General features: G+C 48.1%; 1 protein-coding gene and 1 long non-coding RNA gene across 6 annotated transcripts; one reads left to right on the forward strand and one right to left on the reverse strand.

Annotated features, from left to right (window-relative positions):
• On the reverse strand, positions 5,506 to 35,847 carry ZNF300 (zinc finger protein 300). Of its 2 annotated transcripts, none has more exons than XM_021085036.1 (8): positions 35,760 to 35,847; positions 19,393 to 19,709; positions 18,876 to 18,986; positions 18,601 to 18,726; positions 17,290 to 17,333; positions 8,846 to 8,972; positions 8,489 to 8,611; positions 5,506 to 7,363 (listed from the first exon to the last, which is right to left on the reverse strand). In XM_021085036.1, exons 5-8 carry the CDS (start codon positions 17,302 to 17,304, stop codon positions 5,805 to 5,807), a joined length of 1,824 nt encoding a protein of 607 aa, XP_020940695.1. In that variant the 5' UTR covers positions 17,305 to 17,333; positions 18,601 to 18,726; positions 18,876 to 18,986; positions 19,393 to 19,709; positions 35,760 to 35,847; the 3' UTR covers positions 5,506 to 5,804. The 2 variants fall into 2 exon arrangements, with proteins under 2 accessions (XP_020940695.1, XP_020940696.1); XM_021085037.1 differs by having other exon boundaries at positions 19,309 to 19,709.
• LOC110259546 lies at positions 35,919 to 44,483 on the forward strand. 4 transcript variants are annotated; one of them, XR_002342032.1, is made up of 4 exons: positions 35,919 to 36,631; positions 37,142 to 37,264; positions 38,131 to 38,217; positions 39,235 to 44,124. It is a non-coding gene; the product is annotated as an uncharacterized LOC110259546 (long non-coding RNA). The 4 variants fall into 4 exon arrangements; XR_002342031.1 differs by lacking the exons at positions 35,919 to 36,631; positions 39,235 to 44,124 and adding an exon at positions 44,141 to 44,483 and having other exon boundaries at positions 36,816 to 37,264; positions 38,131 to 38,589; XR_002342033.1 differs by lacking the exon at positions 35,919 to 36,631 and having other exon boundaries at positions 36,816 to 37,264; positions 37,800 to 38,217.

A 71,449-nucleotide genomic window follows, 5' to 3' on the forward strand; every position in this document is an offset into this window, starting at 1 on the left:
ATTAATTAGAAAAAGAAGAACAGGAGTTCCCGTCGTGGCGCAGTGGTTAATGAATCCGACTAAGAACCATGAGGTTGCAGGTTCAGACCCTGCCCTTGCTCAGTGGGTTAAAGGATCTGGCGTTGCCGTGAGCTGTGGTGTAGGTTGCAGATGCAGCTCGGATCCCACATTGCTGTGGCTCTGGCATAGGCTGGTGGCTACAGCTCCAATTAGACCCCTAGCCTGGGAACCTCCATATGCTACAGGAGCTGCCCAAGAAATGGCAAAAAGACAAAACAAAGAAAAAAAGAAAAAGAACAAACAAAACCTAAAGTTAGCAGAAGGAAGGAAATCATAAAGGTCAAAGAGGAAATCAATAAAATAGAGATTAAAAAAACAATTGAAGAAATCAATAAAACCAAGAGCTGTTTCTTTGAAAAGATAAAAAAAATTGCCAAACTCTGGCTAGACTCATCAAGAAGAGAAAAAACCCAAATAACATCAGAAATGAAAAAGAAGTCACAACAGGTAATACTGATATACAAAAAACTCTGAGAGAATACTATGAACAATTGTATGCCAACAAATTTGACAACCTGGAATAAACGGACAACTTTCTAGAGACTTACAGCCTGCCAAAACTGAAACAAGAAGAAATAGATAACTGAACAGAATGATCACTAGAAGTGAAAGTTAATGTGTCATAAAAACATTCCCCACAAATAAAAGTCCAGGACCAGATAGCTTTACAGGCGAATTCTACCAAACATACAAAGAGGAACTTATACCCATCCTCCTTAAACTTTTCCAAAAGGTTGAAGAAGAAGGAACACTCCCAGAGACATTCTGTGATGCCACCATCACCCTAATTCCAAAACCAGACAAAGATGCCACCAAAAAAGAAAACTATAGGCCAATATCTTTGACGAATATAGATGCAAAAATTCTCAACAAAATTTTAGCCCATCGAATCCAACAACATATGAAAAAGATCATACACCACGACCAGGTGGGATTCATCCCGGGTGCACAAGGATGGTTCAACATTCACCAATCAATCAACGTCATCCACCACATTAATAAAAGAAAAGTCAAAAACCACACGAGCATCTCAATAGATGCAGAAAAAGCATTGGACAAAGTCCAACAGCCATTCATGATAAAAACTCTTACCAAAGTGGGTATAAGAGGGAACATTCCTTAACATAACCAAAGCCATTTATGACAAACCCACAACAAACACAATACTCAATGGAGAAAAGCTGAAAGCCTTTCCACTAAAATCTGGAACAAGACAGGGATGCCGCTGTCACCACCGCTATTCAACATAGTATTGGCAGTCCTAGCCACTGCAGTCAGACAAACCAAAGAAATAAAAGGCATCCAAATAGGAAGAGAAGAGATAACTGTCACTGTATGCAGATGACAGGATACTATGTGTAGAAAACCCTAAGGACTCAACCCAAAAACTCCTTGAACTGATCAAAAAAATCAGCAAAGTAGCAGGATATAAGATTAACATTCAGAAATCAGTCACATTTCTGTATACTGACGATGAAGCTTTAGAAAAGGAATACAAAAACACAATACCTTTTAAAATTGCACCCCAAAAAAATCAAATACCTGGGAATACACCTGACCAAGGAGGCAAAGGACCTATATGCCGAGAACTATAAAACATCAATCAAGGAAATTAAAGAAGATGTAAAGAAATGGAAAGGTATTCCATGTTCCTCGGTTGGAAAAATTAATATTGTAAAAATGGCCATACTACCCAAGGCAAACTACAGATTCAATGCAATCCCCATCAAATTACCCATGACATTTTTCACAGAACCAGAACAATCCAAAAATTTATATGGAACTACAAAAGACCCAGGATTGCCAAAGCAATCCTGAGAAACAAAAACCAAGCAGGGGGCATAACCCTCTCCCAGACCTCAAGCAATATTACAAAGCCGCAGTCATCAAGACAGCGTGGTCCTGGTACCAAAACAGACATACAGACCAATGGAACAGAATAGAGAACCCAGAAATAAGCCCAGACACCTATGGTCAATTAATCTCCGACAAAGGAGGCAAGACCACAAAATGGGAAAAAGACAGTCTTCTCAGCAAGCGTTGCTGGGAAACCAGGACAGCTGCATGTAAATCAATGAAACTAGAACACACCCTCACACCACGCACAAAAATAAACTCAAAATGGCTGAAAGACCTAAATATTAGACAAAATACCATCAAACTCCTGCAAGAGAACCCAGGCAAAACATTCTCTGACATCAACGTTACGAATATTTTCTCAGGTCAGTCTCCCAAAGCAACAGAAAAAAAGAGCAAAAATAAATCAGTGGGACCTAATCAAACTGACAAGCATTTGCATAGCGAAGGAAACCAAAAAGAAAACAAAAAAGACAACTTACAGGATGGGAGAAAATAGTTTCAAATGATGCAACTGACAGGGGCTTAATCTCTAGAATATACAAGCAACTTATGCAACTCAACAGCAACAAAGCCACAACCCAATGGAAAAATGGGCAAAAGACCTGAATAGACATTTCTCCAAAGAAGATGTACAGATGGCCAGCAAGCACATGAAAAAATGCTCAACATCCCTGATTAGAGAAATGCAAATCAAAACTACCATGAAATACCACCTCACACCAGTCAGAATGGTCATCATTCATAAGTCCACAAATAACAAGTGCTGGAGGGGGTTGTGGAGAAAAGGGAACCCTCCTGCACTGTTGGTGGGAATGTAAACTGGTACAACCACAATGGAGAACAGTTTGGAGATAACCTTAGAAACCTATACATAGAACTACCATATGACCCAGCAATCCCACTCTTGGGCATATATCCGGACAAAACTTTCCTCAAAAAAGACACATGCACCTGCATGTTCATTGCAGCTCTATTCACGATAGCCAAGACATGGAAACAACCCAAATGTCCACCGACAGATGACTGGATTGGGAAGATGTGGTATATACACACAATGGAATACTACTCAGCTATAAAAAAAGAACGAAATAATGCCACTTGCAGCAACATGGATGGAACTAGAGACTCTCATCCTGAGTGAAGCCAGTCGGAAAGAGAAAGACAAATACCATATGATATCACTTATGTCTGGAATCTAATATATGGCACAAATGAACCTTTCCACAGAAAAGAAAACATGGACTTGGAGAATAGACTTGTGGTTGCTGGGGCGGGGGGGAGGGCGTGGGGTGGTTGGGGAGCTTAGGGTTAATAGATACAAACTATTGCCTTTGGAAGGGCTTAGCAATGAGATCCTGCTGTGTAGCACTGAGAACTATGTCTAGATACTTACCACAGAGCACAACAATGGGAGAAAAAAATTATGTATACATGTATGTGTAACAGGGTCACCATGCTATACAGTAGAAAAAAAAATTGTATTTGGGAAGTAACTATTAAAAAAATTAAAAAAAAAATAAGGTAAGCCAGGTCAGGGATAATTCCTCTTTTCTAAAATAGGTATAATAGAATTGGCAGTTTTTTTTCCTTATTTAGTCATATTCAAAACTTCTCAATAGCTTTAAATATTTGAAGATTCTGTAGCGATGTTGCCCCATTTCACTGCTTTTAATGGATATTTGTGTCTTCTCTATATTGCCATGAGATATCCAATGGCACTGTTAACCAAAATTTCAGAAATGAAGATTTGATTGAACTTAAAAGATTTGGGTTTTTTTTTTAAAGGACTTCAGCCCAGAAGACAGAGATTAAAGAAATACCTGAATTGTGTTGTGCTGACCTACAAAACGGGAGAGGCTTATAAAGGCAAAAACACACAAAATGAGTTATTTACATGTTTTTCTTTTTAAATCAAGAATTATAATTGGAGCTGGCAAGAAGGATGCTTGTTAAGACTGGTTAGGATAAAAAATGGTTGCATGATTACAACAGGAGACCTTGAGACCATAAGGTTGAAGTTGGCAGGTGTACTGAATATGGCTGGTGGTGCCCTTGGGTCTGGTACAGTTCAAACAAAGTTAAACATTTCAGTGGTGCAGAGATGTGTCTGAGATCATACAATCATTGGCTGCCTGACACCATGTCTTTACGCCTGAGCTATTAGCCCATTATAGTTTCAATTTATCATCAGCATTCACCCTTCCAGTCAACAACGATTTTGCTTTGTTGTTCCTCCATATTTTATAGTTTTTCCCTCCAGATTCCCACATCCCTGTCAGGTATGCCCTCTCCTCTGCAGAGATTCTCACCCAGTTTCAGAATAGATAGTTCAGCCATTCAGGAAGGGAATAAGGTGGACAGAAATGTGAAGGATTCAAGTAAGAATTAAGAGAACATGTTTAAACCATTTTAACCATATAGACACCCTCATCTTTTCCATGTATGCTCTCCTGCAGAACACCTCCAGAAGGGGTCCTCATTTAAAGTTCCGCATGGAGGGACAGACAGGACCACGAGAGGGAGGGCAGATGTTTTAAAGATATTTTGCTCTGAAATCTATGGCAGGCATGAATTCCTACCCCAAGAGATTTCCTTTGAAAGTGTCCTCCGTTCTGGGGAAAACACTGGAGCTGCAAGGCAGGGGTCAGAAAGGAACTGAAGAAACATTAGACAGAGACTTTAATGTGCAATCTATATAAGTCTGAGTAAAAATAATAAAAGCATAATGTCACTTTAAAATACAAAGAAGGCCACCAAGGTCAGAGATAGTCATAGGAATGGGATAGAAAAGCAGTGTCTGAACTGCAAAGCAAGTTCAGATGCATCACATAATTTTTTTTCTTTTTAGAGCCACACCCACAGCATATGGAAGTTACCAGGCTAGGGGTTGAATTGGAGCTACACCTGCCAGCCTACACCACAGTCACAGCAACGCAGGATCCAAGCCGCATCTGCGACCTACAGCAGAGCTCCCGGCAATGCTGGATCCCTGACCCACTGGGGGAAGGCAGGGACTGAACCCACATCCTCATGGATACTAGTTGGATTCATTTCCGCTGTGCCACAGCAGGAATGCCACATCACACTAATCTTAGATCCTGTTACAGGAGAATAGAAAGGAAAGATAAAAAATATTAACTGAAAATGTGACCTACATTGTACTTTTAAGAATAAAAAATATTCATATGGATAAAGTAGACTTGCCTGAAGCCACACACTTTTTTAAGTAGCTGAGCCAGGATTAAAACTCAGACCATCTGGTTCAGTACCAAAGTCTTTCCACCACACCAAATTCCTAGTAAAGGAGAATTACAGGGGAGGACTGGTTAAGAAGCATCAATTTCAAGGTCCAGGTTCTTTCCAGAGATTGAGCTCAACTTCTATGCTTGAGATGCATAATTGTTACCTTTATTGAATCTGATCAACCTATCTTTCCATTTGTGTATAAGAATTTTACACGTACCTTTAGGGGTCGTGCTAAACACCTCCATATAATGCAGTTTCTAGGAGATGATTTTTTTTAACTTGATTTCATGTCCTTTAGAGAGAATTACTGTATATGACAAAAATTATGCCAAGCTAATATTAATAATTCCACAATCTGTTTATTGTTATGCAGTATAATAAGGAACATGTAACTTAAAAACAGTCTATATACATAATTTGTTCTACTGACCATTCAGTTCACAACTTTACATGCCATGGTGAAAATATCATTTATGTAGCTATTTTCCATCATCTTTGCTTTGTTAGGTAACATCATACTACAGACTTGAATTCTTGTTAAAATTTTCTCTATAATGATTTCTTCTGCAAATGTATCAAATTAATTAGGTTTCTGTTATCTATTAAGGCTCGAGATAATACTGAAGGCTTGTCTGTGTTTAGTTCATTATGATTTTACCACTGTTATGAATTCTCTGATGTACAGTGAGTTGTGACTTCTGAATGAAGGCTTTTCCACATACAGCACAACGATAGGGTCTTTCCCCAGTATGAATTCTCTGATGTAAAACAAGATCTGATTTCTGGGAAAAGGCCTTTCCACATTCAGTACATATGTAAGGTTTCTCTCCTGTATGAATCCGCTGATGACCTGGAAGGTGAGACTTTTGAGAGAAGGCTTTCCCACATTCAGTACAAACGTAAGGTTTTTCTCCTGTATGAATTCTCTGATGTCCAATAAGATGTGATTTCTGACAAAAGGCTTTGCCACATTCATTGCATTTATAGGGTTTCTCTCCAGTATGTGTTCTCTGATGTATAATGAGCTGTGACTTCCGGGAGAACGTCTTCCCACATTCGGTACACTCATAAGGTTTCTCCCCAGTATGAATTAAGTGGTGTGTAATGAGTTCTGTCTTCCTGCTGAAGGCTTCCTCACATTGAGCACATTTGTAGGGTTTCTCACCCGTGTGAATTCTTTTATGTATAATGAGGTGAGACTTCTCACAGAAGGCTTTCCCACATACAGTACACTCATAAGGCTTTTCTCCAGTATGAGCTCTGTGATGTATAATCAGCTGTGACTTCTGGGAAAAGGCCTTACCACACTCTCTACATTCATAAGGTTTTTCTCCAGTGTGAATTCTCTGATGTATAATGAGGGGTGACTTCTGGGAGAAGGCTTTTCCACATTCACTACATTCATATGGTTTTTCCCCAGTATGAACTCTCTGATGTATAATGAGGGATGATTTTTGAGAGAAGGCTTTTCCACATTCAGAACATTCATAAGGTTTTTCCCCAGTGTGAGTCCTCTGATGTACAATGAGATGAAACTTCTCACTGAAGGCCTTCCCACATGCACCACAATCATATGGTTTCTTCCCACTATGAATTCGTTGATGTACAATGAGTTGAGACTTCTTAGCAAAGGCTTTTCCACATGTAATACATACACAGGTTTTCTCCTTAGTTTCAACATTCTGATATTGAATAAGAGATTGCTTATTGATGAAAATGCTTCCACACTCGCTATCATTACAGGGAATCACTCCACTGTGAATCTTCTCAAGATTAGAATTAGACATACCACAGACAGATGATTTTCCACATCCAAAACTCTCATCAGGTTTTTTTCTTGAATTGCCCTTATTACAACTAGGTAGGTCACTATTAGATTTCGAGTTCTTTTTAAATGCATCATAGCTATGGGGTCTTTGTCTTGAAGTGTCTGACTCTGTGTATTCTTGAAATGCTTTCCCCAGTGCATTATATTTGTGGTCTGACTCCACAGTCACTGCTTTGCTGTCGATGACTGTTACTTGCCTGAAAAGTCTGTCTTGGCTTTTCGAACATCTCTGCAGCTGGCTGTCACTTTGACAGACTCTTAAAATGGAGTGCAATGAACCATCCTTTGCGATTCTTTTCAGTATCTTATTACGGAAGGAAACAGACCCCAAAATACAGGATTGGGGGTTGTCAAGATTAATCTTCCTATCTAAAGGAAAGAAAGATAAAATAAAAGTCATAAAAAACAATTAGCAGAAAGCAGAGGACTATAATAAATGACTGAACCAATGAAGGTGATGAACTCAAAATAGGGATGGAGACAGGCCATTTTATAAGACAATACAGCATCTAGTATGATCAGGGGGATCAAGAGGATATTTGAGTATTTGTGAAAAAAACTAGACCTGAAGGAGAGACAGTGTCTGACTTATCACTTATCTTGCATTACTCTTCTAGGCTCTTACCATTTCTCCTGCACTCTGAATGGAAATACCTTTCACCTTTTGAATTCATTTATTTAAAAAACCATTTGCTATGTATATACACACACACACACCAACACACACACACTGGACTATTATCGTGCCACCACTATCGAAAGAAACAAGGTCTCTTTAGTACTCAAAATACTTCAACTCCCCTCAATCTACTTTCTCAATTAACAATTAATACAACAGAAAAATCCAAGATCCTGTTGTGGGTTCAGCATCAGATTCACACCAAGACAGTTCCCCATAAATTCATTCTATATGTTATCAAATAAAAATAGCAATGTTCTCCCAGAAAAGCTATATTTCCCTAACTTCAACATTTTGTTCAGAAACTGTTCACACCCACCCTCACCAACAGTTTGTCTTCGGCTTCTCCTTCAGCATCACCAATTCTTAATATTATCTTTCAAAGCAGCTATAGCTGCATGCTCTGAAAAATGTACCTTCTCAAATTCTGTTGCATCTCTTTAGACTCTAGTCTTCTCTGAACTTTTGAAAATAGTAACAGTATTTGACATTTAATTTTGAAAAGCAACCTATGCTCTTGGAAGTAATTTGCCTTCTACTGCCTATTAAGCCTTTTCGTAAAAGGTATTAAATATATATTAAATAAATTTAATAAATATATTAAGTAAATATTTAATATATAATATATATCATACACAAAATCAGTAAGAAATAGCTAGCCCCTATAAAGGCTCACAATTATTTAAATAATTACTTGTTGACTTACTACCAAGTTCTCAGCATAGGAACAAAAAATAAGAGAATTTATTAAGGAAAGAAAAAAGCCTCGGGCACCAATAAATTAAAACAAAAAAACAAACAGATATTTCACTTCCCTTGTTGCCCATTTGCTCGATTTTCATCTGAATAGATCCAATTTGATATGCTTCTCTTTATGATCCAGGGATCTTCTCCTTGTTCCAACTTGGAGATGACGTCTGGTTTGGAAACTGGATGCCCTATTAAATGGAAATCATGAAGGAATTGGGATAGATGCACAAAAGGCAAAAGGAACAGTTTAAGGAGGTCTACAACGAAGCAGTCCCTTTGGACCTCAGCAAAGTAATAACCTCCATCTGTGAAGGTACAAAGATCATAAAAGTCATTATATACATAAGGAACCACCTAATCACAGAAACTGATAAAGGCACTTAATCAGACAAGGCTGAGTTATACAGAGAAGTCATTCTTACCCATTGAGACCAGATGGCTGTAGTTCTCCAACATCACATCCCTGTACAGGGTTCTCTGAGCAGAGTCCAGTTGCTGCCACTCCTCCTGGGTGAAATCCACAGCCACATCCTTGAATGACACTAACCCCTGTAACAGTATATTCCTTTAAATTTAAAGTGATCATTCTTATTTATACTATAGTATGGAAAAATACACCTATAGTTTTGTATCAGAGTATTTATAAGAAACGATATAAAATCCTGCCTGTAGCAAGAAGAGCCAGACAGAAAAGGAAAACAGAAGTAGTAAATCAGGAATTCCTTTGTGGCCTAGTGGTTAATGATCCAGTGTTGTTACTACTGTGCAACAGGTTTAATCCCTAGCCCAGGAAATTTCACATGCCATGGGCATGGCCAAAAAAATATTTTCTAAAAAGAAGAGGTAGAAGTTTCTATTGTGGCTCAGTGGAAACAAACCCGATGAGTATCCAGGAGAAAGTGGGTTCAATCCCTGCCCCACTCTGTGGATTGAGAACCTGGCATTGCTGTGAGCTGTGGTGTAGGTCACAGATGTAGCTTGGATCTGGTGTTGCTGTGGCTGGCAGCTGCAGCTCTTGTTTCGACCCCTACCTTAGGAACTTCCATATACTACAGGTGTGACCTTAAAAAGCAAAAAAAAAAAAAAAAAAAAAAAAAAAAAAAGAAGTAAATCATAAAATATCAACCTAATACAAATGGTAAGTTAATAAATGATTAAGGCAGCATAAAATAACTGAAAGGAAGATGGATTATTCAATGAATAGTACTGAAACAACTGGATAGTTAACAGGGAAAAAACAATGTTGAACCCACATGTTAGAGGTTGAATTGTATATTCTGAATATTCATAGGCTAAAGTCCTAATCCTAATCCTTAGTACTTCAGAATGTGACCTTATTTGGAAATAAGATCATTGCAGATGTAATTAGTTATATGAGGTCTTCAAGGTGGACCCTAATCCAATATAACTGAAGTACATATCAAAAGGAAAAAACTGAATGGAGAGACAAATATACATAGAGGGAAGACAGTGTAAAGAGACATGGAGGAGATTACAGTCATCTTCAAGCCAAAGAGAGACTTAAAACAGATCCTTCCCCAACAGTCCTCAGAAGGAAATCAATCCTGCTGTTGAGTTTTGACTGGTAGTTTCTAGAAGTGTGAGACAAAAAAATTTTTTTTTTTTTTTTTTTACTTCAGGGCTGCACCTGTGGCATATGGGAGTTCCCAAGATAGGGTTTGATTTGGAGCCGCAGCTGCTGGCCTACACCACAGCAATGCTGGGTCTGAGCCTATACCACAACCACAGCAACATCTGCAACCCACACGGGAGGTCATAGCAATGCTGAATCCTTAACCCACTGAGCAAGGCCAGGGATCAAACTGATATCCATACCACCTCACACCAGTCAGAATGGCCATCATTAATAAATCCACAAATAACAAGTGCTGGAGGGGCTGTGGAGAAAAGGGAACCCTCCTGCACTACTGGTGGGAATGTAAACTGGTACAGCCACTGTGGAGAACAGTTTGGAGATACCTTAGAAATCTATACATAGAACGTCCACATGACCCCGCAATCCCACTCTTGGGCATCTATCCGGACAAAACTCTACTTAAAAGAGACACATGCACCCGCATGTTCATTGCAACACTATTCACAATAGCCAGGACATGGAAACAACCCAAATGTCCATTGACAGATGATTGGATTCGGAAGATGTGGTATATATACACAGTGGAATACTACTCAGCCATAAAAAAGGATGACATCATGCCATTTGCAGCAACATGGATGGAACTAGAGAATCTCATCCTGAGTGAAATGAGCCAGAAAGACAAAGACAAATACCATATGATATCACTTATAACTGGAATCTAATATCCAGCACAAATGAACATCTCCTCAGAAAAGAAAATCATGGACTTGGAGAAGAGACTTGTGGCTGCCTGATGGGAGGGGGAGGGAGTGGGAGGGATCGGGAGCTTGGGCTTATCAGACACAACTTAGAATAGATTTACAAGGAGATCCTGCTGAATAGCATTGAGAACTATGTCTAGATACTCATGTTGCAACAGAAGAAAGGGTGGGGGAAAAAACTGTAATTGCAATGTATACATGTAAGGATAACCTGACCCCCCTGCTGTACAGCGGGGGAAAAAAAAAAAAACTGATATCCACATGGATACTAGTAGGAATTGTAACCCACTGACCCATCATGGGAACTACCTAATTTTTGCTGTTTGTTTAATCCACGCAGTTCATGGTATTCTGTTATGGCAGCCCTAGAAAACTAATACAGTGATATCTTATGTCTTAGAAAATAGAAGAAATATATTCTGGACAAAGCAAAAATTTAAACTCTAAAAATGCCCAAACTTATAAAAAGCAAAACCTGGAAGGATATTTTATTAATAATTATAGAGAAGGCTATAACATTTAAAAAACAGAAAAGCCAAATTTACCGAATCAGAAAGTCAGAGTTCTTGAAGATTATAATCCAATCCCCTCATTTCATAGGAAAGAAATCTTAGCTTCTCCTAAATCTAAGAGTGCTTACACACACACACACAAACACACATGTGCAATAGCTAAGAATATAATGAAATACATCAATTTAAACAGCAATACTGAAAAAAACATTTAACAAGACATATTCAGGGAGTTCCTGTCATGGTGCAGTGGTTAACTGATCCAGCTAGGAACCATGAGGTTGCAGGTTCGATCCCTGGCCTTGATCAGTGGGTTAAGGATCTGGCGTTGCCATGAGCTGTGGTGGATGTTGCAGACGCAGCTCGGATCCCTTGTTGCTGTGGCTGTGGCATAGGCCAGCGGCTACAACTCCGATTAGACCCCTAGCCTGGGAATCTCCATATGCTGCGGGAGTGACCCTAGAAAAGGCAAAAAGACAGGAAAAAAAAAAAAAAGAGAGAGAGAGAAATATTCAGGCAACATTCACACACAAAAAACCCCCCACAAATTATTGACATCATATGACATAAAGGACTTGGGTAACTGTAGAGCCATAGATTCTGGAGGGTAAATTGACTATTTTAATTACGTCACCATTATGTATGTTCACAAGAGTTGATACCTAACAGTGGAATCTGAATGATCTTATTTTAAACTGTTTTTGAGGTCTTTTCCTAATTATTCCCCTATTATCAAATATTGCTTTCAGAATGAAAATAAATGTTTCATATATCAACATTCTACTTAAAAGACTCTCTTGGCTCTATCCTGGCATATATAATTAGTTTTTCATCTCAGTCATCCTAATCTTAAGGTTTCCCTCCTCTCATACCAAGTCTCATATTCAGACGATCAAGCTGCCAAGCCTTTAGTTTGTTCTCATAACAATCCCTTTAATTTTCCCACTTCGCATATGAGAACATTGAGGATTACAGTGCATAAGTCACTTCTTGCCAAAGGTTTCGCACTGAATATATGACTGTCAGATTTAAAAGCAGGTGTTCTGACTCAGTAGGTTGGGTTCTTGACTGCTGTATTCCACAATGCTTTCTTTGACACCGCAAACAGGATCTTTTATATTTTATTACCCCACCTCCCTTTTTTTTTTGCTTTTTGTCTTTTCAAGGGCCACACCTGCGGCATATGGAGGTTTCCAGGCTAGGGGTCTAATTGGAGCTGCAGCCGACGGCCTACACCAGAGCCACAGCAACTTGGGATCTGAGCCGAGTCTGCAACCTACACCACAGCTCATGGTAACACCGGATCCTTAACCCACTGATCGAAGCCAGGGATCGAACCCACAACCTCATGGTTCCTAGTCAGATTCGTTAAACATGGGAACTCCCAATATTTTATTACCTTAATAACACTTTTGTCAAACTTTTCATGAAACACCCTCCACTTTTCCTCAAATTCTTAGCCTTTTCTACTTTTGCAAATGCTTTTTCCCATCCTACTTCCCTCATGATCCAAAGTTCAAAAATCTTTTTTTTTTTTTTTGGTCTTTTTAGGCCATACCCGTGGCATATGGAGGTTCCCAGGCTAGGGGTCCAATCTGGTTGGTTAACCACTGAGCCACAATGGGAACTCCAAAGTTCAATAATCTTTTAAGCCTCTTCTTTTCAACTTCCTCATAAACTAGTTGTTCCCCCTTCTCTGCTATAAAAGTTCTTTGCTCCCATGTCTATCACAGAGCTTTTATGTGTTAATGTTAGTTTCCAAATCTGTTTACCCATTTTCCACCTGCATTCTTCCCAGGAAAAAACCATGCCTAAATCTTGAGATATCCTATAGCTAGCCAGCACCTGCAACATATACTGAATACTTGACAAATGTTTGCTAAAAAGGAATGGATGAAAATCATAGAGAATAAAATACAGTCCATGTTTAGGTAAAAAGTTTTGTGGAGTTCCTATTGTGGCTCAATGGTAATGTACCTGACTGGTATCCATGAGGATGTGGGTTCAATCCCGGGCTCCACTCAGTGGGTTAAGGATCCGGCATGGCCCATGAGCTGTGGTGTAGGTCGAAGATACGGCTTGGATGCTGCGTTGCTGTAGCTGTGATGTAGGCCAGCGGCTACAGCTCCAATTTGACCCCTAGCGTGGGAATCTCCATATGCCATGGGTGTGGCCCTAAAAAGGTAAGTAATAATAATAATATTCTTGTGATCTAAGAAGAGTAACATGAGAAAGATAATAAATGGAGAATGTAGAGGAAATCCATTCTGATAAGAAAATGAATAGGTATAATGCTAACATTGTAATTTCATTTTATCAATGAGACTAGAATGCTTTAATACACTAAATATGCATAAATTTGGTTAATTTTGAGTAGAATATGGTATATAAGCAGTGGAAAATTATACTTTTGTCTCAGCTATAAACATCTTTTACGGCTTGAGTGACTAGAAGAATGGAAAAGATGGAGGAAATGGAAGGGGGCAGGTGGATGAAGAAAGGACGGATAAATATGCGGGAAAATGATGACTTCACTTCTGGACTGTATTGAAAAATCTAAATCTGAGATAGGCTGGGACCTGGGACCCTCTGATGCAGTGGCTGCAACGCTTGTACCTGTACAAACATCTCGACCAACGAAATACAAAGCAAGTATAAGGGACTAAAAATATAACCATGTACATACATAATTAAGGCAAAATATGGACAAAATGACACAAAAAAACCCTAAAAATCCAACTGCCCCTTCTGAAGAGCTGCGAGAAAAAGCAGGCTGTCTGGAGCAAAAGCAGGGTGCCACACATGCCCCCTGCACGCACCACCAGAGAAGGGGTGGACAGACCACCAAAGCCGCCCCTCTGGCCCAAGCCCTGGACCCTTGCTCCATAAAAGGAACTAGCTTGCCCCCCCAAGAGACAGCGAGCAAGAAAGAGAAGCTGTTGTTTTTGCTCCTCCCTGCTACAGCAGGGGCCCCAAGAAAGCCTTGCCTGAATAGTCCTGTCTGGCCTCTTATCAATTTCCATTGATCAAGAAAGCCAAGAGCCCTGGGACAGTAACAAATCCTTCTTCCTGAAGGAACAAACATATGATCAGTTAATTAGCCATGACTTAATACAAAATCCATTTTTGGAGTTCCCTTGTGGTGCAGTGGGTTAAGGATCTGGCATCGTCACTGCAGTGGTTGGGTCATGCTCCAATTGTGGGTTTGGGTTTGATCCCTGGGCCAGGAACTTCCACATGCCGTGCACTCAGCCAAAAAAAAAAACAACCCATTTTCATTCTTTAAAGCAGCTCTAATAGAGATAAGTAATTTTATATTTTCTAGTAGCAACATTCAAAAAATTATTTTAAATAATATATATTTATCCCAATATAACCAAAATATCATTTCAACATATAATCAATATTTTAAAGCTGTTAATGAGTTTTTGAAATTATATCTTCAAAACCCAGTATGTACTTTACATTCAAGGGACACTTTATTTTTTGTCTGTGCCTGAAGCATATGGAAATTTCTAGGCCAGGACCAAACCCACATCATAGCAGTAACCTGAGCCACTGCAGTGAAAAACGCCAGATATTTAACCTGCTGTGCCACAAGAGGAACTCCCAAAGCACACTTTAATTTAGACCAGCCAATTTCTTTCTTTTTACTTTTTTGCTTTTTATGGCCGCACCCACAGCATATGGAAGTTCCCAGGCTCGGGGTTGAATTGGAGCTCCAGCTGCCAGCCTACAGCACAGCCACAGCAATGTGGGATCAGAGCCATGTCTGCGACCTACACCACAGCTCACAGCAATGCAGGAGCCTTAACTCACTGGCAAGGCCAGGAATGGAACCTACGTCCTCATGGATACTAGTTGGGTTTGTTTCCACTGAGCCACAGCGGGAACTCCAGACTATCCAATTTCAAAAGCTCAATAACCACTGTGGCTGATGGCTCTGTACTGCACAGCACAGCTATAAAGAAGCAAAAAAAAGCAAAAACAAACAAAAAAACTCTTCTCACAACAGAAATCATTTGCTAAGCTCGACTGTAAAAACATCCATGAGAACTCCTAATGCAAAAGCTGATTCCAAGACTGGACGATAATAACGAGGATGTAATCACAATAACAGTTAATACTTAAATATAATCCGCCCTACTGACATCTCCAAGCACGGTTTTTACTCAATCTCCACAACAGCCCTGAGGATCATAACCTCCGCATCACAGATGAAGAAATAATCCCGGTCCACCAGCATATATTATGTATGCCTCTGCTAAAATAATGAGAATCTTTGTACTCTCAGAGGAAGATAATCAAAATGTATACAAAAATCTGGGAGTCCTGTCATGGCTCAGCGGTTAGGGAACCCAACTAGCACCCATGAGGACGTGGGTTCAACCCCTGGCCTCACTCAGGTGGTTAAAGATCTGGCATTGCCATGAGCTGTGGTGTAGGTCACAAATGCGGCTTGGATCCCATGTTGCTGTGGCTGTGGTGTAGGCCAGCATCTTCAGCTCCAATCCAACCCCTAGCCTGGGAACCTCCATGTGCTGTGGGTGTGGCCCTAAAAAGACAAAAGACAAAAAAAAAAAAGAAAGAAAGAAAGAAAGAAAAATGTATACAAAAAATGTTGTACTGGAAAGTACAGTTAAAAGTTGGAGAACAAAAATGTGTACTGTAACATTATTTTCCCAAAAGAAAAGGACAAGAAACTAAAAGACATCCTTGCACTGTGTACCATCCCATATACACACTTAATCACAGTTAGACTCACACTGAAAAAGGTACGGGAGGTTAGAAACAAATGGCTAACACTGACAATCTCAGGAGGAGGGGAGTTTTTAAATTTTGATTTTTTTTATATAGTTCAAGGTTTTATACCATGTATATAGTGAACATTGGCAGGGAGAAAAAATGATAGACTCTTAAAACAGAAATGCAGAGGAGCAACCAGCCTCAAGTCAGATAGTAACCCTACACATTCTGAAACTGTAACAATGGGTACAGAACAGCAGGGACCCTTATTCTCCAAAGTTTTGCCAGATAATTATATTTTCAGAACTGCCTTTTGAGAGAAATACATATTTTGGAAGGCCAAAGTGTACCCATCTGTGTTATCTAGACTTTATCAGTAGGTAAAGCTGGATAATAGGAATTTTTTTGGGGGGGGTCTTTCTCTAGGTGATGGAGTATACAATATTCTTACCAACACTCCTGTGGTAAATGCAATAATAAATTTCTTGTAGCTATAACGTAGAGTGATTGCTTTTTTCTTTTTTGGCTGCCCCTCGGCATATGGAGTTCCTGGGCCATGGGTCAGATCCAAGCCACTGTTGTAGCCTAAGCCACAGCTGCTGCAGTGCTGGATCCTTTACCCACTGTGCCGGACCAGGGATTGAACCTATGTCCCAGCATGTCCCAGCACTCCAAAGTAACCGCCTATCCCTTGGCGCCACAGTGGGAACTCCGAAGAGTGATTTCTTTCAGAGGAAAGTTATCATGACGGCATAGCCAAACTCCTTAAACTGTATTCTTTAGAACTGAAGTCATCAAACTATTGCCTATGGGCCACATTCAATTCTCCACCTGTTTTAGTAAGTAAGGTTTTACTGACAGCCATAGCCAGGCCATTGGTTTACACGTTGTCTGTGGGTTTTTCTTTGTGCTATGGTGGCAGAGTTGGTAAGAATATTGTGTACTCCATCACCTAGAGAAAGACCCCCACAAAAAAATTTTTTAGTCTTATATGGAAATAAATAATTTCTTCCCATGGAAAATTTATCTGCTTTCTCTTTAGAGGACTGCACATTATGCAACTAATGATGTCTGCAAGAAATATAAGAAAAATTGGTACATCTGGCTTTTTTAAATGTTTCAGGCCATCCGGATATTTATTTTGGCTACCTTTCCTTGATCCAGTTTTAGCTATCTTCACTCTTCCATCTGATTGTATGGAAAACCAAAAAAAGAAGTTTTAAAAATTAAAAATCAAAGCAACTTACCTGGGACTTCATCATTTTCTGCTCTCTTCTAAAAGGGCAGATGCCTGAAAAAGCAAAATTGGTGATCAGAGAGATGTTTTCACAGACCAGACCCAGACTGTAGCATCTATGTTCACACGTCCACAAACAACTACCCCACAAGTCAGGCAGTTGTCAGAGGCCAGTGTGAGGGAGAAGGCTGTTGGGTCTTTATAGAAGGGCCAGCAGGTATATGAGAAAAGTCCTCTTGTGACTACGAACTTGGACAAGGTTTTTTTTTTTTTTTTTTTTTTTTTTTTTGTCTTCTTGCTATTTCTTGGGCTGCTCCTGCGGCATATGGAGGTTCCCAGGCTAGGGGTCGAATCGGAGCTGTAGCCACCGGCCTACACCAGAGCCACAGCAACGTGGGATCTGAGCCGCGTCTGCAACCTACACCACAGCTCACGGCAACGCCGGACCCTTAACCCACTGAGCAAGGGCAGGGACCGAACCTGCAACGTCATGGTTCCTCGTCGGATTTGTTAACCACTGCGCCACGACGGGAACTCCAAGGTTTTTTAATTGTATAGCAGTCAAGATATATTCCATGTTGATTTATTAACAACTTATCTCCCCCCCGCCCCCGTTGTGAACCAGCAATTCCATTCCAGTACTTTCATAAGGCAATAAACATGAACAGATGCATACCTTCAGCTTTACATATACATAAAGATGAAGCTCCCCGTAATAAGAATGGCTAATGGCCAAATGGAAACTGAAGGATATAGTCCCTTTTTCCTCGGAAAGAATCAGCAGCTGAATTCTAATAATTTCTCAAGAGCTCCCATATTTTCCTTCAACTCAGCAGACTTTCCTGCCAATCAATACCCATGGGCTAAAGTGTGTGTGTGTGTGTGTGTGTGGTGTGTGTGTGTGTGGTGTGTGTGTGTGTGGTGTGTGTGTGTGTGTGTGTGTGTGTGTGCACTGCCCCTGGGGTGTATGGAGGTTCCCAGGCTAGGGGACTGATTCAGAGCTGTAGCCACTTGCCTACACCACAGCAACCTCAGATCCCAGCTGCATCTGCAACCTACAACACAGCTCACAGCAACGCCAGATCCTTAACTCGCTGAACAAGGCCAGGGATCAAACCTGCATCCTCATGGATGCTTGTCAGATTTGTTTCTGAAGAGCCACCACAGGAACTGCCTAAAATGTTAATTTTATCTTTTCTTTTTAAATTTTTATTGCTCATTTTTTAAAAAAATTATTGCTGATTTTCAACAGTACAGTTGTCTGCATGTAAACCGTTGCATACTGGTAAGGAAATATACCATAATGAAGGAAGGTACACACCTGGTCAGTCTTTCTCAGTCCCAGAGGGAGTCATGTAGACATGACGAACTGGCTCAGAGGAGGTGACAGCTCCCGCCACAGGGAGACTATCTCACATGGCGTATCCCAGGCTTTGTCAAAATAAATCTGGAAGGAGATCGTCAGGAGAAATAGTCATACTCCATGCTGGACACCCAGCGGGTACCCAATAAATGTTTTTGGAGTACAATATAAAATTATTTCAATCATCTCAGAAAGAGGTAGGACTAGAATCACACTTTCTGTAATAATCTTACCATTTTGATTTCTTTGGTCTTATTCCAAAATGATCATTTTTGGACAGGGCACCAGGCTGAGGGCACAACAGTAGGTTGAGAAGGGACTTGACCTTTAAGGCTACCTATGACCTGTAGAAATTTTAAGGTATGTAGAAAAAATTAGAGCTGACCGACTCCCATGTCCTCACCCCACCAGGGCTCCCTCCAATCCGAATCCCCGGGCCTGGCAATTACACACCCCCAGGAAGTCCCTCCTGCCACATCACTGCCACATGGATGCTCCCTCACTTAGCCCGTGACTGTCCTCCCCGAGTCCTCAGAGTCCCCGAAATCCCTGACCCCGTCCTCGCCCCCAGTCAGTCCGCTGCACACGATTTCTGACCCCACGGACAACCCCATTATCCGATTACTAACCTCAGAGCTCACCCCACCCGATTCCCCAATAACCTACCTTCGTCCCACAAACCTTCCCCGCCCGAGACTTCATAAACCTCCAGTCTGACACCGCGTCCCATTACCAATCCAAAAGACTCACTCATCACCACACAAATCCGCCTTCTGACAGGCAGTGCCCTTATCAGATCCAGAAAAGAGGGTCATAGCTTAAGCCAGGGCGGTCACGTCCAAAGCGACGAATTCTCCCGCTTTCCGCCTGGGGAAGAAAAGCGCGTGGCCTCTGGGCCTGCTCGGTCCTAGGCGGGCAGTTTCCTCCGCTCGGCATCCTCCGTGGCTTTGTTCAAAAGGTATCATGGCCGCCCCCGTGCGCTCCGCCTCAGTGGGAGCCGCCATCTTGAGAGGCCTGCAGCTCCGTACAGCCAAGCGCTTCCGGGTATTTGCGCACCTGCGGCTGGGCTGTACCACCACGACAGGGAGGGACGGGGAAGGAGGACATAAAGGAGGATTATACAAACTAGGAACGTGTACAATTTTGCAGAGATGTTTTTGAGCGTTAACGTCCTAGAAGACCACATTTGGTGAAAGAGGAAGAATTTGGAATAGTAAAATATTCTCATTGGCGACTTTACTTAAAAGTGTTTGCAAATGGTACGGCCCTCTCCCGGAAGATTCCAGGAAGAGCTCACTGAGGAACTGAGAGGGGGTACACGAATATAGAAGTTTACGCTAAAAACAATTATAAGGAATTCTTTAGGAGAAATTACTACTGCAGCAACAAGTTGCAGAGGCCCACGGAAGGAAAAATAGAAAAATTGAGATGCTGGGAAAAGGAGATGGAGAGAATCGAAGACTAATATGTAGGCAGAGATGGGAGACTGAAGGGTACACAGGAACGGACTTGGGATGCTACAGGTTATAGCACCGGGGACTCAGGGAGACCGAGGAGGAACCTAAAACAGCAGAAGGAAAGGAGAGGAAGAGAGTGAGGAGGTTAGATTTCAGGGGGAAAAAAAAATCCCTTGGTTAAAAAAAATGAAACATTTATTATAACCTTTACCACACATCAATCTTTTATACTTTTAAAAAAATTCGTGCTAACTGGTGTTTCATGTGCATAAATAGATACGATTTTGAATCATCATAGATTTCACAAGATCCATTTTTTTGTGTATAATTAAATAAGGAGCAATTTTACATTAGCAGTTTTGTTTCCCATGTCAAATAAAAAGATCTGGATTTAGATATGAAGAATGATTGCTGCAATAGGGAGAAAGCACCAATCTCAGAAATCTACAAGCATCTCACAAAATCAAAAGGAAAAAGGCTTTAATAGGGAGAAGTAAGAAAAATTAGCAGGAGTTCGCGTCATGGTGCAGTGGTAAACGAATCTGACTAGGAACCATGAGGTTGTGAGTTCGATCCCTGGCCTTGCTCAGTGGGTTAACGATCCAGCGTTGCTGTGAGCTGTGGTGTAGGTCGCAGACCCGACTCTGATCCCGTGTTGCTGTGGCTCTGGCGTAGGCTTGTGGCTACAGCTCCGATTCGACCCCTAGCCTGGGAACCTCCATATACCGCAGGAGCGGCCCAAGAAATGGCAAAAAGACAAAAAAAAAAAAAAAAAAAAAAAAAAAAAAAAAAGAAAGAAAAGAAAGAAAAATTAGCAGGAACTTTCAAGAGGTGGAGGTGTGCAGCCAGAATGGCTATCATCATAAAGTCTACAAACAATAAATGCTGGAGAGTGTGTGGAGAAAAGGGAACCCTCTTACACTGTTGCTGGGGATGTAAATTTGTACAACCATTATGGAAAAACGTATGGGGCTTCCTCAAAAAACTAAAAATAAAGCCACCATATGATCCAGCAACCCCAGTCCTGGGCATCTATCCAGGAAAAACCACTGAAAAGGTATGTGCACCCCAGTGTTCACTGCAGCACTATTTACATTAGCCAAGACAAGCAAACAACCTAAATGTCCATCAACAGAGTAACGGATAAAGAAGATGTGGTACATATATACAATGAAATACTGCTGAGCCATAAAAAAGAATGAGATGGTGCCTTTTGCAGCAACATGGATAGACCTAGAAATTATCATACTAAGTGAAGTCAGTAAGAGAGAAAGACAATATCATGTGAGATCACTTATATGTGGAATCTTAAAAAAGGATAAACTTATTTGCAGAACAGAAACAGATGGACAGACTTTGAAAACAAGCCTATGCTTACCAAAGAGTGGCAGGTGGAAGGGGGAGACATGGACTGGGGGTTTGGGATTGGCATATGCACACTGAGGTAAATGGAATGATTGGACAAAGGGGACCGGCTATATATAGCACAGGGAACACTACCCAGTATTATGTGATCATCTAAGTGAGAAAAGAACCTGAAAGAGAATGGATGTTTGTACACGTATGACTTGAAACACTTTGCTACACAGCAGAAATTATCACAATGTTGTAAATCAACTATTTAATAAAACTTTTAAAGTGGGGGGGTGAAGAAGAGCTGGAGGTGTTTAAGCGGCCAAACCAGGGCACTTTAACAGGAAATGTTTACAGGGCTTCAGGTTCTGAAATAAGCCGCTGAGGGAGAATGTTGTGCATATCCTTAGTCCTTTAGCGTATGTTTAAACTTGGGCACAAGCCAAAATTTAGAGGTATGTGGGGATGGGGTCAGGGAAAGGCTTAACATGTGGTCAAGATAAGAGGGTACAAAATAGGCAACGGTGAGCATTCCAGTGTAAACTTCTGCAATTCCATCATGTCTTGTTCTGACAACAGTGTAGTCACTGTGTTAGGCACTAAGCCTCTACTAATGGTTAGTTCAGAATCCTCAACAGTGATACCAGTGGAAGTTGGTATGGGAAGAGGCCAGATCATGAAGATCCAGGGAGAAATTGTGAAAATGTCAGTTCTTTATCCTAAGAGTGATGGGATGTCCTCGCGTTACCATTTCATTAAAAAGTAAGTTGAAGGGAGAGGAGGTGTCCCTCAAAATGAAAGGAGTAAAAATGAAAGCCATAATACAATACTATTTGTCATCTATTAGCTTTTTTTTAAAAAAGCACTTTAAGTCTGGAAATATACAGTGTTGTAAGGGCTTGGAAAGCTGGAATTCGCATATATTGCTACTGGGACAGAAAACTGGTATAGCCCCTATACTGAAGACATGGCAATAGTTAGCAAAACTACATATATGTGTTATCTATTGCTGTGTAACAAATTACCTGAAATTTAGCACTTTGAAATTATAAATATTGTTGTAGCATCTTAGTTTCTATGAGTTGAGAATTCTGGAATAGCTTAGTTGGGTGGTTCAGGTCTAGTCTCTCATGAGGCTGCATCAAGCTGTCAGCTAGGGCTGGAATTATTTCATGGCTCAACTGGAGGAGGTTATGCTTCTAAAACTCAATCAAGTGGCTGATAACAAGCCTCAGAATTTCAATTTCCAAACTCAGTTCCTAACCATGGGGGCATCTCCCTAGGCTACTTGATTATCCTCATGACATTGTAGGGGCCTCGCTTCTCTCAAGCCTGCTTCATGTTATGGACATGGCTTCTACCCAATTGAGTGAGTCAAGGAAAAGAGAATGAGGGTGCCTGCACAAGACAGAAGCCATAGTCTTCTTATAACCTAAAGTGGAAATGACATTTCATTGCTTCTTCTGTATTCTATTTGTCTAAAGTGAGTCACTAAGGATGCCTGCAATGAAAGGAGTGAGAATTGAGTTCCACCTCTTAAAGAGAAGATCATCGAAGAATGCAAGGACACATCTCTAAAACCACAACACTACATGTAAGCTTTCATCCTTTAAATCTGAAACTCCACTTCTGGGAATATATCTCAAAGATACATTGGGAAAAAAGTGCAGTATCATTTTTCAAACCAAAAGACAACAGTCAACCCAAACATCCACTAAAAGATGTCTAGTTATATACATTACAGGAAGTTACACACAAAACAGTACCATTCAGCTGTAAGAGAAAGACAAGAGAAACTTCTCTATGTACTAATACAGAGGGAACTTCAGGATATGATGATACATGAGGAAAACAAAGTAGAAAAAAATGAAAATAATTTGCTGTTACCATTTTATTCATGGTAGCTATGTTCTACTAAGTTGCTATGAACACAGAATTAGTGAATATTGAGCCATTTTTCCAAAGGGAAATAAATCAATGTAAAATATATTACAATCTCAGGTTACAACTTTATATAATTAAGATTATAACCTTAAAACAACTGATCATGTTGAATTCTATTTTCTCTAGTTTGTGCATACCCAAAAATTTCAGAAGAGTTAAGTGCCTGAGGTCACTCAAAAACATGGACCAGAGTTAGATTCGAATCCTGCACAACTGGCCCCAGACCTGGAGTTTCCTGCACTGCACTGCATCGCCCCAACCATCTCCACACTCTGTTCATCTCTGTATGAGAGCTGGAATAGGAATGCAGAGCATCCTGTGTTAACCTCAGCTGGGAATGTATGCATAGGGCCACTCAGATTTTTGGCTGCTCTGTGCATATCTGCTAATGACTGCAAAAGCAAGGTGAATATTGATTTTAAAGCTACAAATACATTTTAGCAAGTAGGTGAATTTGCAGATGTGGAATCTGTGAATAATGGAGATCAACTGTATATACGCTTACCTTAAAAAATAAACAGCAGGATCTCCCATTGTGGAGCAATGGGGTCAGCAACATCTCTGCACTGCCAGGATGTACAGGTTCAATCCCCAGACCAGTGCAGCAGGTTAAAGGAACCAGTGTTGCCACAGCTGTGGCTCAGGTCTGATCCCTGGCCTTTGATGGGGCAAATAAATAAACAAATGATGGAAGAAAAATACATCAAATAAATGTAGTTTACAAAAGATATTATTGGTTACCTATTGAAATGTAGAAACTGGGAGTTACCATTTGTGGCTCAGTGGGTTAAGAACCTGACTAGGGGAGTTCCCATCATGGCTCAGTGGTTAACAAATTCGACTAGGAACCATGAGGTTTCAGGTTCGATCCCTGGCCTTGCTCAGTGGGTTAAGGATCCGGTGTTGCCGTGAGCTGTGGTGTAGGTTGCAGATGCTGCTCGGATCCTGTGTTGCTGTGGCTCTGGTGTAGGCCGGCAGCTACAGCTCTGATTAGACCCCTAGCCTGGGAACCTCCATATGCCATGGGAGTGGCCCTAGAAATGGCAAAAAGACCAAAAAAAAAAAAAAAAAAAAGGAACCTGACTAGTATCCATCCGGATGCGGGTTGGTTCAATCTCTGGCCTTGCTCAGTGGTTTAAAGATCTGGGTTGTAGCAAGCTCCAGCATAGGTCACAGATGTGGCTTAATCTGGCATTACAGTGGCTGTGGCCTAGGCTGATGGTTACAGCTCTGATTCAACCCCTAGCCTGAGACCTTCCATTTGCTCGGGAGTGGCCCTAAAAAGATCAAAAAGAAAAAAATTAATTAATTCTCTAAAAAAAAAAAAGAAATGTAGCAATTTACCTCAAAAGTTAATGGCTTAAAACACACACATTTATTGTTTCAGTTTCTGTCAGTCAGGAATCTAGAAATGGATTATTCAGGGTCTTCCACAAATCCATAACCAAGGCATTGACCCAGGCTGGGTCTCTCTCATCTGAAAACTTAAATGGAGAAGGATTCACGTCCATGCTCAATTACATGACTGCTGGAAGCATTCAATGCCTCGGATTGCTGGACTACAAACATTCCTGTCTCTGCTGGTTATCTGATGGAAGCCACCCAAAGGACCTTGCCAGGCAGGTCTCTAACTTGCAACTTGCTCATTTAGGAGTTGAAGGAAAGATTCTATAAGCAGGATCGAAGTCACAGTTTTCTATGACCTTATTATATGTGTGCCGTCCCCTAAATATTGTCATACGCCATTGATGAGAAGCTGCTTACTCATGCAGAGTGTATTAAAAAAGGCCATGAATATTAGGATGTAGGAGTTATTGGTGGCTCTTTTAGACACTTGCTACCCAGGGAGGAAGGAAATAAGACAGAAGGGACAGAGATTGTACCTAGTCTTCTTTGAATATATTATGTTTGGTTGATTTGACTTCATAACCACAAAAAATTTTATTTAATTATACTACATAATTAAATTTTATAAACAAATTCCAAACTTCTGCTTCAGCCAAAATGAAATACTATGGAATGGGTGTACACTCTCACCTGAATCAATGGAAAATCCAAACAAGTGTATGAAACAATGGTTTTAAGGCATTTGACATAAGACAGTGAAGGTCAGTTTTCCCTGAGACATGGGAAACAAGCTGAGGTGACCCCTTTGATTGCCCAGTCCACTGCCTTGAGAATGTTTCCAGATACAACACAACAAAAGAGAGCCTGGGCAGGGGCCAGCAGATCTCCAAAGTGGAGGAGAAAGAACTAACTGTATAGAGACACCAAGGAAGCTATATTCCCAGAGCCAAGGACCAAAGTGGACAAAGCTATATAGAAAGAGAGCTCCAGAGACCTGCAGACTTGCAGTTCTGTTTCATGGAACTAGAACAAATGATCAAAAAATTTATACAGAACCATAAAGACCCAGAATTTCCAAAGCTAACTGAAAGAAAAACAAACAAACAGCAGGCATCGATTTCCCAGACAATGTTACAAATTTTAGTAATCAGTACAGTGTTGTACTGGTACCAAAACAGATGTACAGACCAATAGAGAAGAATAGAGAAACCAGAAATAAATGCAGATACATACTGTCAATTAATCTTTGACAAAGGAGGCAAGAATATAAAATGGGAAAAAGACAGTCTTTTCAGCAAGTGGTGCTGGGAAAACTGGACAGCTGCATGTAAACCAATGAAACTAGAACACACCCTTACACCATGCATAAAAATAAACTCTAAATGGCTTAAAGACTTAAATGTAAGACAAGACACCATCAAACTCCCAGAAGAGAACATAGGCAAAATAGTCTCTGACATCAACCTTATAAATGTTTTCTTAGGTCAGTCTCCCAAGGCAACAGAAATAAAGGCAAAAATAAATCTATGGGATCTAATCAAACGGACAAGCTTTTGCACAGCAAAGGACACCATAAAAAAGACAACCTACAGAATGGGAAAAAATAGTTTCAAATGATCCAACTGACAAGTGCTTAATTGCTAAAATATACAAACAACTTACAAAAACTTAACAACAAAACCCAACAACCCAATTGAAAAATGGGCAGGAGACCTGAATAGACATTTCTCCAAAGACGATATACAGATGGCCAACAGGCACATGAAAAAATGCTCAACATCACTAATTATTAGAGATATGCAAATCAAAACTACAATAAAGTACCACCTAACACCAGTCAGAATGGCCATCATTAACAAGTCAACAAATAACAAATGCTGGAGAGGGTGTGTAGAAACTGAATCCTCCTGCACTGTTGGTGGGAATATAAACTGGTAAAACCACTATGGAAAACAGTATGGAGTTTCCTCAGAAAGCTAAATACAGAACTGCCATATGATCCAGCAATTCCACTCTTGGGCATATATCCAGATGAAACTTTCACTGAAAAAGATAAATGCACACCTATATTCATTGCAGCACTATTCATAACAGCCAAGGCATGGAAACAACCTAAATGTTCATTGTCAGATGAATGGTTTAAGAAGATGTGGCATATATACACAATGGAATACTACCCAGTCATAAAAAAGGAACAAAATCATGCTATTTGCAGCAACATAGATGAAACTAGAGACCCTCATACTGAGTGAAGTCAGCCAGAAAGAGAAAGACAAATGCCATATGATATCACTTATATCTGGAATCTAATACACAGCACAAATGAACTTTTCTACAGAAAAGAAACTCGAGGACTTGGAGAACAGACTTGTGATTGCCAAGGGGGAGGGGGAAGGAAGTGGGATGGACTGGGAGTTTGGAGTAATAGATGCAGACTATTGCATTTAGATAAGCAATGAGATCCCACTGTATAGCACAGGGAACTATACCTTAACACTTGTGATTGAACATGATGGAGGAAAATGTGAGGGGAAAAAAATATATGTATGGCTAGGTTACTTTGCTGCACAGCAGAAATTGACAGAACATTGTATATCAACTACAATGGAAAAAATCTTAAAAAAATCTTTAAGCTGAAAAAAGAAGAAAATTACAAAATGTCATTGAAAGAAATCAAATAAATGTAGAGACATACCACGGTCATTGATTTGAAGGCTAAATAGCAAATCTGTTAATTATCCCCAGATTGATCTATAGGTTTAAATAACTTCTATTAAAAATCACAGCAAGTTTTTTTTTGTAGACTGAGACAAAATTATTTTAAAATTTATATGTAATGCCTTTAAAAAACTAAAAGTAGAGTTCCCACATTATCCACCCATCCTTCTCCTGGACATACATCCAGAAAAGATGAAAACTCTAATTCATAAAAATCATGCACCAATGTTCACAGCAGCTGTATTTACAACAGCCAAGACATAGAAGCAACCTAAATGTCCATCAAGAGATGAATGGATAAAAAAGATGTGGTACATACATACAATGGAATACTTCTCAACCATAAAAAAGAATGAAATAATGCCATTTGCATCAACACAGAGCAACCTAGAGATTATCACACTAAATGAAGTGAGGCGGAGAAAGACAGGCATCATATCACATCACTTATGTGGAAGCTAACGTGGGACACAAGTGTACGTACAAAACAGAAATAAACTTACAGACACATAATCAAAATTATGCTTATCAAAGGGGTGGGGTGGTTACCAGAGGAAACCACCCTTGGGCCTGGTGAGCTCTGTCACTGGCGTACACTTTGCATGTAGGAAGATAGAAGCCTCTTGTTTGTGACACTTGCAGGACTGCTGACATGCAGGTAGCAGCCTAGCTAGCTATGCCCTGCGTCTCCACAGCAGTGAAGAGAGTGCCTTTTCATACCAAATCGGGCTTTTCCGGCATGGTGAACACATTTTGGAGTGTGTTGCAAGCGATAGCCCAAGGCCTTATTTAGGGACTTCACAGGGTCTTAGTTCTGCGGAAATTCAAGAATTTAGTTGAAAAAGCACAGGGTTTTGGTAGGGAGAGCCCAGTGTCCTAGTTATGGAAAGATTCCAGATTTTATCTGGGGAGGGCTCAGGGTTACAGTGAAGGACAAGGTAGGGTCTTGGCCAGGGACATGCAGGGCCCTCGTTAGGCACACCGTCGGGATCTTAGGTGAAGATGCCTTAGTGACTTCAGCAGGAACATTGCCAAGGCCTCATTTAGAGCTCGGCCAGGGCCTTAGGGAGCGTGCAGGGCCTGTGTTAGGGACAGTGTTAGGACTTTACTTAGAGACAGAGTCAGGGCCGTAGTTGGTGGTAACTCAGTTCCTGAGGTGGGTGAAATCTCAGCCTTAGTTAACATAAAGGGCCTTAGTTAGGGACAATGCAGGGACTGAGTTATGCACAGTGTCAGAGCCTTAGGTATGGACAGCAAGGGGGACATAAGTGGACAGTAGGAAGAGGGCAGGGTCTAAGTGGAGGACAACATGAAGACTTTTGTTAGGGGAGTTCCCGTCATGGCACAGCAGAAACGAATCCTACTAGGAACAATGAGGTTGAGGGTTCGATTCCTCACCTCGCTCAGCGGGTCAAGGATCTGGCGTTGCTGTGAGCCGTGGTTGCAGATGCGGCTCGGATCTGGCATTGCTGTGGCTGTGGCGTAGGCTGGTGGCTACAGCTCCAATTAGACTCCTAGCCTGGGAACCTCCATATGCCACAGGTGTGGCCCTAAAAAGACAAAAAGACCAAAAAAAAAAAAGGCTTTTGCTAGGGACAGAGTCAGGGCCCTAACTGAAGATAACTCAAAGCTTGTTATGGACACATACAGGTCTTAGTTAAAAATACATAAGGGTCTTATTGAGGGATAGTAGATGGCCTTACTTAGGGACAATGTGGGGCCTTAGGTTTGGACAGCCAGAGCCTTAGTTAGGGACATAACTGGGCCTCGCTTTAGGACGGTGCATGACTTTGGGAACAGTAGAGGGTCAAAGTTCATGACAGCACTAGGATTTTTCTTTTCTTTTCTTTTTTTCGTCTTGTCTTTTTGCCTTCTCTAGGGCCGCTCCCATGGCATATGGAGGTTCCCAGGCTAGGGGTTGAATCGGGGCTGTAGCCACTGGCCTACACCACAGTCACAGCAGTGCAGGATCTGAGCTGCGTCTGAGACCCACACCACAGCTCACAGCAACGCCGGATCCTTAACCCACTGAGCAAGGCCAGGGATCGAACCCGCAACCCCATGGTTCCTAGTCGGATTCGTTAACCACTGCGCCACGACGGGAACTCCTAGGATTCTTCTTAAGGACAAAGTCAAGGCCTTAGTTTGACAGCGCACAGTATCTTCACTACAGATAACTCCAGGCCTTAGTGAAGGACACATAATGGTCACAAATGGGGCAGTGAGGAGTCTTAGTTAGGAATATTGTGGGTTCTTATTTAGGGCAGGGTAGGGCTTTATTCAGGAACAGTGCCTGGCACAATGTGGAACTATGTTTAGGGCAGTGTGTGGCCTTAGCTAAGACGTGACAGGATCTTAGTTAGGGACAGCCCAGGGCTTTAGTTAGGCACTGCACTGTCATGGCCTTAGCTGGAGATCAAATAGGGACACAGATAGAAGCCGGGTCAGAACCTCAGTTAGGGCTAGCCTGGGGCATTAAATAAATACAGACATCGTAGGGCCTGAGAAACAGTGCAGGATCTAAGTTGAGGACAGCATGAGGACTCAGGGAGAGGGTCAGAGCTAGAGTTGGACATAGCACAAGGACTTAGTTAAGGACTGAGTCAGAGGCTTAGTTAAGGATTCTTACGGGTCTTAGGGACAGTGAAGGGCCTTGAGGATAAGGCAGGACCTTGCTTAATACAGTGCCAAGGAAACAGTAATGTCCCTTGGCAGATGAATGGATTAAGAGGATGTAGTACATATATACCATGGAACACAACTCAGCCATGAAAAGGACAGAATGATGCCATTTGCAGCAACATGGATGGAACTAGAGACGCTCATACTGAGTGAAATAAGTTAGAGAAGGACATCATATGATATCACTTATATGTGGAGTCTAAAATATGGCACAAATGATTGATCTACAAAACAGACACAGATCATGGCCATGGAGGACAGGCTTGGTTTGCTGGGGGGAGCAGGGAGGGAGTGGGATGGACTGGGATTCTGGGGTTATCAGGTGAGAACCGATGCATTTGGAGAGGACGGGCAATGAGACCTGCTGAGTATCACAGGGAACTGTCTCTCATCACCTGTGATGGAACATGATGGAGGATAATGTGAGAAAAAGGAATGTATATGTATGTGTATAACTGGGTCACTTTGCTCTCCAGCGGAAGTTGGCAGAACAGAATAAATCAACAGTAATAAAAAAAATGTAAAAAAAAAAAAAAGTAAAAGAATAGGGACTTAGGTGGGAAAGGGCCAGGGCCTCAGTGAGGGAGAGCGTATGGACTTCTCTTAGGGACATAGCACAGGGCCTTAGACAGGGACAGATTCAGAATCACAGTTGAGATAATTCTGAGCCTTAATTAAAGGCTAGTAAGGGCCTTACGAGGATACCTAAGAGTCTTCATACGTACAGCAGAGAGGCTTTCAAGATAACTCAGGGCCTTCGCTGGAGACAGCGCATGCTCTCAGGGACAGAGTGCGGTGTCAGTAGGGAAGGAACAGGGCTTTAGGCAGCAACATTACACGGCATTCGTTTGGAAGACTGAGGGCCTCAGTTAGGGACAACATCGAGTCCCTACTTAGGGACAGAATCAGGGCCTTTACTAGAGAAAGCTGAAGGTCTTATCTAGAGACAGCCTAGGGCTTCATTTGGGGAGAAGACCAGGCTTTAGTTCATAAAAAAGTAAGGGCCTTAACTGGAGACAACTTAGAGCCAGTTAGGTTAGTCTGGGGACACAGGTTGGGACATTCCAGGACTTATTTGGGGACAGTGCAGGGCCTTAGATAGTGAGATAGTCAAGGCCTGTGACCATGCTCGCGGTTTTAGTTAAGGACAGCCCGGGGCCGCAGTTACAACAGGCGTCAGGGCGTTAGTTGGAGAGATCTCAGGGTGATAGTTAGGGACAGCCGGGCCTCAGAGACAGCACAGAGTCTTAGTCTGGGGAGAGTCAACGCCTTAGAGAAATCTCAGGGCCTTGGTTGGGACCGGCACAGTACCTAAGTTAGGCACACTGTCAGGGCTTTAGTTGCAGATCAAATAGGTACTAAGGTCGGGTCAATGTCAGGGCTTCTTTGAGAGAGAGCCCAGGGCCTTGGTTATGGACAGCACAGAGTCTTAGTCCTCGAGAGAGTCAAGGCTTTAAGTAGAGAAAGCTCAGGGATTCAGTTAAGGACAGTCCAGGGCCTTAGGTTCAACCCAGAGCCATACAGTCTGGACATTAGTTGAGAGTTCAGCCTGATAGGGACAGCTTGATGAGGGCTTCGTTAGAAGCAGTGTACGGCCTTAGTTAAAATCGGTTCAAGGGAATTAGTTACAGACAACACAGGGTCTTAGTCCTCGTGAGAGTCAAGGCCTTAGTTAGAGAAAGCTCAGAGATTTAGGTAGGGTCAGCCCTAGGACTCAGGTACAACCTAGCGCCATAGGTAGAAGAAGAGTCTGGACAGGTTAGCTGGGAGCCCAGCCTGACAGTTTGGGGCAGCCCAGGCCCTCAGTTAGGCCTACTGTCTGGCCTTATTTGGAGACAGAACAGGGCCGTGTAAAGCCCTGGTTAGGGATAGTCCTGGGCATTGTTAGGATAAATGCTTGGCCTTAAAAACAGTGCAGGGTCTACTCTGAGGGACAGCATTAGGACTTTTCTTAAGGTTAGGGCCGTAGCTAGACCTTGCACCGGGCCTTAATTAGGGACAGAGTCAGAGGATTAGCTGGAGCTAACTCAGGGCCTTAGTTAAGGACACATAAATGTATTAGTTAAAAAACACATATGGGTCTTAGTTGGGGATGGCACAGGCTTCAGTTTATGACAATGCAGATCCTGAGTTAGAGACAGTGTCAGGTACTTAGGTATGGACAGCAAGGACCTTAGTTAGGCACATAACTGGGCTTTAGTTAAGGACAGTGCAGGACCTTAGTTAAGGACTGTTCAGGGCCTTAGTTTGGGAGAGAGTCAAGGCCTTAGTTAGGCAAAACTCAGGGTCTTAGTTATGGAGAGAGTCAGGAAGTTAGAGCTCAGGGTGACAGTTAGGGGCAGTGTAGGGCCTTAGGGGCTGTGGAGGCCTCAGGTAGGGTTAGGAACACAGCCTTAGGAACAGTTCAGGGCCTAAGGGGAGGACAGCAGCAGGACTTAAGGACAGACTCATGGCCGTAGTTGGAGATAATTCAGGGACTTAGTAAAGGAATATATGACCTTAATATAAGGACACATAAGGTCCTCAGTTAGGGAAAGCAGGGCCCAATGAATAGTGCTTGGGCTTTGGTTATGACAGCCAAAGCCTCCGTTGGGGACATAACTTGGCCAGAGTGGTTAGGGACCGTGCAGGACAAATTGGCACCTTACTAACAGTGCAGGGTCTAAGTTGAGGACAGCATTAGGAACGTTCTTTGTCTGTAGTTGGACATAGTCTAGGTCCTTCGTTAGGATCCGTCTGATGAGTGGCAGCCCAGGGCTTTGGACAGAGACAGCTCAGACCTCAGCCACGGACAGTTCGAGGCCCCCGTCAGGATGAGCTCGGGGCTTTAGTTAGAGGAGACAGAGAGGGCCTTAGTGAGGGGCACTGCAGGGGCTTCCTCAGGTACATCTCAGGGGCGCACTAGGAAACCAAGCAGGGCCTTCATTAGGGACAGAGCTGACGGGTTAGAGACAGCTCAGGGCTTAGTTAGGGATAGGTTAGGCCTTCATTAGGGACAGTGCAGGGCCCCTGTCAGGGACCATGGAGGGCTTAGCGAGGAGCTCTGCAGGGACTTACTAGCAAACCGAGCAGGGCCCTAGTTAGGGACCCAGCAGGGCCTCAGTCAGGCAAAGCTTGGGGACTTATTTAGAGACAGAGACACAGTTGGGGAAACTTCCTTCTAGAGGTGGACAGAGCAGGGCCGTAGGGACGGCAAAGGGCCTTGGTGTGAAATTCCCTAGGACAGGCTCTGCTGCTGGAAGCGTCCCAAGGTCCCTGGGGAGCATAATGGGAGGGTGGCCTTGTTCAGAGAAAGGGAGCTTCTGCCAGAACAAAACTTGGGTCTGCTGCCTGCCGCCCTGTGTGCTGGGGCGGAAATGTGAGAGCCCGGCTCCTTCCCTCCCCAGACATAGGACACGCAGGTTGCTGGTCACTGGACTCCCACACAACACTCAAACCAGGGCAGGCCTGTCGGTGAGAAACACCAGGTAAAGCCTGTTAATAGGGCAAGCGGGTGCCTAGGGTGGGGCTGAGGGCAGGGAGGGTTGCAAAGTAACCCAAGGACATGCTCTCCCTGCAGCACCCCCGGGGGAGCCCAGGAGGAGGTGGCCCCTCACATTAGCGCCCTCACAGCCCTGACGCCCACATCCTGGGCCTTTGGGGGACAAATAGCCGAGCACCCCCTGCACCTGCTGCAGTTAGGGCTGCCCTGTGTTCTTCACGGCCCAGTCCTCACCCCTCCCTGCAGGCCTCCTGGGGATGGGGGTGTCCATGGCAGGAGCAGGGGTCCCAAATAGGAGAAGGAACCTTCCCCACAGGGCAGAGAGCCTCGGCCAGGCTGGGGCCCGAGCAGGGACCATGGGACTTGATTCAGTAGAGTCTGTAAGCGGCGGTGGTCTCTGCCCCTGGGGTGAGTGGAGGGGGCACTCAGAGCCCCAGCACCAGTCCCATGGGCCTGCACCGTGTGTCCTCATCCCCCCCAACGCCCCACACTACCCAGCAGTCATGCCATGCGACACTGGCTGCAGATGTCTGGTCAGGAGGGGCCCAGAGGCAGCCCGGGCGCCAGGTCAGATGCGCCGTTTCACGGGCAGTGGACATACCAGGTATCAGAGCATCTAGAAGCTGAACTGCTCTGTGGACGTGACGCCCACGTGCAGGGAAAGGGCGCGCACGGACGCTGGCTCGGAAGCGTGTGTCCAGGGGCCGACTGCATCCGTGCTTCTTGCCCGACGCCTCCCGGCCTCCCTGGTGGGCATGGCTGGACCCGCCTCCAGGTTCTCCCTGACCCAGAGCCTGCAGGGCCACCGCTGGCAGGGCCAGGGGACGAGGGCGGTCACTCCCCCACGCTGCTCTGCTCCTCCTCCCCAGGGACCAGGGGACAGCCGGCTGGTGGAGTCCGAGCCTGGCACCGGCAAAGCTCGACCCACCCTCCACGGGCCCCTGGCCAGTCCTCAGGCCCCCAGTCTGGCCCTCCCAGCGTCCATGGCCCCCCAGCCCTCACTCCTGGTGTGGACAGCCGCGTACACGAGCTGCCCGGGACTCTTCCCACGCGGGACGCCCCCCATCCTTCTTCTCCTGTTGATGACCGGGACCCCACGTTCTGGGCAGGAAGAGGGGTCTGTCCTGCCGCCTCCTGGGGGCCCATGGCGGCTGCTGGGCCTTGAGGTCTGGACGCTTCCAGGTGTGGGATGAACCTCCCTCTGGTCCCTGGGGAGGAGGAGCTGAGCAGTGTGGGGGGAGTGACCGCTCTCGTCCCCGGGCCCTGCCAGCGGTGGCCCCGCAGGCTCTGGGTCAAGGAGCCCGTGGAGGCGGGTCCAGCCGTGCCCACCAGGGAGTCCTGCCTGCCGGAGCCTCCCCCTCCAAGGAAACAGGGGAACCCCCCACACACACACACTGGCCCATCCCCGGGCTCTGCTGCCAGTCTGCTGGCTTTGCCCTCCTGACCCTGCAGTAAAATCTGCGGGAACGGGACCTGCGAGTCCCCTCAGGACGGCGTTCCCGGAGATTTCCCAAGACCCCTCGCCGCCCCGTTAGGAGCAAATCACTAGTCAGCCCGTGCTTCTGTCACCCCACGAGCAACCTGGGAAGCCGAGGCCCGGAGAAGCCAAGTAACCCACCGAAGCGCAGATGTGGGGCCACGGAGTGGGGTCTGCACCCTCCACCCACCCAGGTGCCGGTCCACTTCCAGTAGGTTCCACGCGCCCCCTGTGAAGGGACCGGCTCACAGAGCCTCCTCTTAGGGGCAGTGCAATCCTTCCCCTCACTGGGGTTTGTTTTACAAGTCCTTCCTTTGCTGGAATTTGTCTTACAGTCCTGTTTTGGGGTCACCCAGGAGGCCTTTCCCCGTGAGGTGAGTTTAGACTTGTGCCACCAGGGCAGCTTCACTGGGTCCCACTCACCACCTGCTCGTCCATTCCCAGCCCAGACCCAGAAAGACCCCAACCCCATGGCTCCACCTGAGCACCCACTCTGGCTCCTCCCTCCCATGTCCCCTGAAGTGTCACCAGGAGCTCCCACCAGCCCGGGTGTACTGCCCACTCTGTCCTAGGGAAGCCTCCATGTCAGATGGAAGAAGCAAGAGGTACCCGTGGGGCCTCCTCCATGCAGCACAGTGGCCAGCACCCACCTACTGACCTTGTTGCTCTGGGTGAGCTTCAGTGGGTGTCCAAGGACCTGAAGCATCTGCTGGCTCTCACCTCATCCCATCGCTGCCCATAAAGACTTTGTTCTAAGCAACCCTGTGCTGGCTGCAGAGAAGGGATGCTTGTTCACATGCCCCTCCCATTGCACGGGGCTCGCGTGGGCAGGCCCCTCCCAGGACATGCAGCTCACCTGGGTGGTCACCCAGCAGCCCCTGGGGCTCGCGTGGGCAGGCCCCTCCCAGGACATGCAGCTCACCTGGGTGGTCACCCAGCAGCCCCTGGGGCTCGCGTGGGCAGGCCCCTCCCAGGACATGCAGCTCACCTGGGTGGTCACCCAGCAGCCCCTGGGGCTCGCGTGGGCAGGCCCCTCCCAGGACATGCAGCTCACCTGGGTGGTCACCCAGCAGCCCCTGGGGCTCGCGTGGGCAGGCCCCTCCCAGGACATGCAGCTCACCTGGGTGGTCACCCAGCAGCCCCTGGGGCTCGCGTGGGCAGGCCCCTCCCAGGACATGCAGCTCACCTGGGTGGTCACCCAGCAGCCCCTGGGGCTCGCGTGGGCAGGCCCCTCCCAGGACATGCAGCTCACCTGGGTGGTCACCCAGCAGCCCCTGGGGCTCGCGTGGGCAGGCCCTTCCCAGGACATGCAGCTCACCTGGGTGGTCACCCAGCAGCCCCTGGGGCTCACGTGGGCAGGCCCCTCCCAGGCACCACGTCCTTCTGGGCAGGCCCCCTGACAGGCTCAGCACACAGGAACTGTGCCCAGGGTCCTCACTGCAGACCACCCCGAGCTCCCCGTGTTGGTCAGAGCTGTTCCTGAGCACCTCGGAGCAGGATCTGGACTAACAAACAGCAGCTCCTGGACAGGTCTGTGCCCCTGGGCTTCTCTCTGTGCAGCCTCCCTCCACTGGGTTTTCCAGAGGCTTCCAATGCACCCAGAGTACTGGGTCTGTCTCCACCCACCTCCCCTCCTCTTCCTAATTCCAGGATTTCTCTCATGAGAAGAGGGTCTCTTGAAATTGTCTCCCACTCATGAGACAGTTAAAATGATTAGAAAACGAGCTAGAGCTGCAGCCCCTTGTCTATCCGGACCCTCAGGACCCCACACCTGGTCCTTGTACTGACCCATTTGCAGCAAGACCCATTTCCTGCAACCATGAGCCCCTGAGGGGCGAGAATTGGCTGCCCAGCTGTTCCCAGGTGCTGAGTTGAGGTCTGTCTAAATAGCCCCTCCGGGCAGCAAGAGTACCTGCAGCTGTACCCGAGGGCACACTTTCTGCCCTGTTAGCCGCTGTGGGCCGGGGCTGTGTGGAGGGAGTGAGGAGCCATGGCCTGCGGGTGGGCCAGCCTGAGTGGCCTCTGCTGGCCCTTCCACAGGAATTGCCAGGCCACGACCTGCTAAGGAAGAGCACCCTAATCTGCCCTGGGAAGTCCTCCCCAGGCAGAGGTGAGGAAGCAAGAAAAAAGGCAGAGAGGGCTCAGACAGAAGGAGTTACTCAGGTAGGCAAAGGGAAAGCTTCCAGAAAAGTCCTGAGGCCAGGACCATCCCCCGTGGCCTGCAGACGCCAGCTCGGCAAGCGAGCGCTCCTGGCGCCCAGCCCTTTCTTCCAGGTTTTAAAGTCTGCGCATGCTCAGGTGGTTTACCTGGGAGGGTGGATAAGGCTCGGGAGCATCATCTGCTCGGAGACCCGACACGGGCTGCCAGCTTTCCGGTGACGGCGCTCCCGTGGGGGCTGCTGCTGCGCGGGAGAGCGTTCCCCACCTTTGACCAGCCTCGGATGGTTCCCCCGGGGCAGTGGGTGTCCTCACAGGGTTTTCTCTGTGTAACTGGCGGGTTCTTAATTAGCCGGGTGAAAGGCCCTCAGTCTGGGTTGAAATGCTCCCTCCTGTATGCAGGTGTAGGAACCTGCGGGCCGTGTGCAGCCAGCACCCTTTGGGATGGCCTTCGGACTCGACCCCTCAACCTTGTGCTGTCCAGCCTCTGCTTTGGGTTTTCTGGGGGCCCAGAGCTGACTCTGAGGTCTCTCTAATCCAGGCTCTATCTGCCTTTAGAGAGACCTGCACTTCCAGGATCCTACAGAGCAGCGTCTGTGGGGCCATTCTGTGGCTTCTCTTGCAAATGACCCTGAGCTGGGTGGTTTAAAGCAACGGGAACCCATCCTCCCCCAGTCCTGGGGACCAGACACCCGAGGTCAAGTGTCTCAGCGCTGAAGTCCCTCCGGAGGCTCCAGGGGAGGGTCCTTCCTGCCCTTTCCAGCTCCTGGGGTGTCCAGGGGTCCCCAGGCTGTGGCTGCCTCCCTCCATCTCTGCCTTACCTCAGGTGGCTTCTCCTCTGTGTCTGTGTCCCCTCTTTTGTCTCTTATCAGGACTCTGACATTGGGTTTAGGGCCACTCTAGCCCACAATGACCTCGTCTCAGGATCCTCATCCACACCCGCAAAGGCCCTTTCCCAGGTATGGTCCCGTTGATGTGTTCTGGGGGACACAGCTTTTCAGGCCACCATTCAATTCTGTGCATAAACCAACCCTCGTTTTAAGAGAAGACCAAGGTGCTGTGTTGACGGGCACAGACGCAGCCATGGGCGTGCGGGTCTGGGGAGAATGAGGACCCTGGAAGCACCTGGAAAGGAGCAAGGCCTGGCTGCGTTGGAAGCTGAGCGCTTCCACCACGTCCCGTGAGAACCGCCACTTCACCCTGTTGGTGGAGAGGAGCCCAGGGCTGAGTCCGGGAGAGGCTACCTTGCAGAGCCGGCCCCTCTGGGAGTCCATCCTCGGTGGCATCAGGCGACTGATGACTCCGGGCTTCAAGGCATCACTTTCCGGCAGGTGATGACGGCACTGTCCCTTTAGGCTCAGCAAGACTAGAATGGGGGGTTGGAAGGAGACGTGTTTGGGAGCGTGTGAGGCTGGTGGTCAAGGAAACGTCCCCTTTAAGCTGAAGGCAGACCTTGGGGAGTTGGACTCCAGGCACCTTTTAAAGGGGCTGCCCTGAAGCACCATGACCTGAGAGGTGGTCTCGGCACAGGCTGTGGTTTGAGGGAAACGTGATGAGATGAAGCCTTCCTTTCTGTTCCTGAAGGGGAGGGTTTTACAGGCACTTCAGCTTTCAGGGCGAATGTTTGTTACTGGAACAAAGTGCTCCCCCCGCAATGGGCTGAAGCTCAAGACGTCTCTGTCCCCTTCATGGGAGGGTCCAGGGCAGGGGGTGTTGGGGCCCAGGCTCTGTCCCCCTTGTTTCTCCTCCCTGCTTCTGGGTGGAGGACTCCAACCAGGAGGGGGTGGGGTGCTAACGTGGGCACCGTGAGTGGGTAACGGATCACGGCCTGTGGTGGGTGCCGGGTGGCTCTGCTGCAGCAGGGTCACCAGGGCACTAGCGCATGTCTCTGGGTCCTGTGAAGTGGGACTGCATGTGGGCGTGGGCTCCCTGGTGCTTGTGGTTCTGGAAGTCACAGAGGAGGTGTCCCCCGGCAGGTGAAGCTCATGTCCCCAGTGGTGGTGAAGCCAGATCTGCGGTTCAGACGGGTGTGGCTGCGTGTACGGGACAAAACGAACGCGTGTGCCTTAGATCAAGCGCACGGGGCTGCCTGAACTCTCCTCTCGCGCGCCCTCCCCGGGGACCCTCCTCAGCACGGGGCTGCCTGAACTCTCCTCTCGCGCGCCCTCCCCGGGGACCCTCCTCAGCTGCGGAGGCTCACGCACAGGGGATGGAGCGTGCCCAGCCTGAGGGCTGATTTACCCTGCGTCCGAGTCTGCTCAGTGCTGCCACATCAAATGCCTGAGTCCAGGCGCTTACACAACAGACCTGTCTCCTCGCTTGGATGCTGTCTGAGATCAAGGTGTCTGCAGGCTGGTTCCTCCCGGGGCTTCTCTCTGCGTGTGGACCTCCGTCTTCTCCCCATGTGCTCACGTGGTCGCCCCTGTGCCTGTGTCCTGGTCTCTTCTTGTAGGACCTCTGTCCTGATGGACCAGGATCCACCCTCATAGCGTCATTTTACCTTGACGGCTCTTGAAAACCCCATCTCCAAAGACAGTCACATCCTGGGTTCCTGGGGGTTAGGGAGCCAGCACGTGAGTTTTGTGGGGAAACAGCTGAACCCACACCATCCTGCTTAGGAACTGGCTGGGCTTCGTCCCACCTTCCCTCAAGTTCCATGGCAGTGGGGGTGGGTGTGAGACAGCCCAGGGAGAGGTCACTCGTCCAGGTCTAGTTGGGGACAGTGCAGGGCCTTAGTTAGGGAGAGGGCAGGGACTGAGTTAGGCATAGTTCAGGGCATTTGTTAGGGATAGAGCTGGGCCTTGGATAGGGACAGCTTAGTCTAGTTAGGGAGCTCTCAAAGCCTTACTTAGGGAGAGCTTAAGGGCATTAGTTAGGGAGAGTATTGGGCCTTATTAGTGACAGCGCTGAGCCTTAGTTAGGGACAGCGTAAGTGTAGTTGGGAGCAGCACAAGGCTTTACTTAGGAACAGGGCAGGCCCTCCTTTGGGAGAGTGCAGCACCACAGTTGGCCAAAGCACAGGGCCTGAGTAAGGGACCTTGCCCAGCCTTAGTTCGGGACAGCTCAGGGCTTTAGGGACACTGCAGTGCTGTAGGTAGGGACAGCGCAGGGCCTTAGTTAGGGACACTGAAGTCCAGTTAGGGACACACGGAGGCTGAGGTCATGAATGAAGGGTGGGAGTGCAGCGGTATTTTGGTGGGCAGGCTGTGCTCATCTCTGTGCCTTTTCTCTTGAGATTTCTCTCCAACGTACTCCTTGCCTTTGCACCTGAGCCTCTTCCTGTCCCCGACTGGCGTCATGGGGATCTGACCTAAAGGCGTGTCTCGTGACTTAAGGCAGGGTGACCTAAAGCTGGCTCTCCTGACTCAGTGGGGCAGCAGGGCAGCTGAGTGTTTTAAGGTCGTGGGATGTGGCAGGTTGGGGTGGATATCCTGGGAGGCTTTGAGAAATACCCCATCTGTAGGGCTCTTCACTGTGCTTAGAGGGAGAGGAGGACCAAAATCGAGCTGGCAGGTGCCCAGGATTAGTGCCCCCAGGGCTGCTGAGAGAGACAGAGGGACTGAGAGTTGCTGTTAGAGCACATGGCCGCCAGAGCCCCCGCAGCTCCCCCCGCAGGTCCCTGGCCGCATGTCCACGCTCAGAGGTAGGAGGAGATGGGTCGGTGGAGCCCCAAGGGAGGTGCCCAGAGCTTGGGGCTTGGGTACAGGACACCTCTGACCACCTGCCCCCATTTTCCTCACCTCGGAGAGGAGACATACTTCTGCCTTCCTATCTGTGATCAGTTCTTGTCTGGTGGGGTGGCCCAACGGCTAGAGAGCATGACAAGCTGTCTGTCGTCTTCGTGCCCTTTGATGGTTTGGAGGCACAGCTCCGGCCCCGGAAATACCTGGCGCACATCTTGCATGTGCAGTTTTCTAGAATCAGCTTGCAAGGGCTTTGGGCTGGTGGTCGTGAATGGAGGGTGTCAAAGGGGTGCTATGTTGGGGGATGGGCTACGCTCCCCCCTGTGAGCTTTGTTTTGAAATTGATCCCCAGCTTCCTTTCTCCCTTCCCTCTTCCCACCTCCTGTTAGGGAAAAATACCTAAAACCCGGTGACGTGAACAAAGGGTGTGAGGTTACTGATTTAAAGCTGGGCCCCAGGGCTGAAGGGTCCAGATGGATTTAACGGCCGCTCCTGTGAACTAAAAAGCAGGGCGGCTGAGGGATGGCAGGCTGGGGGGTGGTGTCAGGTGGGGTGAGGGCCCTGGCGGACCGAGAAAGCCGGGCCCCCTCTGCAGGGCCTTTCATGGTGCTCATGTTAGGGCACTGTTGACTGAACCGCTGAAACCGCCCCCCTGGGCCAGGCAGGACCCCAGCCCTTGCAGGAGTTGTGTCACAGCAGGTGGCCCTGAGGAGAAACACGGTGCTGCCCTGGAGACAAACTGGGAGGGTTGGGAGGGCGCGGGAGGGGGGCAGACAACCAGCCTCCAGGATCCGTAGACTCCGTCTCGGCTGAGAAGCACGTGTGCCACCAGGAAGGCCCCCAGTCCAGTAACACCTGAGGCTTCGAGCCACATGGCCGAACCGTTCTCCTGGGCTCCCTCCCCTGCTGCCCTCCGCCTGGGCGTCCTTCCCAAGGAAGCCTCTCCCTCTGCCAGCCGTGTGTCTCCTCAGACAATTCATTTCCCAGTGTCAGACAGGAGCCCACACTGGGCCCTGGAGGGGTCCCCTTCTGCCGCAGCTGGTGACTCTGGCAAGGCACCTTCCTCACCGGGACTGATATTCCGAACATCAGGCCCCAGCTCTGCTCCCTCATCCCCCGCTTCTCTCAGTCTGGCCACTCTCCCTCCCTCTGAAGACTCCGCATACTTCCATTTACTGGGGCGTCCTGGGAACAAGCCTTCCTGTGTCCCCTGCTTCGGGTTTTTAGGGAACCAGCTTCAGCCTCCGTGACCTCCCCTGAGCTCCCAAAGGGCAGGTTCAAACTGCTGCTCATCAGGGAAGGGAGGGGAGGCAGAGACAGGAGACCAGTCAAGAGGCAGCAGGGCAGCCCCGGGACCGAGTCCTGGATCCCCTTCAAGGAACACGCATAACAGCCTGAGTCCCTCTGCAGAACGAAGCCCCCAACACGTGACAACCAGAGTGGAGGACCACCGGAACCAGTCCTGGGGCCACGAAACACTGACTCTGAGGGAGAGTGAAAGCTTGCATCCACCCCCGCCCTTGTCTGGCCCCTATTTTCTCTCCCCAAACTCTAAAAGCACCTCCTGTTCTCTCCCGAAGGCAGGCACAGTCCTTAGGGCATGAGCCGGCTGTGGTCTCCTCTGCCTGGCAAAGCAATAAGGCTGTTTTTTTCTCCTTCACCCCGAACTCTGTCTCCATGTTTCTGTTCGACACCAGTGGACAGACGCCAGGTTTCAGCCACTGTACTGGGATCTGCAGTTCTGGTCTCTGAGGGTTTTCTGAGAGACGGCAATCTTGTATTTCGGGGGTCTCTGACTAGGACGCCCCCCCCCCCGCGTTTTGTGCATGAGATGTTGTGGCTTGTGATGGCCATTCTGCCTTGTGACATGGGACGTTCTGGTTCTGTTCCACTGCGGTGCCCTCTGGGGTGAATTCTGTCTGATTGGGAAGATTTTCATTATGAGCCTAAGACTAAGAAAAAGACGCTTTAACGCTGTGTGGCTGCAATATTCTTTAGATTCCAGAGAAAAATTGGTCCAGGTGAAACTCTTGAAAATTCCAGAACTGGTTCTTTTGGCATAGAGTTAGAAAAAGCGAGTTCGATAAAGCATCTTTTCAGAATTCTGACCCTGCAAGAACAAATCCTTCTGGGAGAACTTGTTTCTGTCCACACGCCTTGAGACCTGGGCTCTCAGGATCACGTGTCTAGGCCATCGCTAATGGACCTGCATGGGTTGTGCAGTGGTTTTAGCATCTGGTTGGCCTCATACTGGCTTCTGGAGAGCAGGGCATATGGCCGTGAATGCAGTGCATTGATGCAGTGGTGTTGGGGGTGGGGGACTAAGCTGACCCCTGGGCTTTTCCCCTCCAGAGATCTACAGTTGCTCTTCCATCCCAGCCAAGACTCTTCCTCCGCTTTCAGACACCTGCTGCAAGGAAGCTTCCTAAAACCAGGGAACGTGAATAAAGGCTGGGTGGTCCTTGATTACAAGCTGGGTCCCACGGCTGAATGATGCTGATTGAGTCAGAGCCTGCTCACGTGACTTACGAAGTCGGGTCCTTGATTTGAGGGGGAGGTGTGGGGGGAGGGTCCTGGCCGACTGTGAGAGTCATGCCCCCCCCCCCGCAGTGTATCTCAGTGCGCCCGAGAGGGGGAGGAGCAAGGACATCAGGCTGGCAAGTGGCCCAAGCCAGCACAGATCAGGCTTCTGCTGTGGGAGGCAGAGGCAGGGCTGAGTTGCTGTTGGAGCACATGTCCGCCAGAGGGCGCCAGCGCACAGCGGAGGCCCCTGCAGCCCCCTGTTTGCATGTCCAGGCTTCCAAGTGGATTGGAGATGGACCCATGGAACCTCGAGGTGGTGCCTGGAGCCTGGTTTGTGTTCATAATGCCTTGGACCCTGCGGCCCAATTTGCCGCAACTCAGTGAGGGGACAGAATTCTTCCATCACGTGTCTAATTCAATTCCTGTCTGGTCAGGTGGCCCCAAAATGACGGAGATTGACAGGCTGTGGTCGGAGTGTCCTTCGCTAGTTTACAGGCAGACCTCCAGTCCCCAGAAACACCTGGCTTGAGTGTGGGATGTGCAGTTTTCTAGAATCAGCCTGGCAGGGAGTTTGGCTTCCGGAAAGCTGGGCTTCATGTCATGAATGCAGTGTGCCTGTGCTGTCGTCTCTTGGGGGGGGGATGGACTGTGCTCATGGCTGGGTCTTTCTCTCCAGAGAGCTCCACAACCTCCATCTTCCACTGCACCTGAGCTGCTTCAGCCTCCGTGGGACACCCCCTTGAAGGAAGCGGTCTAAAGCCACATAAGGTGAATCACAGCTGATTTGCTTAGGACTCCAAGCAGAGTCCCGGGGAGGAAGGCTGCTGATTCAAAGCCTGCTGTCCTGACTTAAAAGGAGGGTGGCTGATTTTGGGGAGTGGGATAAAGTTGGGTGGGGTGAGTGGCCTGGCCGACTGAGACAGTCACTCCCCTCGCCCCCCATTGTGCATTTCAGTGTGCTGATAGGGAGATGGGTAAGAAAATCACATGACAGGTGCCCCAGACCAGTGCAGAGCAGGGTTCCTCTGTGGGAGGCAGAGGAAGGGCTGAGACTTGCTGTGAGGGCCTCTGTCCACCAGCCTGAGTGGAGCAACAGCAGAGCTTCCCCGACCCCCACCTACTCTCACCACCATGGCCGCATCACCAGGCTCAGATTCAGGGTGCAAAAGGCTTGGTGGAGGCCCAAGTGGGTACCTAGATATTTGCATTTGGGTACTTGGTGCCTCCTACGCTGCGACCCAATGTACCTCAACTCAGAGGAGGATTAAAGTTCGGCCACCACATTTCTGGTTCAATCTGTGCCTGATCAGGTGGCCCAATGGCTGGAGAGTTTGACAGGCGGCCTCGGGCCTGAGTGCCCTTTGCTAGTTTGAAGCACATCACTGGACCCAGAAACCCCTGCCTTAAATCTTGGGCGTGCAGCGTTGTAAATCAGCCTGCGGTGAAATTTGGCTTCTGGAAAGCTGGGCTTTTGCTCATGAATGCAGTGCATTAATGTGGTGGTGCTGTGGGGGCAGGTCTCAGCTTCTCCCTTGCCTTTCTCTCTAGAGATCTTCACCTCCTCCTTCCTCCTCTGTGGGGGACCCTGTCAAGGGACCTACCTCAATCCAGGGAGTGTGAATGATGCCTGGGGGGTCCTGGATCTCAAGCCAGGTGCAGGGCTGCGGGGTGCTGATGCCGGGCCACCTGGTTCCACTAACTTACCAAGGTGTCTGATTTCAGGGAGTGGGGTGGTCTCAGTTGGGGTGAGGGCCCTGGCTGACTCTGAGATAGTCCCCCCCATCATGCCTTTCAGTGTGCTGTGAGGGAGAGGACTTAGGAAATCAGGCTGGCAAGGGGCCCAGGCCAGTGCAGACCAGGCTTCTGCTGTGGGAGGCAGAGGGAGGCCTGAGATTGTTAGAGCAGATGGCCACCAGATGGCGCCATAGCACCAGAGTGCCCCCTGCTGCATCGCCTGGACTTCACCTTCAGGCCCCCAGGCAAGTGGAAATGGGTCCTTGGTCGGGTGGCCCAATGGCTAGAGAGTTTGACAGGCTAACTCGGGTCTGAGTCCTCTTGGAGGTTTGGAGGCACAACTCTGGACCCAGAAATACCGGGCTTGGATTTTGGCCCTACAATTTGCTGGAATCAGGCTGGTCCCTGTGGAATTGTACTTCTGGAAAGGTGGCCTTCTGGTTGTGAAGGCACTGTGTCGGTACAGTGGTTTCGGGAGCAGACTGTGCTCATACCTGTGCTCTTTCTCTCTGGAGATCTCCTCAAGCTTTTCCTTCCCTCCCACCTGATCCTCTCCCTCCTCGGCCAGACACCTGCTGCAGGGAGGTCCTAAAACCAGGTAACTTTTACAAAGGCTGCATGGTCCTTGGGTTCATGCTGGGTCCCAGGCTTGAAGGGTGCTGACTGATCAGGGGCTGCTCACATGACTTACCAAGTGGGGTTGTTGATTTCAGGGTGTGGGGTGAGTTCCGGCTCTGAGATTGTCACACCCCAGCCTGTGGTGTGTTTCTGGGCGCTGAAAGGGAGAAGAGGAAGGAAATCACACTGGCAGTGCCCCCGGGCACTGCAGAGCGGACTTCTGCCGTTGGAGGCTGTCAGGGCTCAGAGTTGCTGTTAGAGCAGCGCATTCTGGTCAAAGGGCTCTGGAGAACCCCGGAGACCCTCCTCTCCTTCAGGCTGAAATACGTGGTTGCCGATTGTATGACGAGACCCCATGGCAGTGCTCGGGGCTGAGATGGGGTTACAGGGCGCCTCTTATCATCTGGCCAATTTCTTTCACCTCAGGATACTGGCATAATTCTGCTCGCACATCTTTGGCTCAAATTCAGTGTGTTTCTCCGATAAATGACCAGAAAATTTGACAGGCTCTCTGAGGGACAAGCAAATTCCTGGCTTGAATCTCGAATGTTCAGGTTTCTGAAACCGGGCTGACATCACGCCCTCTCCTCTTGGGTGTTCAGTTCGCTGAGAGGAAGGGGCAAAGGACACTCACGCCGGTCTGTGCCCAAGACCAGTGCTTCAAACGTCAAAGCCCCATCTTTAGCCCTGTTGTTTCTGGACCCAAGGGTCTGCCTCTGGAGAAAGAGGGCCAGCTGACCCAGGGAGCCTGTCACTCTCTGGCCCTGGGGCACCGATCTGGCTGACATGCCTGCCAGATGCTAAGGGCACAGCTGTGTCCCTGCCCTGAGGTGAGTCCGTTTGGCCAGAGCCGTAGAGGCTCCCTGTTTCCAGCCCAAGCCTATGAGCATGTGCTGAGGGTCCCACAATCCTCCCTCAATTGCACCTCTGAGCCCGGAGTCTCAGCCAGGCGTCTGCCAGGGGCTCTGCCTGGGCTGGGGTTCAGCCTGGCGACCTTCATCTAACACCATCTCGCAGGCCTTCCTCCTGTTTCTCAGCCACCCTAGAAGCTACCCGGGCCTTGGGCCTGAGCTGCTCAATTTCATTTCTCCTCAGCTGCTGAGCTGAATGAATGCCCTAGACGCTGGAGTATTTCTCTCACAGTCTCCCCAAGTGCTCACCCCAACTTACCCCACCCCAATACGTAAAAAGCCTCTGCATCCCCACCATTGGGTACCGAGAGCCTTCTTTAAATCAGTCCCAGCTGCCTTCCCTCTCAGGCCCTTCCCTTAGTTCTGCTCCTTGAAACAGCGATTGCAGACAGGACATAGAGGTTCAGATAGAAGGGGAAGAAAGAATCCGGGGAGAACTCCTGAAAGATAAAGCACAGGGATTCCTGTCTGCCCCTCAAAATAGCACCACTTTCACAAGCTCCATTCATGACCACTAGCCCCGTTGGACATGTGATGACTTTACAGAAGCTGCAGGATTGGTAATTGCGAGGCCAAGATTCAAGCAGATATTGTGGGTCCAGTGTCCCTCCCCCCTGAGAAACTAAGAGCAAACCAACCCCAGAGAACGTGTCCACCTCTCTGGCCCCTGGGCAGCCAGAGTCGGTTGGAACTACCCATCGGAGGCAGAAAGCACATGTCTTTCTGCTCCCTGAGGTCAGTCGATTTGTGCCAGAGAGTCAGTGGTGCGCTGTGAGCCATCTTAACACATCCTAGGGCTCCCACTAACCCCTCTTGGCACCACCTCGTAGCCTGGAGGTGCAGCCAGGGGGCTTCAGATGGGCTTTGTCTGTGCTCTGGCCCCTTCCGGAGGCCGTCTCCTCTAACACTGACTCTCAGCCTTTCCTCCGGTTTCCCTCAGCAGCCCCCCAGGGCTCTCCTGGCCTTGGGCAGCTGCCAGCTTGATAGAATTCCTCCTCACCTTCTAAGCCAAGTGAAGTGACCAGAGAAAGGGGCAATGCTCTCAAAGACTCCCAGCACACACACACCCCCCACCCCAACGTAATGCATTAAAATCCTTTTAATTACCCTACTTTAATTCCTGAGAACCACCTTTAAGTCTGCTCCCTGAAACAGGGCTTGGGGACAGGAAAACGAGGCCCCAAAGGAACGAGAGGAGGGAGTTTGGGGGAGGGTCTTGAAGCACAAAGCCTAGCGATTTGCACAGTCGCCCAGAGGAGCCAGCACCACTGTTAGACGCTCCATTCCTGACCCTCAGCCCCTTTGCCGCATGACAATGACCTGGGTGTGGGGCGGGGCTTGGCAATTGCGAGGCCAAGATTCAAGAGAGACATTTCTCAGTCCTGCCTCTGAGAAAACAAAGGCTGCGTTTCTTCCCACCAACAGCAGTTCCCATGGCGGCGCGGCGCAGCAGGACGTGCTGGCCTTGGACCCCTGCCAGCTGGATGTCCTCCCCCCTCCCCTTTAGCGCAAGGACTGCCCAGCAGCCGGGGCCTTCCCTTCTCACAGGCGCCCAGAGCACTCACCTCGGCCGCCACTGCCCCAAGCGTGAGACTCCCCACCTCCCCGCCTCTTGGTTCCTGAGCGCCTTGTTTGGTTTGTTTTTTAGGGCCATCCCAACCCTAACCCTAAATGGAGTGATGGCTGCTGGCCTACACCACAGCTCAGAGCAATGCCAAATCCTTTAACCCACTGAGTGGGGCCACGGATGGAACCTGCATCCTCATGGACACTAGTCGGATTCATTTCTGCCTTGCCACAATGGGAACTCCCAACAGACCCCTTTTCTAAATGACAACCCCCACAAGTCAGAGGTTAGCAAATTGCAAGCCCAAGGTTCAAGAGAGGTGTTTCTAGGTCCAGAGCCCTGCCCATCGTTAAAAACAAAGGACAGTCTGACCCCAGGGAATGTGTCAAAGCCTCTGGCACTTGGGCCACCCAAGGAGACTAGAAAGGCCCATCAGATTTGAAGGCATGGGTGTGTCCTGTGCCTGAGGTGAGGCAGTTGGTGGGGAATGGGGGGAGTCAGAGTCTCTTGTAAACAACTTCACAACTCTGGGCAGATCCAGGCAGTTCCGTCTTCAACTTGGTATCAGAGCCTGGAGGTGTGTCCAGGGAGGGGCAGGTGGGATCTGCCCCTTCTCACACAATGAAGTGAACAAGCAAAGCCCTTTGAGAGGTGGGTGTTTCTCTCTCCAAGTAAAAAACGACACACACTCCTCCCTATATCCCACACCAGACACATAAAAGAGGCAAAACCAAGCCAAACAGGTGACCAGACTTAAATGAAACAGCATCCTGCTCTTCATTTCTGTGTCTTGGCTTGAGGTAAGAATTTTCATCAGGGGTGAAAGAAAGGAGGGGAGAGGCTCAGATGGAAGGAAAAGAAGAACATTTTCAGAGAACCTTCAAGAGACAAGGCACTGGGATGGATGCAAAGTGCTACCAAGGAACCGCTGCCTTTGCTCTCCCCATTCATGACAACCGCCAAGCTGCCCAGATGCCAAAAGCAGTGCAGACCAGATCTGGGAACTCTGCAGGGCCAGTATTCAGTCCAATACTTTTTGGGCTCCGATGTCTGCCTCTGCAGAATCTGAAGGCAATCAGAATTCTTTTATGGACGTTCCCAGGCTAGGGGTCCAATTGGAGCTGTAGCCACTGGCCTACACCAGAGCAACAACAGTGCGGGATCAGAGCCATGTCTGCAACCTACACTACAGCTCATGGCAAAGCTGGATCCTTAAACCACTGAGGGAGGCCAGGGATTGAACCCAAAACCTCATGGTTCCTAGTCAGATTCATTTCCACTGCTCCACGAGGGGAACTCCCAGTCAGAGTTCTTGACAGCATGTCCAGTCATGTGGACTTCAGGCTCCCTGAGCTGTCTGAAAGTGACCCAGAGATGATAAGGTCCTTCCTATCAGGTGAGTTAATTTAGACCCAAGAGTGAGAGGTGACCTGTAACCTAGCCCCCCTTACAAGGCAGACCCCAGAGGGACCCAAACCACGGACTCAAACTGCACCTCTGGGCTGGGACATGCCAATGCCAAGCCGCTGGGTGTGTCAGGTTCCTCGTCCTCTAGTGGCCATCACGACTCCCGGCCAGTCTCGTCCCACACCTCTGTCTCCTGACACCACCTGGTTCCGCGGGCACTGACCTTAAGCGCCTGGGAGCCTGGTGCGGTCTTCCCGTCTCTCTCTCAGATTCTGAGGCCCTGCGGAGGACAGTGTTTCCCCAAGTCCTCCACATGCCTCCCTGCTCCCTGTGTGTCAGCCCTCCTTTGAATCCATCAGGGGGACACACTTCGAGTCAGGCATCCTGATTCACCCACCCTGCCCCGCTTCACCAGCCTTTACTCTGCGTCACCTGGATTCAGGTAAGATGTGCCCTCAGGGGTGCTCGAAAGGCAGGAGAGGCACAGACGGAGGAAGATCTAAGGAACAATGCAGCGCACCCCCAAGAGAGAGGGCTCCTGCATAAGGACAGCCCGCCCACCACAAGACGTCAGCTTTTACACACACTCTTCATTGACGACCAGCAGCCCAGCTCTCCAGAGGCCAAGCCCTGGACCCTGGAAAACTGCAGGCCCCAAACCCCAGCCAGCCACCTGCGTGCTAACACTCCTACTTCTGGAGAACCCCAAGGCCCTGTGGACCCCAGTGGCACATACAACGATGTGGGCTTTGGGTTGGCTGAGTCGACTGAACCTGACCATGACATTTGGAGGGCAGAACATGTTCCCTTTTACCGGGTGTGCCAGTTCAGACGGGAGTCACCTGAGGCCTGTACGCAACCTCCTTTCGAAGGACATCTCCTGGGGGATGCACCCATCCCCAACTTGAAACCCATCTTTGAACCCGGAGGTGATACTACCAAGCCTCGGCTGGGCTTGAAACGTGTTTTGGCGCCCTCTGGTGGCCATTCTGTCTAATGACAACTCACAGCCCTGCCTCCAGCTTCCTGAACAGGAAAAAATGCCCTTGGCTTGTGCTCCGATAGTTGATTTAATCCCTCCTCTCACTCTAAGAACAATCAAGCTCATTCTAGGCGCATTATTATTCTCTCAAAGTCCGCTATGGCACTCACTCCTCCCAATCCTTCCCCACTCGTCTAAGTCCTTGAGTCAAACCCATCCAAATCTGGTGACAGAATTTCAATGAGTCCTGTTCCCCACTCTTCATTTCTGGGTTTTGGCCAGAGGTTTGTTTTTCCCCTCCAGAGGGAATTAGAGGAGGGGAGAGGCTCTGAACAAAGGAAAAGAAGAAACTTTTCAGAGAATCCTCAAGAGACCCATCTCTGGGATGAATGCAGCCTGTGGGCTGATCAAGGAAGCTTTAGTGCATTCAATTCAAGAGCTCCCACCCAACTGTCCTGAGGGCAAACCCTGCAGAAGCCTGATTGGGAGCACTGAAAGCATAGTCCTCAGTCTCCTGCCTTTCGGCTGAGATGTCAGCCTCTGCAGAAGCCAAAGGCCATCAGAATTTTAGATGGCCTGTCCAATCATCTGGAATTTAGGCTTCACTAGCTGTCTGAAAGTGACCCACAGATGATAAGAGCAGGACAAGTCCTTCCTATCAGGTGAGTTAATTTAGACCTGTAACCTAGCCCTCCTGCCAAGGCATGTCCCATGGGGATCCACTTCACCCAATTCCAACCTCACCTCTGGGCTGGGATTTGCCAATGCCAAGCACCTGCTGGGCCCTGTCAGTGCTCTGTCGCCCTCTGGTGGCAAACCCCTCAAATAACAACTCAGAGCCCTTCCTCCTGCCTCCTGACCAAAGCCATGGATGCACTGCACCCTCCTCCTTCAGCTGAAGGCCGAACTCCCTCCTACTCTCATCCTAAGTTCCACCTTGTGTCTTACAGAGGCCAGAAATCTCTCTCAAAGTCTCCTGGGACTCTCCATCATCCGGCCTATCCAACACCACTACCCTACATTATTGCCCGATCCCACTTCAAGTCAGCTCAACAGCTGGAAATCCATAAGCCTGCATTAATACATGTGACCTAGTACACACTCTGGTTAGTTCCTCAGGAATAAGTTGCAGGAAGCAGTGGGGCAGGTAGACAAAGAAAAAAAAGAAACTCTAGGGAATAATTTGAGACTTAAATCCCAGGAAGGAGCACATCCCAGCCAGCCCAAGACGCCACTTCTACACACTCCATTCAGGTCCTCAAGCGCTGCTTTCCAGATGCCACCTCTGACCAAGCCCCATTTTGGTAAAGGGACATATGCAAGGCTCAAACCAAGTACCTGTGAATTCTGGGTTTTAATGCTGCAGAACCCAGAGGCTGTAAGACCCCGCTCCCCCCCCATAGCCTGTCAAATCATCAGTACTTAGGGCTCCGTAATCCCTATGGAAATGATCCCTAGTCGTGAAGCAGGAACTATGCACCCACTCCCAGGACATGTGTTTGGGACTCGAGAGTCAGAAACAACATGTAACTCAACTGACCTCACTGGGCACATCCTCCGGGTGCCACCAGCACCCACTCCAACCACATTTCCTATGCTCGAGATGCCAACACGAAACAGCATCTCAGTATGTTTGGGCTCCTCTTCCTCTACTGGCCATTACCACTCTTGTCCCACACATCTGCCTCCTGACCACACCTGGTTCTGTTGGCACAGTTTTTGTGTACCTATAAGCCAGCGTTGGTCCTCCTGTCTGGTTCACTCTCTCAGAATCATCTAAGGCCTTATGGAGGTGGTAATTCTGAGTCCTCCATATGCCTCCCGGCTCCCTGTGTGTCATCACACCTATGAGTCCATCAAGGAAACACACTTGGAGTCAGGCAGCTGCCTTTACATTATTCCCCACAACACCTCACATCTCCAGCCTTTGTTTTGTGTCACCTGGCTTTGGGTAAGATGGAGAAAAAGTAAGGCGCATTGCAGAACACCCTTGGGAGAGGGCTCCTGCATAAAGACAGCCTGCCTGCCACAAGACATCGGCTATACACTCACTCTTCAGTGATGACCAGCAGCCCAGCTCTCCAGACCCCTGAACTCTGGGAATCTGCATGTCCAGTAATCCAGCCACATGCCTGCCTGCTCAGAGTTCTACTTCTGAGGAACCCCAAGGCCATAGGAGCCCTGATGGCCTGTCCTCCAACGTGGGCTTTGGGCTGGCTGGGTTGACTGAAGGTGACCCTGATATTTGGAAGGCAGAACACTTTCCCTTTTACGGGATGTTCTAATTCAGACTCGAGGGTCAGCTGTGGCCTGTATATGACCACCTTTTAATGGACACTTCCTGGGGGATCATCTGGCTACAGAGCTGTCTGAAAGGTGGAAAGGGCAGCACAGGTCCTTTCTATCAGGTGAGTCATTTAGATGTGAGAGTCAGCAGCAAACTGTAACCTGGCCCTCCTTGCGATACGTGTCTCAGAGGGATCCACCTCTGCCAACTCAAACCCCACCTCTAGGCTGGGCTCTGTCAGTGCTCCTTTGCCCTGTGGTGATGAATCATCAAAAATTCAGAGCCCTTCATCCTGTATCCTGACCAAAGCCACACTAACACCACGCTCGCCTTGTTCACCTGAAGGCGCATCTCCCTCCTACCCTCCTTCTAAGTATAACTGTGTGCTTTACAGGGGCCAGAGGTCTCTCTCAAAGTCTCCTGTGACTCTCCCTCCTCCTCCCTGCCCATCACCACTACCCCATGTCGTCCGGCTGATCCCACTTCAGTTCAGCTCACCACCTGTAAATACATCTGGCTGCCTGAATACATGCAACCTATTCCTTGCCATTGTTCATTTTCGTGGATGACTTTTAGCAAGCCATGGCTCAGAAAAAAAATAGGAACCATAGGGAGGAATTTGAGACTTAGACCCAGGAAAGAGCACATCCTGCACAGCCAAAAATGCCGCTTCTACACCTCTCCATTCATGTCCTCAAGCACTGCTTTCCAGGTGCCACCCCAACCAAAGCCCCATTCTCCAAATCAGACATGCCCAAGGCTCAACCCAAGTACCTGTGGATTCAGGGTTATACTGCTGGAGAAACCAAAGGCTATTGGCCCAACCACACCTGCTCCCCAGATAGACGGTCAAATCATCGGCACTTAGGGCTCTGTGACCCCTATGGAAATGACCACCTGGTCATGATGGAAGAATTACGCAGCCACCCCCAGGAGATGTGTTTGGGACTTGAGAGTCCGAAGCAGCTGTAACTCAACTTTCCTCACTGGGAGGTCCTTGGGGTGGCTGGGTCGACTGAAGGTGACCCTGATATTTGGAAGGCAGAACACTTTCCCTTTTACGGCCAATATCTCTAATAACAACTCAGAGTTTGTTCCTTCAGAGCAAACCATGGATGCACCACACTCGCCTTGTTCACCTGAAGGCCGAACTCCCTCCTACTCTCACTCTAAGAAACCCCCCCATGTGCCTTACAGATGCCTAGAAGTCTCTCTCAAAGTCTCCCCTCCTCCTCCCTATCCAACACCACTACCCTATGTCCACCAGCCAATCCCACTTCAAGTCAGCTCACCAGCTTTGCAGTCATCCTCCTGTCTTAATACCTGCGACTTAGTTCTCATTATGTTTCATTCCTCATGGGTAACTTACAGGATGCCGAGGCTCAGGGGGAAAAGGAAAAAAGGAGCTCTAGGGAGGAATTTGAAACTTAGACCTGGGAAGGAGCACAACCTTGCAAGCCAGAAATGCTGCTTCTACACACTCCACTCAGGTCCACAAGCACTGCTTTCCAGATGCCACCCCGACAAAAGCCCCATTCTCCTAAACGGACATGCCCAAGGCTCAAACCTGTGGATTCAGGGTTATTCTGCTGGAGAACCCAAAGCCTTTCTGACCACCGGTGCCTCCCGGTCCAGATAGGCTGTCAAATCATCTGTAGGTCGGGCTCCATGATCCCCAAGGAAAAGACCATTTAGTCGTGTAGGAGGAACTATGCACCCACTCACAGGAGAAGTTTTGGGGACCCGAGGGTCAGAAGCAACCTGTAACTTGACTTTCCTCACTAGGCACATCCTTAGTTGGCCACCAGTGCCACCTCCAAACCCCTCCCTGAGCCTGCCAGTGTCAACACAAAACAGAAGCAGGGCATGTCATAGCTCCTTGTCCTCTAGTGGCCAGAACCACTCTCAGCCACTCACATGTCAAACTTCTCCTTCCTGAGCACACCCAGTTCTGTTGGCACTGCTCTTGAGCACCTGGGAGCCCGATTTGGTGCCTGCCCCCCGCCCCCAGACAATCTAAGTCTTGATGGAGGGTGGTATTTTTCTCTCTAAATCTTTGACCTGCCACCCTGTTCCCTGTCTGTCAGCACTTTGAGTCCATCAGCAGAACATACTTTGAATCAGGAGACCAGTTTTACATTGTTCCCCATCACGCCAGGCTTGGCCAGCCCGTATTTTGTGTCACCTGGTTTCAGGTAATGCGTTCCCTCGGTGGTGCTTGAAAGGAGGGAGAAGTTCAGATGGAGGAAAAGCTAAGGAATTTTGCAGATACACCCAAGAGAGAGGACTCCTGCATAAAGACTGCCCGCCCACCACAAGCTGTCAGCTTTTGCACTCACCCTTCATTGATGACCAGCAGCCCAGCTCGCCACAGATCAAAACCTTGGACTCTGGAAAACTGCATGCCCAACACTCCAGCCAGCTGCCTGTGTGTTCACAGTTCTACTTCTGGAGAACCACAGGGCCATATGAACCCTGAGGCCGTGTACAATAAAGTGGGCTTTGGGGTAACTGAGTCGACTGAAGGTGACCCTGATATTTGGAAGGCAGAATACATTCCCTTTTACCAGGTGAGCCAAATTGGACTGGAGAGTGTTCTGGCCCTTTCAGTAAGTCTTTTCGATGGACCCCTCCTGGGGGATCCACCCATTCCCATCTCAAACCCCATCTCTGAGCCTGGAGGCACCACTACCAAGCAGCTCCTAGGCTTGGGCTATGCTTTGGCCTCCTTTGTGGCTATTCTCTGAAGGACAACTCACAGCCCTGCCTCCTGCCCCATGAACAGACCCCCTGGATGGGTTGCCCTGGGCTAGTGCATTTGGTGGTCCTTTTACTCCCTCTTCTCACTTGAAGAACAAGCCAGCACCATACAGGGGGGTGATTTTTCCTCAAAGTCAGCCATGGCACTCACTCCTCCCAATCCTTCCCCACTGCTCTAAATCCTTGAGGTGAACCCATCCAAATCTGGTGACCAGATGTCAATGAATCTGTGTCCCACTCATCATTTCTGGGACTTGGACAGAGACAAGATGTTCCCCTCAGGGGGAATGAGAGGAGGGGAGAGGCTCAGATGGACAAAAAAGAAGAAACATTTCAGAGAGCCCTCAAGAGACCTGTCTCTGGGGACACAACCTGCTGACCAAAGCAGCGCTGCTTTTGAGGATTCTATTCATGAACACCCTCCAGCTGTCCGGAGGTCAAACACCATGCACGCCTGACCCAGGAGCCCTGCAAGCCCAGTATTCAATCCCACACATTTTGGTATCCGGTGTTAGCTTCTGAAGAATCTGAAGTCAGTCAGAACTCTTAGCAGTCTCGCCAATCATTTGGACGTTTGTCTACTAGAGCTGTTGGAAAGAAACCCACAGATGTGAAGGAATTAAAGGCAGGACATGCCCTCCTCTCCATGCATATCCCAGGGGGATCCACCATCCCAACTCAAACCCCACCTCTGGCCTGGGATTCCCCCATACCAAGCAGCTGTCGAGCTCTGTCGCCCTCTGGCGGCCATTCTCTTGAATAGCATCTCAGAGCCCTTAACTCCTGCTTCCTGACTAGGGCCGTGGGTGCACTGTGCTTGTATTGTTCACCTGATGGCAGAAGTCCTACTACTCTCACTCTAAATACCACCCTGTGATTTACGGAAGGCCAGATGCCTTTTTCAAAGCCTGCGGGGACTCTCCATCTTCCCTATGCCACAAAACTACCCCACATCCAGCAGTGGATCCCATTGCACGTCAGCTCACAGGCTGGACATTCACCTGCCTGAGTTAATACACACAATGTAGTTCTCTCTATGGATCATCCTTGGGGGTCACTCACAGGAGGCCATGGCTCAGGTAGAAGAAGAAGAAAAGGGAGTTCCCATCGTGGCTCAGTGGCTAACAAATCCGACTAGGAACCATGAGGTTGTAGGTTCGATCCCTGGCCTTGCTCAGTGGGTTAAGGATCCAGTGTTGCTGTGAGCTGTGGTGTAGGTTGCAGATGCGGCTCAGATCCTGCATTGCTGTGGCCAGCGGCTACAGCTCCAAATTGACCCCTGGCCTGGGAACCTACATATGCTGTGGGAGTGGCCCAAGAAATGGCAAAAAGGCAAAAAAAAAAAAAAAAAAAAAAAAGGAAAAAAAAAGAAGAAAAGGAACTCTAGGGAGGAATTTGGGACTTAGATCCCAGGAAGTACCATATGCTGGCCAACCAAAATGTTGCTTCTACACATTCCACTCAGGTCCACAAGCACTGCTTTCCAGATGTCACCCAGGACCAAAGCACCAGTATCCTAAATGAACATGCCCAAGGCTCAAACAAAATACCTGTGGATTCAGGGTTATACCAATGGAGAACCCAAAGGCTTTCAGATTCCCCCCCACCGCCCAAACCTGCCCCAGCCTGGATAGCCTGTCAAATCATCTGGTCTTAGGACTTGGTGACCCCTTTGCAAATGACCCCTAGTCATGAAGGAAGAAATACACACCCTCTCCCAGGAGATGTCTTTGGGAGCTGAGAGCCAGAAAGAACCCATACCTCGAATTTCCTCACTGGGCACATCCTCAGGCTGCCATCAGCACCACATATAACCACCTCTCTGAGCCTGGTAGTGCCAACACCAAACAGCAGCTGGGCATGTCATAGCTCCTCATCCTCTAGAGGCCATTACTACTTCCAGCCAGTCTCGTCTCAAACTGCTGCCTCCTGACCCCACCTTGTTCCACTGGCAATGCTCTTGAGCATCTGTGAGCCAGATCTAGTCCTTCTCTCTCTCGGAAAAATAAAAGAGCATGTGGAGGGTGGTATTTCTCCCTCTAAGTCTTCCATGGGCTTGCCTGCTCCCATCTCTCAGAAACCCTTGAGTCCATCAGGGGAACAAACTCTGTGTCAGGCAATGGGCTTTTATTTTAGTTCCCCACCCCACTTCACCAGCCCTTAGTCTGTGTCAGTTGGCTGCAGGTAACATGTTCCCTCAGTGGTTCTTGAAAGGAAGGAGAGGCTCAGATGGAGGAAAATTTGAGGAACTTTGAAGAAAACCCTCAAGAGGGACGTCTTGGCATAAAGACTGCCTGCCAGGTAAGACATCAGTTTTTTTTTTTTTTTTTAATCTTTTGTCTTTTTGTTGTTGTTGTTGTTGTTGCTATTTCTTTGGGCCGCTCCCACGGCATATGGAGGTTCCCAGGCTAGGGGTCGAATCGGAGCTGTAGCCACCGGCCTATGCCAGAGCCACAGCAACGCGGGATCCGAGCCGCGTCTGCAACCTACACCACAGCTCACGGCAACGCCGGGTCGTTAACCCACTGAGCAAGGGCAGGGACCGAACCTGCAACCTCATGGTTCCTAGTCGGATTCGTTAACCACTGCGCCACGATGGGAACTCCAGACATCAGTTTTACACTCACTCTTCATTGATGACCAGCAGCAGCCCAGCTCTCCAGAGGCCAAACCACCGACTCTGAAAAACTGCGTGCACAATACTCCAGCCAGCTGCCTGCGTGCTGAGAGTTCTTTCTCAGCCATCTGGACTCTGCAGACCCGTCTAACAATGTGGGCTTTGGGCTAGCTGAGCCGACTGAAGGTGACCCTGATATTTGGAAGGCAGAATCCTTTACTGGGTGTACCAATTCAGACTGGCATGTCAGCTGCAGCCTGTAAGTAACCCCGTTTCAATGGGCACCTCCTGGGGATCCACCCACCCCCATCTCAAACCCCAACTCTAAGCCTGGAGGTACCACTATGAAGCTGTTCCTGGGCTTGAGCCATGTTTCAGCATCCTCTGGTGGACATTCTTTCTTTTTTCTTACTTTTTTTTTTTTTTTTTTTTTTTTTTGCTTTTTAGGGCCACACCTGCAGCATATGGAGGTTCCCAGGCTAGGGGTCCAATTAGAGCTACAGCTGCTGGCCTACGCCACAGCCATGTGATATCAGAGCCATGTCTGCAAACTACACCACAGCTCTCAGCAACACTGGATCCTTAACCCACTGAGTGAGGCCAGGGATCAAACCTGCAACCTCACGGTTCCTAGCTAGATTCATCTTCACTGCACCACAACAGGAGCTTCTGGCAGACATTCTTTCCAATGACGACTCACAGCCCTGCCTCCTGCCTTCTGAATGGACCCCCCTGGATGGACTGCCCTTGGCTGTGCACCCCTTGGTGGATTTAATCACTCATTCCCCTCTAAGAACAAGCAAGCACCTTCCAGGGGGTTGTTTTTCTCTTAGAGTCAGCCATGGCACTCACACCCTCCCCACGCCTCTCAGTCCTTGAGCCAAACCCACTCCAAATCAGGTGACAGGACTTCAGTGTAGACTCCTCCCCTCATCATCTCTTTGCCTTGGCAAGAGGTAAGATGTTCACACTCGGGGGGAATGGGAGGAGGGGAGGATGGAAGAAAAGAAGCAACTTTTCAGATAACCCTCAAGAGATGAATCTCTGGGATGGATTCAACCTGCCAACCAAGGAACCGCTGCATTTGCGCTCTCCATTCACCACCACCTGCCCAGCTCTCCAGAGGCCGAACACCATGCAAGTCTGATCCGCAAAATCACTGCGAGCCCAGTATTCAATCCCATGCCTTTGGGCTGAGATGTAAGCTCCTGCAGAATCCAAAGGCAGTCAGAACTCTTCAGAGCCTGTCCAATCATTGGGACTTTAGTCTACCTGAGCTGTTGGAAAGTGACCCTCAGATGGGAAGGGCAGGACAAGGTCCTTCCTATCAAGTGAGTTAATTTAGACCCAAGAGGTAGAGTCAACCTGTAAAGTAGACCCTCACGCAGGGCATGTCCTGTGGGACCCACCACCCCCAACTGGAACGCCAACTCTTGCCTGGGATATGCCAATGCCAAGCAGCTCCTGGGCTCTGCCTGTTTTCTCTCACCCTCTGCCAGCCAACCTCTCAAATAACAACTCACAGCCATTCCTCTGGCCTCTGGACCAAAGCCGTGATGCACCACACTCACCTTGTTCACCTGATGGCGGAGCTCCCTCCTCCTGTCACTCTAAGTACCACCCTGTGCCTAACAGGAGGCCAGATGTGTCTCTCAAAGTCTCCCAGGACTCTCCCTCCTCCCCCGTGTCCAACACCACTATGCTATGTCCACCAGCCTGTCCCACTTCAAGTCAGCTCACCGACTGAAAATTCATCTGCCTGCCTTAATACATGCGATGCAGTTCTAGCTATGGTTCACTCCTCCTGGGTAACTCACAGGAAGCGGTGGCTCAGGTAGATAAGGAAGAAAAGGAATTCCAGGAAGGAATTTGAGACATAGCTCTCAGGAACAGCATATCCTGGGCAGCCAAAGATCCTGCTTCTACACACTCAATTCAGGTCCACAGGCACTGCTTTCCAGATGCCACCCCCAACAAAAACCAGTTCTCTTAAATGGACATGCCCAAGGCTTGAAACATGTGGGTTCAGGCTTGTACCTCTGGAGAAACCAAAGGCTTTCAGATCATCCCCAACCCCAGATAGTCTGTCAAATCATCTGGTCTTAGGGCACCATTACCCCTGTGCAGATAACCCCCTGGTCATGAAGGTAGAACTACACACCCACTCATTGGCACTTTAGTCTACCTGAGCTGTTGGAAAGTGACAGGGGAGGTGTTTGGGGTCGCAGGGTCAGAAGCGACCCATAACTCTAATTTCCTCACTGGGCATATCCTCAGGCTGCCACCAGTGCCACCTGCAACCCCATTTCTGAGCCTGGTAGTGCCAACACCAAACAGCAGCTGGGCATGTCATAGCTCCTCATCTTCTAGAGGCCATTACCACCCCAGCCAGTCTCATCCCAAACGTCTGCCTCCTGACCCAGTCCGGTTCTCTTGGCACTGCTCTTGAGCACCTGGGAGCCTGATTTGGTCTCTCTCTCTCAGTCTCTCTCTCCCTGTCTCTGTCTCTGTCTCTCTTGGTCTCTCTCAGAAAAACCACAGGCCTTGTGGAGTTTGTCATTTCTCCCTCCAAGTCCTCCATATGCTTCCCTGCTCCCTATCTGTCAGGATTCCTTTGAGTCCATCAGGGGAGCACACTTGGTGTCAGGCAACTGGCTCTACATTACTTACCCACCTCACCCCGCTTTGCCAGCCCTTATTCTGGCTCACCTGGCTTCAGGTAAGATGTTCCCTCAGTGGTGCTTGAAAGAAAGGAGAGGCTCAGATGGAGAAACAACTAAGGAACTTTGCAGAACACCCTCAAGAGAGAGGGCTCTGGCATAAAGACAGTCTGCCCTCTAAAAGACATCGGCTTTTACACTCACGCTTTATTTATGACCAGCAACGCAGCTCTCCAGACGCAAAACACCTGGACTCTAGAAAACTGCATGTCCAGTACTCCAGCCAGTTGCCTGGGTGCTCTGAGTTCTATTTCTGGAGAGCCTCATGGCCAGCTGAGCCCAGAAGTCCCACCCAATAGTATGGGCTTTGGGCTAGCTGAGCTGACTGAAGTTGAGCCAGATATCTGGAAGGCAGAACTCTTTCCATTTATTTATACCAGATGAGTCAGTTTGGACTGGATAGTCAGATGCAGTGGTTCAGTAACCAATTTTTGCTGGACCCCTCCTGGAGGATTCACCCATACACATTTCAAACCCCATCTCTGAGCCTGGAGGTGTCGGTACCAAGCAGCTACCGGGCTTGGCCAGCGCTTGGCGCCCTCTGGCGGCCATAATGTCTAATGACAACTCAGAGGCCTGCCTCCTGCCTCCTGAACAGACCCCTGGATGGACTGCACTGGGCTTGTGCACTGGGTAGTTGATTTAATCCCTCCTCTCATTCGAAAACAACCATTTTCCTCTCATAGTCAGCAAAGGGGCTCACGCCTCCCAATCCTTCCTCTAAGTCGTTGAGCTGAACCCACTCCCAATCACGTGACCAGGTTTCAGTGAATCAGCCTCCCCATCTTCATTTCTGTCACTTGGGTCGAGGTAAGATTTTCACCATCAGGGGTGAATGAGAGGAGGGGAGGAGCTCAGATGGAAGGAAAAGAAGGAAACTTACAGAAAACCTTCAAGAGATGAGTCTCTGGGATGGATGAACCTGCTGACCAGAGAAATGCTGCTTTTGCACCCTCCATTCACAGCTGCCCACCCAGCTGCCCAGAGGCCACACACTGCGCAAGCCCGTTCTGGGAGCGCTGCAAGCCCAGTATTCCAGCCCACACCCTTTTGTGTCAGATGCAGCCTTTGCAGAATCCAAACCAGTCAGAACTCTTTACAGACTGTCCAATCATCTGGACTTCAGGCTACCTGAGCTGTCTGAAAGTGACCTGCGGATGGGAAGAGCAGGACAAGGTCCTTCCTATCAGGTGAGCTGATTTAGACCCAAGAGTCAAAGGAGACCTGTAACCCGGCCCTCTTCACAAGGCATGACCACTGCTGATCCACCACCCCCACGTCGAACTCCACCTCTGGGCTGGGATAGGCCAATACCAAGCATCTGCTGGGCTCTGTTGCCCTCTGGTGGCCAATCTCTTGAATTACAACTCAAAGCCCTTCCTCCTGCCTCTGAAACAAATCCATGGGGCTGCCCTGGGCTTGTGCACCTCAGAGCCAATGTAAATCATCCTCTCCCTCTAGGAACAACTATTTCAGTTCTCCTAGGCAAACACCATGCAATCCTGGCTCTGGAAAACTGCACGCCAAATATTCTGACCAGCTGCTTGTGGGTTTAGGGTTCTCCTTTGGGAGAATCCAAAAGTCAGCCAGACCCCTGATTGCCAGTCCCAGGGTGTGGACTTTGGTCTATCTGAGCTGACTGCAAGTGACCCAGATGTGTTGAAGGTGGAACCATTTCCCTTTTACCGGGTGAGCCAATTTTGATTGGAGAGTCAAGGGCAGCCTGTAACCTTCCCCTTCTCACCAGACACCTCCTGAGGGAATCCACCCCTCCCCATCTCTGAGCCTGGAAGTGCCAACACCAAGCAGTTGCTGGGCTTGCCCAGTGCTTCAGGGCCCTCTAGTGGCCATTTCCTCTAATAACAACCCAGAGCCCGCCCTCTCCTGCCTCCTGAACAAACCCATGGACTGCCCTGGACTTGTGCACCTCAGAGCTGATGTAATTCCTCCTTTCCTTCTAGGAACAACCAAGTGCCTTCCAGGATGGGGGTATTTCCCTCTCACAGTCATCCATGGCACTCACTCCTCCCTATCCCTTAGCATTCCTCTTAGCCTATGAGCTGAACCCACTCCAAATAAAGTACCTGGATTTACATTAAATCAACCTCCTCTCTTAATTTATGTGACCTGTCTTGAGCTAAGATTTTTTCCTTAGGAGTGAATGAAAGGGGGGAGAGGCTCAGATGGAAGAAATAGAAGGAAATTTCAAGAGACCAGAGACAATTTTCAGGAAATGGGCAACCTTCCCACCAAGGAACCTCTGCTTTTCCACTCTCCATTCATGACCACCCACCCAGCTTTCCAGATGCTGAACATGGTGCAGGCATGATCCTGGAACACTGCGTGCCCAGTAGCCAAGCCAACTACATCTGTGTTCAGTTTCCTGCCTCTGCAGAACCCAAAGGCATTCACCACTCTTGCCAGCCTGCCCAAGTGTCTGGACTTGAGGCCACCTGAGCTGTCTGAGAGCACCCCACAGATGGGGAGGCAGAACAGTGTCCTTCCTCTCAGGTGAGGTAATTATCCTGGGGAGTCAGTGGTGCTCTGTATCCTACCCTGCTCCCTAGGCATGTCCTGGGAGAACCACCAGCCCCGTCTTCAACTCTGGCTCTGTGCTGGCACAGGCCGATCCCAAGCACCTCTGGGCTTTGCCGGTGCTCTGGCAACCGTTCTCTCTAATAACCACTCTGAGGACTTCCTTCTGCCTCCTGACCAAACCAGGGGTGGACTGCACTAGGGTTGTGCACTTGACAGCTGATTTCCAACATACTCTCCCTCTAACAACAACCACATCCCGCCTGACAGAGAGCAATCTCTCTCTCTCCCTAAGTCTCCTGTGGTACTGCTTCCTCCTTTCCCAACACCACTGCTCTACGTCCCTCAGCTGATCCATCCCACTTCACGTCAGGTCACCAGCTGGAAAGTCATCTGCTCACCGTAAAACATGTGATCGTGTCTTAGCGGATGCCTTTTCCCTGGAGATGAATGAGAGGAAGCATTGGTTCAGGAACAAAAATGAAAAGGCAGAGAAATTTTGGAGATACATCCCAGTGAGGAGCACAGCCTGACCAGACAAAACACTGGTGCTGTTTCACACTCCATTCAGATCCTCAAGCACTGGTTTCCTGTGCATGTAACAGAAGGCTGATTTGGGACAACTGCATGCTCAGGAATCAAGCCAGATATTTTGTATTCTGGGTTATGATGCTGGAGAATCCAAAGGCAGTGATACCCCAGGCAGCCTGCCAAACCGTTTAGTCTTAGCGCTCCACCAGCAGCACGGAAATGACCCTTAGTTGTAAAGGAAGAACTGTGTACCCACTATCAGGAGAGGAATTTTGGACCCGAGAGTCAGAAGCAACCTGTAACTCACCTTTCCTTGCTGGGCACATCCTCAGGGTTCCACCAGCACCATTTCCAACCCTGTCTCTAAGTCTGGGAGTGCCAAGCTGCAGGTGGGCAATGTCAGGGCTCCTTGTCCTCTAGTGACAATTCAGGGGATCTGCTGACAATTCAGATCCCATCCTCTGCCTCCCGACGGCAAGCAGTTCTGTCTGCACTGCTCATGACCATCTGCGAGCCTAATCTGGTCCTCCTTTCTTTCTCAGAAAACTCAAGGGCCTTACAGAGGCTGGTGTTTCTCTCTCAAAGTCTCCCATATCCTTCCCTGCTCCCTATCAGCAGCCCTTGAAGTCAATCAGCCGAATGCACTATGAATCAGGTAATTGGCTTTAAATTATTTCCCCTCTATCCTCCTTTTAGCCACCCTTTATCTTATGTGACCTGGCTTTAGGTAAGATTTCCCCCCAGGGGTGCACGAAAGGAGAGAGAGGCTCAGATCAAAGAAAAATGTGGAATGTTCAGAGAACACTCAAGAGACAGGTTTCTGGGATGGACATAGCCTGCCCTCCAAAGGACCCCTGTTTTATACTCTCCACGGATGACCACTGGCCCATGCCAAACGCCATGGTAGCCTGATTCTGGAAAACCAAATTCCCAATACTCAAACCAACTGCCTGTGTTTCGGAGTTCTACCTCTGGAGAATCAAAAGGCAGTCTGAACCTTGAAGAGCTGTCCTTTAACGTGGGCTTTGGGCTAGCTGTGCCACTTGAAAGTGACCCAGATGTGTGAAGGTGGAACAAGTTTCCTTTCCCCAGGTAAGCCAGTTTGGCCTGGAGGGTCAGTTGCGACCTGTAAGCAACCCCTCCTGGCGGGACATCTCCTGGGGTACCCAGCACCCCCATCTGCAACCCCATCTCTGAGCCTAGCAGTGCCAACACAAGCAGCTGCTGTGCTTGGATGGCACTTCAGCGCCCTCTGGCGACCATTCTCTCCAATGACAACTCAGAGCACCTCCTCCTGCCTCCTGAACAAACCCATGGACTGCCCTGGGGTAGCCGATTCAGTTCCTCCTCTAAGAACAACCAAGAGCTGTCCAGAGGGAGTATTTCCCCCTCCAATTCAGCTGTGGCTCTCACTCCTCCCCATCCTTCACCATTCCTCTTAGTCAATGAGCCACCGCCACTCTGAATCAGGTAAACTTTTAAAAATTAATCATCTTCCCCTCCTAATTTATGCGACTTTTCTTGAGTCAGATTTTTCCTCGGGGTGATCCAGAGGAGGGAGAGGCTCGTATGGAAGAAAAAGAAGAAATTTTTCAGAGACCCCTCAAGAGACAGGTCTGTAGGATCGTCGCAGCCTGCCCACCAAGGAAACTCTGCTTTTCCACTCTTCATTCATGACCACTGGCCCAGCTTTCCAGACCCCGCGCCGTGTGCAAGTCTGATCCTGGAGCAGTGCTTGCCCAATATTCAAGCCAACGCCTCTTGGGCTGATTTCCCTCCTCCTCTCACTCTAAGAACCATCACAGGCCTCATATGAGTCTGCGAGCTCTCTCTCTCAAAATCTCCCAGCACGGTCCTTTCTCCCTGTCCAACACTACTAGGTTGATTGGAGCTTGCCCTTCCTCCAGGAAGGGCCCCAAACTCACCCTCCCCAAGGTCACTGGAGTGACCCCTATCTGGTATCGAAGCACATATTCAGGTCAAGACTGGCAAACTGATTTTACAGTAATGCTCTGGGCACAAGGAAGTTTCAGATGTTTGTGGGTTTTGACTGACACCTTCTCAGACTGGATGGAGTCATTTCCCACCTGAACTGAGACTGCCTTGGAGGTTTCTAAGACCTTTCTCAAGGAAAGAATTCCCTGCTTGGGCCCCCTAAGTCCATCAAGAGGGACAAGGGGCCTGCCTTTGTTCCCCAAATTACTAAGGGAGTCTCTAGAGCTGTAGGAATTACATGGGGTTTACCCTCCACTTGGAAACCACAATCCTCAGGAAAGTAGAACAAATCAAACCCTCAAAAGGAACTCCTGGATTTCCCACTGTGGCTCACAAGGAGAAGGTAGTTCTGGATCTTCGCATGGTGTAAAGCTGTGATTATTTCCCCCTCTCTGAAAGGCATATTTCTATGGGTCCATATCCCCCAGGGTGGGCTCAGAGCCAGTTCCTTCAGGAATGTGCCTCCCATACATGGTCTCATATGGACTCAACATGATTTTTCCTTTAGGAACTATTCGCATTCTCACAAGTGCTGTGGGGAAGAGGGAGATCAAGCGTTGATGAGTGTCTTGACAGAATTTGAATGTTTCCTTTAATTATTTATTGAATTTTACTGGAGTATAGTTGACTTAAAGTGTATTAGTTTCAAGTGTACAACAAAGTGAATCCATGTGTGTGTGTGTGTGTGTGTGTGTGTGTGTGTGTATAGAGAGAGAGATCCATTTTTCCCTATATAGGTTATTACAGAATATTGAGTATATTTCCCTATGCTCTCTAACAGATTCTTGCTCATTATCTATTCTGCACATAGTAGTGTGTATATGCTAATGCTATTGTCCCAATTTGTCCCCCCTCCCCATGGTTTCCCCCTTGGTAACCATAAGTTTGATTTCAGGAACTGTGTCTGTTTCCATTTTATAAGGAAGTTTTGTATAATTTTGCTAGATTCCACATAGAAGGGATCTCATAAGCTATTTCTCTGATTTACTTGGTATGTTAAACTCTAGGTCCACCCATGTTGCTGCAAGTGGCGTTATTTCATTCTTTTTACAGCAAAGTAACATTCCATTATATATACCACATCTTTAGCCATTCCTCTGCCAAGGACATTTAAGTTGCTTCTATGTCTTGTAGTTCCACAATGAATATTGGGGTGCATATAACTTTTCCAATTATGGTTTTCTCCAGATATATGTCCAGAAGTTTCTTTTCTTTTTCTTTTTTTTTTCTTTTTAGGGCTGCATCTGAGGCATATGGATGTTCCCACGGTAGGAATCAAATAGGAGCTGCAGCTGTTGTACTATACCACAACCACAGCAATGCCAGATCCTAGCTGCATCTGCAGCCTATGCTGCATCTTGCAGCAATGCCAGATCCTTGCTTAAATGATGCCCAATTTGTGAACAATGCACACTAGGCTGGCTAAGTTCTAGGAACCTAGGTATAACCATTCATAATATGAATGCTCAGTGGGTTAAGGATCCGGCATTGCTGTGAGCTGTGGTGTAGGTTGCAGATGCGGCTCAGATTCTGTGTGCTGTGGCTCTGGTGTAGGCTGGCAGCTGTAGCTCCGATTGGACCCCTAGCCTGAGGCCAGAATATAAAATGGGAAAAAGTCTTTTCAGCAAACAGTGCTGGGAAAACTGGGCAGCCTCATGTAAATCAATGAAACTGGAACACACCCTCACACCATGCACAAAAATACCCTCAAAATGGCTTAAAGACTTAAATGTAAGACAAGACACCATAAAACTCCTAGAAGAGAACATAGGCAAAGCATTCTCTGACATCAACCTTACGAATGTTTTCTCAGGTCAGTCTCCCAAAGCAGAAATAAAAGCAAAAATAAGCTTTTGCACACGAAAGGGAACCATTAAAAACAAAAAAGACAACTTACAGAATGGGAGAAAAGAGTTTCAAATGATTCAACGCACAAGGGCTTAATCTCTAAAATATACAAACAACTTGTACAACTCAACAGCAAAAAAGCTAACAACCCAATTGAAAAATGGGCAAAAGAGCTGAAGAGACATTTCTCCAAGGAAGATATACAGATGGCCAACAGCACATGAAAAAAATGCTCAACATCACTGATTATCAGAGAAATGCAAATCAAAACTACCATGAGATACCACCTCACACCAGTCAGAATGGCCATCATTAATAAGTCCACAAATAACAAATGCTGGAGAGGGTGTGGAGAAAAGGGAACCCTCCTGCACTGTTGGTGGGAATGTAAATTTGTACAACCACTATGGAAAACAGTATAGAAGTACCTTAGAAAACTAGATATAGAACTACCACATGACCCAGCAATCCCACTCTTGGGCATATATCTGGATAAAACTTCCCCTTTCCTTGAAAAAGGCACATGCACCCGTATGTTCATTGTAGCACTATTCACAACAGCCAAGACATGGAAGCAACCTACATGTCCATCGAGAGATGAATGGATTAGGAAGGTGTGGTATGTATACACAATGGAATACTACTCAGCTATAAAAAGAACAAAATAATGCCATTTTCAGCAACATGGATGGAACTAGAGATTCTCATACTAAGTGAAGAAAGTAAGAAAGAGAAAAAGGAGTTCCCATTGTGGCTCAGTGGTTAACAAATCCTACTAGGAACCAGGAGGTTGTGGGTTTGCTTCCTGGCCTTGCTCAATGGGTTAAGGAACCAGCGTTGCCATGAGCTGTGGTGTACGTTGCAGATGCGGCTTGGATTCCAGCATTGCTGTGGCTCTGGCAAAGGCAGGTGGCTACAGCTCTGATTAGACCCCTAGCCTGGGAACCTCCATATGCTGTGGGTGCAGCCCTAAAAAGACAATAAACAAACAAACAAATGTAAAAAAGAAAGAAAAATACCATATGGTGTCACTTATATCTGCAACCTAATATACAGCACAAGTGAACATTTCCACAGAAAAGAAACTCATGGACGTGGAGAGCAGACTTGGCAAGGGGGAGGGAGCGGGATGGACTGGGAATTTGGGTTAATAGATGAAAACTATTGCTTTTGGAATGGATAAGCAATGAGATCCTGATGTGCAGCACTGGGAACTGGATCTAGCCACTTATACTGGACCATAATAATGTGAGAAAAAGGGATGTTTATGTGTATGTGTGACCGGGTCACCTTGTGGAACAGTAGAAAACTGACACAGCACCGTAAACCAGCTGTAATGGAAAAAATAAAAATCATTAAAAATAAAATAAAAAAATCCAAAGCCGCAGCTTGCCCAAGGCCAGTGCAGCTCCCAGGAGACCTGAGGCAGACAGGAGGAAGGCAGGCCTGAGAGCTGCTGTTAGAGCAGATGTCCACAAGACAGCGCCAGGATACCTTCTGGAACCATGTGCAGCTCCAAGCCTGCATATCCAGACTCACTGATGGGCTTGATGGTGTGTTTGGGGTGAGTGTGGTGGAACACCCAGCAAGCACCCTGAGGTTTGGCATGGTTTTCTGAGCACCAGTGACTCTGTTCCAAGATACCTCATGTCAGGCAGAAGACACAGGTGTCCCCTCAGCACTGGATATGGATTTGCAGCCTGGTCAGGTGGCGGAGAGGTTACAATGCTCGAGGGTTTCTCTGGGTTCCAGATTGGCTCGTGTCCCTCCAGAGACAGTAACCAGGACCCACACAACATCTGTTTTGAATCCCGAGCTGGCCATTTTCATGCCCCTGACTGTCAAAGGTTTAGGTATCTGGATAGAGGCTGGTTCTGATGTATGGAGGGTGGAATTTGGTGACATTTTAGTGGGCAGCTGTGCCAATCCTGGTGCTTTTTTCGATAAAGAGACCTAGTGAAATTACCTTCTTGACTTTCCATAAAAGCTTCTCTTTTCAGGGTATGGACACATGATTGAAACCAGGGCTGATGAATTAAGCAGGGTTGATTGATATCAAGAAAGCTCTCATTGAGTTCTCTCATGGCTACCTGCTTGAGTCTGTCTCTGTCCCTGCTGGGGCTGTGGTAAGAGCTGTGTTGGGAAATCAAAACCTGGCAAGACAACTCCCCAGTGTTTCAGGTGGCACCCAAATAAATGCATAAATAAGAGTATCTAGTCAAAAAAGGAGATCAATTGATCAAGAAGTCTAAAAATACATAATGCATTCCTATATAGTAGCTAAGTGAAGTGATAGATAAAGCAATTCAAAAGGCTATCCTGACATTATACTTGCGGTGGCAGAGGGTTTTAAGTACGAGCCTGGGGTAGTAATAGCTGTGGCGTGGATTGAATTCCTGGCCACACTATATATGCATGCCACAGGGGATACAAAAAAATAAGTAAATAAATAAGTATATAAAGACGGAAATAACCCATAAATCCGTACACCACAGCTAATTATTTCAGCTAATTAATATATGAAGAAAGTAACAAGGCTTCCATGGCTCAATGGGTGGGGCAGTAGGGGTAGTCACAGTACCAGCTTGGGTAAGTTAGGCTGAGTGGCCTGAAAGGTTTTGATAGAGAAATACTGCACTTCTTGGGGCACTTCATGGCACTTAGATGGGGAGGAAATACAAAGTCAAATCCACAGGCCAGCCCAAGGCCAGTGCAGCCCCCAGGAGAGCTCAGCCAGACAGGAGGATGGATGGCCTGCGGTTGCTATTAGGGTGCCACAAGACGGGGCCAGGTGTACCTTCTGGTCCCATGTGCAGCTCCAAGGCTGTAGGCTCCAGGCTCAGACATGGGGTTGGTGATGCTTTTGGGGGATGCCCCAGGAAGAATCTGGAGATTTGGGGTTGTTTTCAGGGCACCTGGGACTCTTTGGGCCAAGATGCCTCCAGTCAGGCAGAGGAAATGGGAGTCCCTTCAGCACTGGATGTGGATTTGCAGCCTGGTCGGCTGTCACAGTGGTAAGAAAGCTTGGCAGGTTCAGTGGGGTCAGACCACCTGCTGAGGCAGGAGTCTTCACCAGGACACCATCTCTTGTGAAGCCAGAGCTGGAAATTTTGAAACCAGATGCTGAGCTGGGTTTTGTGATCTGGATAAAGTGCCTGTGGGTGGTGAATGGAAGGTGGTAATATGGTGATATTTTGGTGATAAGCTGCAGCAACCCCTGTTCCTTTTCTCTCGAGAGGTCTCCTGAAACTCCGTTCTTTTCTTTCCATTCTCTATACACCTGGTAGGAAGACCTGATCAAAAGCCAGGTCTGGGGAATTAAGGCCAGTAGATTGATATAAAGAAAGCTGTCCCAGAGATCCCTTCTGTCTGCCTGAGTAAAGGATCTGATTTTGTCCCTGTGGCTTGAAGTCCGTCCATGGGCAGAGAACTCACACATGCTTCCGTTGGGGTCAATAAAGTAAGAATGAGAG

Source organism: Sus scrofa, chromosome 2 (assembly GCF_000003025.6).
Source record: "Sus scrofa isolate TJ Tabasco breed Duroc chromosome 2, Sscrofa11.1, whole genome shotgun sequence".
Lineage (NCBI taxonomy): Eukaryota > Metazoa > Chordata > Mammalia > Artiodactyla > Suidae > Sus > Sus scrofa.

What these genes read in the sequence shown, in the direction of transcription:
- ZNF300 (XM_021085036.1), bottom strand. An exon ending in CAGCCATCTGGTCTCAATGG is followed by an intron (nt 8,612 to 8,845) that starts GTAAGAATGACT and finishes TCCATTTAATAG; the next exon opens with GGCATCCAGTTTCCAAACCA. An exon ending in TCGAGCAAATGGGCAACAAG is followed by an intron (nt 7,364 to 8,488) that starts GGAAGTGAAATA and finishes TCTTTCCTTTAG; the next exon opens with ATAGGAAGATTAATCTTGAC.